The 72089-nt window shown below is 33.1% G+C and overlaps 4 protein-coding genes across 5 annotated transcripts; 1 reads left to right on the top strand and 3 right to left on the bottom strand.

Moving 5' to 3' along the window:
• Positions 1–19232: 19232 nt before the first annotated feature.
• On the bottom strand, positions 19233–24446 carry LOC139093784 (pickpocket protein 28-like). Its single transcript, XM_070644611.1, has 3 exons — positions 23272–24446; positions 22386–22689; positions 19233–19466 (listed from the first exon to the last, which is right to left on the bottom strand). The coding sequence occupies exons 1-3, from the start codon at positions 24444–24446 to the stop codon at positions 19233–19235; spliced, it is 1713 nt and encodes a 570-aa protein (XP_070500712.1).
• Positions 24447–37916: 13470 nt separating this feature from the next.
• On the bottom strand, positions 37917–64977 carry LOC139093538 (uncharacterized). Its single transcript, XM_070644282.1, has 9 exons — positions 64666–64977; positions 53264–53395; positions 45841–47615; positions 44911–45355; positions 43234–43519; positions 42915–43055; positions 41541–41769; positions 39387–40028; positions 37917–38742 (listed from the first exon to the last, which is right to left on the bottom strand). The coding sequence occupies exons 3-9, from the start codon at positions 47483–47485 to the stop codon at positions 38273–38275; spliced, it is 3858 nt and encodes a 1285-aa protein (XP_070500383.1). The 5' UTR covers positions 47486–47615; positions 53264–53395; positions 64666–64977; the 3' UTR covers positions 37917–38272.
• On the bottom strand, positions 49796–51633 carry LOC139093539 (uncharacterized). 2 transcript variants are annotated; one of them, XM_070644283.1, is made up of 3 exons: positions 50761–51633; positions 50531–50699; positions 49796–50468 (listed from the first exon to the last, which is right to left on the bottom strand). In XM_070644283.1, exons 1-3 carry the CDS (start codon positions 51158–51160, stop codon positions 50357–50359), a joined length of 681 nt encoding a protein of 226 aa, XP_070500384.1. In that variant the 5' UTR covers positions 51161–51633; the 3' UTR covers positions 49796–50356. The 2 variants fall into 2 exon arrangements, with proteins under 2 accessions (XP_070500384.1, XP_070500385.1); XM_070644284.1 differs by having other exon boundaries at positions 50764–51633.
• Positions 64978–65854: 877 nt separating the features above from the next.
• LOC139093682 (uncharacterized) lies at positions 65855–70758 on the top strand. Its single transcript, XM_070644479.1, has 3 exons — positions 65855–65997; positions 68984–69153; positions 69376–70758. The coding sequence occupies exons 1-3, from the start codon at positions 65932–65934 to the stop codon at positions 70562–70564; spliced, it is 1425 nt and encodes a 474-aa protein (XP_070500580.1). The 5' UTR covers positions 65855–65931; the 3' UTR covers positions 70565–70758.
• Positions 70759–72089: the final 1331 nt, after the last annotated feature.

Here is a 72089-nt window from a genome sequence, read left to right as displayed (position 1 = left end):
GACTTTTGGAGCCCGGCTAACTTTGCTGTCATTACTGCATACTTCAAAAACACTCTATTTAAAGCAAACATAAGGAATTGATCAAAAGATGAATAGATCCTTAATTTATAGTAGGGTTCGGACTTGAACCGCAGACCTGCAATTTCTACATTTTAATTGCGCAGACCTGAAGCTTTAGACTACACCTTATAGTTCGCCAACGGCTTCAACCTTGTCTTTTTTCCTTCCAGGCCTGCATTATTTAACAAACCTTAAGTTACAGCCTTATTAATTACTTACTTACTTCGATGGTGATACAGATCAGCTGTTATCCTTGGCCTCTCTCAATTCGCGTCTAAAACTAGCCTATAAAGCCTCAATACCTGCAAATACCTCCTTTTAACTGCGCTTCATCCATTTCTTCCATGGCAATCATCTCCAAACTCACAATAATTTTTACACAATGCACACGCGAGGCACAAAATGCATTTCAATGGATGGCAGAAACGACAAGACAAAAAAAAGCTCTTTTTTTGTAAAATTTGCGCCATGTCGTGATGCAATATATATTGGATTTATTCATCATAATGAATATTCAAAATTGTATGCACAATGTTTCAATCCATTCATTCATTTTATGCATCAATTCATGCAATTCGCAATGTTTCTTCTCGCACGGTTCTTTCTCTTGTTTGATTCCCATTTACCTTTAATTTCGTGTGATCGATTGATTGAAAATGACGCGACTTTATTTTTTAATTCAATGTTCCTGCTTTTGTGTTGTTTAGCATGAATAATGTTGGATAATCTTGGAATTGTGGGCAATGTTGTGGCTGGTTTGGGTGCATTTTGGAGTTGTGGAAGAGAATTAAGGTGTATTGGTGCTTGCAAGGACAGCTGAGTACAGTATAAGGCTCAAAATCTCCCAAAATATGCATTTTTGGCATTTGTGGCTCAACAGGCTGTTTAGCATGAATATTGTTGGATAGTCTGCAATTGTGGGCAATGTTGTGGCTGCTTTAAGTGTGTTTAAAAGTTGTGGACGAGAATTGGACTGTCTAGGTGCTTGGCAGTGTTGATACCTGGGACCTGCCTTTAAAAAGAAACATCTAGGTGAAGGCAATTTTAAGTCAAAGGCAAAGTCATGTTGCCTTCGCACAGGCAAATTTTTTTGCCTTTGCCTTTTTTGTGCCTTTGCAAAGGCATTGCCTTTGATGGTGCCTTTAAATCTGTGCCTTTGTAAATAAATTTTTTCACAAAAATCCAATTAATATTAAATCACAATTTTTTTTGCACTTTGCAGCAGTAGGAATAGTCTCAAATAATTTTTTGGAAATTTTAATACACAATGCATCATGAAAATCTCAGTTTTTTCACTTGAATGAATAAAAATGAGTAAAAACACCAGTTTAATTTATTTCTTATATTGCAAAGTGCATCAAAAGTCAAAATTATAATTTTTTAAAAGAGTTTTGCCTGAGTTTTGCATGATGAACCATATTATACAAAATAATTTGGAAAATTTATTGAATGTAGTAATTAAAGCTAAAATTTTTAAATTTTGTATAAAGGCAAAGGCAAACTCAAAGACACAGGCATTGCCTTTGCAAAGGCAAAACAAAGGCAAAGGCAGAAAAACTTGCCTGTGCAAAGGCAAAACTTTGTTAGATCATAGGCAAGATTTTTTTAAAGGCACCTTTGTATCAACACTGGTGCTTGGAAGGGCAGATAAAGACAAAAGTAAGGCTCAAAACATAGAAAAACCTGATTTTTTGGCATTTAAGACTCAACAATCCCAAAATCTCAATGTCAACCTTCAATTCAGCCCCAAAATCCACCAAAACCCTTTAAAAAACCCATAAAATGCTTACCATACCCAACAAATCTCCCCAACTTACTTCCATCCATAAAATGTACTTACAAATTCTTTCCTTTTTACCTTTCATTTCGTCTTTAACCTGATTTTGTCTAAAATAGTATTAACAGCACCAATGTAATTGTCGAACGACTTGACATGAACTTGAGAATAATTGAAAAAAATAAATAATAGTAAATAACTTCCTTATTGGCAAATAAATTTCCATAAATTGAGACATACATTGTTGCAGTTTTGAGGTAAAGTTGAAAGTTCAATTACAAGTAAACGTCAATAGCATGACAGTGATTTGGTATGCGTGAGGCTTTAAGGCATGTTTGTTATTTTTTGAAGGAATTGTGTCAGACGGTGTGCTGACTTTAAAGGTATGTAGCTATGTTGGCAAGATTTGTAAGGAACCGATTATCTGTAGACGTAGCTCTGATGGCGCCAGAAATGTGGAGTTAAAGCAGCATTGAGTGCACTTAGTATGGCATGTCCGCTGTCAGCGACAATATTTACATCGCCTAAACTGCTCGGCACTAAAAACCAACAAATAAATTAATCCAGAATCTTATCAAACTTGCTGATAATTTTGAATATTTTATTTCCTTTACCTATGCGTAATGCTTGACACATAAAGGTAAATTATTGTGGATGTGACGTCATCGACTAGGAAGCGTGGCCAGAAGCTATAAAGATAATTTGAAATTTATGTAATCGATAAGTTTTACTCACAATACAGCTTATGATATCGATTGTCGGTGAATTTATGCAAAATAGGATGGGATATTGTGGATATTTTTTGTGTAGACACACCGTTTATAGCATGTAGATTGGTAGGTTCTGAATTTTTGGATATTTTGAATATTTTTGATCATTTTGATCAAATTTGTCTGATTCGTGCAGTACATCTTCTGGTTAACGTTTACTTTTCTGCCCGTGCAGTTCAATTGTTATTCTTGACTTCCTTTAGATGACAACTGTAAGCCTCCATGAGCTTAAAAATTCAAAAAATCATAGAAATCATTGATTTTTCTGATCTTAGTAGCCGGCAACTCAAATTTTCTCAATTATCAAAAATTATTTTAAGTCCTTGAATCATTTAAGTCAAGTTCAGGAAATAATTTGCAATGTGCTTTGGTGATTCATTATCTTTTAGTAATATGGAACTAATTTCTACTAATTGTAAGTGAAATACTTAAAAAATCTTAATAAAATTGTATAAATTTTCATATTTCTAGCTGACAATCCAGCTGATGTTCAGCACCATCCATCTGAAGAATTCCTCATTTCTTCAAGAAGTACAATCGATATTGCAGTCAATGAGATTCGTATTCCAGACATAACTGTCAACTATATTGATGAGCCTCAAGACATCAACGATATTGACATTTATGCTGTAGGAAGAACAAGACGTGGTAGAACTGCAAGACAGCCAAGCGATGATGACGATTTCAGACCTTCTGCAAATTCCACAATGATATCTCGACCAGCAAGTCGAAGTCGTGGTCCAGCAACTCGAACACGTAGCAAAACTCAGCAACGACAGCGATCTGCAAGCACTAAACGAGCCAAAAGTCGTCGTCGTTCAGCAAGCAGGAAATCAACTGGACGTCGTCAGAGAACTGCAAGTAAAAAGCCAGCCAAGAGTCGTTCTAGATCACGAAGTGCATCAGCTAGACGTAAGCCAGCAGGTAGAGGACGTCGTGGTAGGAAGTAAGGCAATATTTGTGGATTAAAATTTAGAATAAAGCATTAAAATTGGCAGTGATGTAAAATATTGGAATTTAGCTTTTAGAGGGTTAAAATTTCCACGGTCAGACTCCCATCCACATCCTTAACATACCCTCAGCACAAAAAGCTTCTAATCCTTATTTTTTTCCACAATATTGAACCAACAATCAAGCATTAAGAGTGTGAGAAACGACAACAGAATGTCCAACAACAAAAAATGGTATCGTCGTCGCGACTTAATTCCAGACATGGCATATATATGCACGGGAAATAACGAGAAAAGCAATAACAATGGAAATAAAAAAAGTCATTATAGCTGAAATGAAAATAATCGAAATAGTTTTTGTGATATTTTGTTGGATATTACGTAGCTGATTGTTTGGATGTGCTTGATCAGGAGTTTTCATATATTTAGGTTGATGAGGGATATTTTGGATTTAACTGCAATATTGTCTTGCAGTTTAAGGCTAATTCCAGTTTGTTCTCCTCAAAAACACCTTCCATACTGCAGCATGGATCACAACTTTGTTGCTAAAAGTCAAAAGGTCAGCCATAGAGTCCAATAAACAAAATTCATCAAAAGAATCCAACAATCCAATCAAAATCAACAAAGTAACAGCAATCTAAGAATAGTTCCATTCTTACCTGATTCTTGCAGATTTAATTCCTACGTGTCAAGGTCACAAAATAGCAGCAACAACAATAGGAACTTAAAATTCAGCACAAAAGTGTGTACAACACGCATTGAAACGAAAAAAAAAGTTTAAAAAGATCGAGTCAGCAAATTAAGATTTCGACAATCATGCTGATGATGATGTATTGATGAAGTTGTGGATATCTAGATTTTTTGTTGCTGTATGCTTCATGCAACAACAAAGTTAGTGTACATATCCCGAGTGGACACGTAACTAGTTAAATACTAGTAATTTACTTGCCTATCAATTACCGGTTACTGACCAATGCACTGGCCAAACGAACTTGACATAGGGACGACTAATGACATAAATGGAACGTTCCATATAACTAGACATAAGTACTGTCCCAATGTCTAGTTAGTGTCTAGTCGAATGATCTGAAGCGTGCGGTTAGTGAATGTATAGAGCTTTATTACAAAATTAATTTTAAATTCTCAAAAACCATTAATATCATAATTTTTCCTGTGAATAGAATTAAATAATGAAAAGTCGTTATTTATACATAGTTAACATTATATTTTATTTTATTTATTTTAATTGTTTGTCACTGTCACTTTTTTGTTTTTATATTGTTAATGCTGAATTCTTCACCATGTTTAAGATCCAGACCCGTTTATTGAGATGAGCTAGAATGAAAAAGGTTAAGTTAGCAATAATGTACAACAAAAAATATGGTTAAAATTACAAAAATCTAAATTTCTGCGTAAATTTTAATATAAATTGACATTTAAACTAAAAGTTTTGCATATAGAATGATTTTGATCATATTTTTATGCTACATAGTAAATTAATATACCGTAGATGAAGAAAAATCGAAAAAAAAAATTTTCACTCCATTTTACACAGAATTTTCCATTTATCACTGTTTTCATACCTTTAATTACTCAATTTGTTGATCAACGACGTTGTTCTTCAGGATCTTATGTCTAAAAATAAAAAATGTGTAAATATTTTTGGATTTTTATATTTTGTCCGTAAATTTCATGTTTATAACTTCAATATCAGCAATATTTACCTTGATCCATTTTTTGTCCAATCTTTAATGTATCTTTTGTTGTTCTGTCCTTTAATAATCGTTAGATTATTTTTAATAGTTAATTTATGTAAAATAATTAATCAGCACATTTTTTTTTGTCGAACTTTTTTTTAGCTTGCTGCTTTTCCCCTAAAGGGGAAATCAACATAAAATTTAAAATATATTTTGACCGTTAAAAATACTTTCCATATGTCTAGATAAAGTCTAGTTAATGTCAAGTTACTTTGTCTAGTAGTGTTTGAACAGTCAATTGGCAAGTAGATGTTCAGTTACTATTCGACATTAACTAGCTGTGTCCACTCGGGTATGATTCATTTAATGGAATAAATGTTGAATTGTTTGGGTTATTTGGTCGTAATACCTTCCACGATGCATTCAAATTAGCGCAAATTGGTTAATCGATCCAATATCCAGCACTAGTCCGAAATGACTCCGACTTGGTGCCAAATTCGATTTAACTTCAGGTAGACGTGACTCTGGCTTGCTGCCGGATTCAAATTGAATTGAAATTGAATTCAAATTGAATCCAGCACCAAATCAGGGTCACGCCGGCCTAGGACTGGATTTTGGATCGATTGAGCTAATTGTGCCATTTAGGGTAGCAATTTACTCTAACTTGCATCTTCAAAATTCTTAAAAATTCATTAAATTCTCATTTAACTCACACTTGTGCTCTCAATTCATCATCCAAAATAGACTAAAATTATTCATAATTCAAAACTTTAAAATGTGCTCAAAATCAAAACATTTCAAATTGTTTTACATCTGCAGCATCGAATTTTTTTAAAAACATTTTCCGACAAATTTCCTTGTAAAGCACTCACATTTCATATAAATTAGGAGATTATCATAATTCGATAGTTGACACATCTTCATAAAAATTATTACATTTTCTCTCATTTTTCAGCATCAAAGTGAAATTTTTTCTGTTTAAATACAAATTTATTGCTGTATGTCAGTGGTGGACAACCTTTGTGATGCGGTACCAATAAAAAATGTTTAGAAATTCCATGAATTGCTGTGTTTGGCTTTTGTCGAGCCTTGCCACCAATATGGGCCGAGAAAAATAAAAGGTTGTCCACCCCTGCTCTACATTGTGCATCTTTGTTGACATGAAATATGAGTAAAGAGTGAATATTGTCAGTAAACTGTTGTAATTGATGAAATCAAAACAAAACGAGTGATTTTGGTGCATTTTTCATAATTTAAAGGAACTTGCATGTTCCTATGTCTTGTGTTGCTGTCTTCCTGTACACAGCATCACAATTGACAGTCCAAAATGTAACAATCTTGTATCAGTCAGATAAAATTTTAATTATTTCACTCAAAATCACACGATCTAACACATACACGTGTCTAGATTATGTCTGGAATTTTCATATCAATGTAGGATGTCGAGCATCTTTCAAAACATTTTCTTCCGTCTTGTTTACAAATGTTTATATTTTTAGTAAGGTGTTATGCTGCTCACAATGTTTGTCGGATTCTTAAGTCTATTTTTCATTCAATTTCGGAACTATTGAGTCACTTTTAATTACTCAAAATACTAAATTTCATTAATTACACATGTCGCGGCATCAAGTAGATCTCCCCCTAATGCCTTAAAATAGATCAACATGTTACATGAGAATTTTTCTAAAAACATAAAAAAGTCATTTGAAACGCATAAAAATGCACAACAGACGCACATAAATTTATAAAATGAATCGCTTTTCAAGTGACAAACATTTTTCATAAATGCAGCGTGTGATGATGTTAACGGGGAAGATGTTGTGCATCTGTGATGATTAGGGGGCGAGGACAGGCAATAGAAAGTGAGAAGTTTTGTTAAATGTTTCTTTAATAAATTTTTAAGTTTTAATTTATGATGTCATTTTTCATGTTTTTTGATGTTTTTTGAGAATTCTGTTGGAATTTTCAGTCAATTTCGACTTAATCCTTTATGTTCTGCTAATTTGTCGAGTTTAGCTTCAAAACTCCTTAAATTTTGACTGAATTTTTAACACAAATCCAAAATTTCATCAAATTTTGACTGAATTTTCAACACAAATCCAAAATTTCATCAAATTTCTTTAATTTTCTTCAAAATTCTTCAAAGTTCTCTCAAAATTCATCCAAAAATTCAATTTTTCACCTTAATTTGACAACAAATTTCAATTTTAATTCAAAATTCTAGTCAAAAATGCAAATCCTTCGAACAAACTTCCTCCAATAAATCCACAATCTCACAAAACCCATAAAAAACTTCTGTTACAACAATTATTCAACCAGTAATTAGATCCAATTTTATAAATTTCATTCCAAAAACTCACAATTCACGTCTATCAATTAACAACAATTGCAAGACCATTTTCTGAGATTTATGTGACTTTTGTTGTTCCTTATTTCTCTCCTTTAATGTTGGTTCCATTCAAACATGTGCAATATTACTTAACAATCTGTAGTGCTGCATAGAATCAGAAATTCGAATACTAGACAGCATAAAGTACAGCATAAAATATGTAATATGACAACATGAAACATTAAAAAACATAATTTATTTATTTATTTCCTTTATTTCATCACCCTAAATTTTCTAAAAAGACATTTTGATTGTGAATTTATTGTCAGCTTATCGCATACACCTTCTTGTAATTTTAATGAGATCCAGAAAGCATTAAAGTTTGTTCCTTATTTTCTTACTCGCATCTTAAATGGTTTTTCCATTATAAATGAAATTTTATCAAGATTTATTTTTTGTGTCTTGGCAGGAACAATATCATATTTTATATATTTTTTTGGGGATATACGTTGAAGAGTCTGGAGTGGGATTGGATGATAAGTAATTGGATGTTGTTTTTGGCTTAATTTTGGTTATTAAATTCACGTGACTCGAGAAGACTCTTCAAATTATGATGAAATTTTGGAAGCATTAAGCCTTACTTGCTTCGCTAGCTATTCAGATCAGTTGTTGCTGTCAATAGAGTTCTTTATACAGTGTCTAAAGCTGGATATTACGTTGGTTAACAATTACATTAATATTGGATTTTTGAAACATTTTCCCGATCGGCACATATTGAAATGTTGCCACCACGGCGACGAGGTGGCAGTATACTTAAAGCCAAGTGGCTGCCACTTGGCGAAAACAACCCTGGTCCCAGACAGACATTTGGACTATAGTTTGCGCCATGTGCTTACCGTGATCCCTAATCTATCATTCAGATCAACAGTTTTTGAATTGATGGATGTAAGTATGACAGCAGAAGCTGATGTTTGTAGAATCAGAAATATGCGTTTCTACTTGCAGTTTTGTGACTTTTTTGACATGAATAAAATTACTGCTGTTTATTGTGTCTTAAACTAGTTGGAGCGCAATGCTGCTATCACAGTTGCTTAAGTTCTGTATGTCTAGCATTTAAGTTAAGTGACAGTAGCTTAGGCTAATACAAGTTCATATTCTATTCATAATAAAAAATAAGATGCAATCTCTTAGTGAACAACTAGAATGATTTGCCTAATTATTGTCTGAATAATACAGACAATAATTCAAATTTAGATGGATCCGGATGTGATTAGTAATCCTTGATAACTAGATAGTTAGCACTACAAACCAACTAGCTACTAATTTAGCATAAATTAACATAATTTAATTCAAATATATCAAAAAATTCAGAACTTTAACCTCCTAAATCAATTTAGACATCCAAAACAAGAAGACAAAGAACATATTTGAACGTCCCATTACCAGTCATTCCGCGTGAATGAAAAATAGCAAACAAATGAAATGAAAAACAGTTTTCTAATGAAATGAAAAGGAAAATAAATTGAATAACAAGGTAATAAATGTTTGGTTTTGTGCGAGGATCAAGAAAACATCGTAGACTGTAAATTATACTTTTTTTTTATAGTTGTATACTTTACTTTTCTTATGATTTACGAGAAAGTGAAATTAATGTAAATAGCCTTAGAAATTAGAAGTTAAGAAGGAAGATGAAGAAGGAAAAATTTTTCAATTATTTTTTTTTCCTTCTCATAAAGCAAATTTTTTTCTTGTTTTCCTTCTGGATGGTTAACAAAAAAAAATTGGGGTCGACATGAAAGAGGAGGTAAAGTTGGGAAATTCTGCGTGATATTAGTTATGGAGGTGCAGTATTTAGACATGTTTTTAATTAAGTTAGGTTAAGATTTAGATGAAGGTTGGATGATTTTAGTCAAAATTTGTTGATTTGTGGCTGTTGGTTGAGTCTTACTACACGAGGATTTATGGTTGAGACTAGAGTTTTCTATCCCGAACGATTTTGGACGATTGTACGTTCCCGAAATCCTAGGATTGGGTTGTGGCCCGGAATTGAAATCCATAGTAGAGAATTCGATCAATTTTACAAAATAGTCGGTCCCTAAAGCTGTTCACTTGTTACGCATTGCCAAAAATCGACTTTTAATACCCTCGAGCCGTATATTGTTTAAGGCATGACAAAACCTCAACTGCACACCTCCCATAACAGTCAAATAGGTACAATAGTGATCTCTTTGTACCATGAATGTGTACTATTTGCCTGTAGGAGCTCCCAACCCATCTCCTCTCTCTGCGAAAGAAATTTTTAATGTCTTCTCGTAGCTTCACTACGAAATGACTTCGAATCCATCCAAAACCAGCACCAAAATGACGTATGACGAAATAAAACCAATCTGACACCAAGACAGAGTCACGTTGATCTGGGGTGTTTAGGTTTTGATTTAGATTCGGACACCCTGAACACCCTGGACACTCTGGACATCCAGGACCACTGGATAGTAACCCCCTTTCCATAGATGCACTGTTCTTCCAAAATGTCTACTATTATTGCTATTCAATTGCATGTAAATGCATTTCATCCCACATCTCCTAGTCCCCAAAATGCACACAACACTCAACACAGTCCCCAAAACATCCAGCTAATAAGGCATCAACTAAATCTTCCTTTTCTGTTTTTCATGTACAAATTCATGAAAGCTCATTTTGTTTTCTCTCATTTTCTTCTTACTTACTTCTTTTTACCGAGTTTTTCATTCATAATAAAAATGTGCTGCCATAATTTATGACTTTTTTAATTACTCGATCCTAGGCTCACTATGAAGAAAACTTTTCATTCTTTTTTTCATTTTTATCATCATCCATAAAGCATAGAAAATGAGAAAAAGGAAACCCTGGCATATTCATAGTGTTTTATGCCTACACAAAAGGAAATAAGGGAAGAAAGTTGTTATGGCAACTAAAATAAGAAAAAGTTGAAAGTGATTTTAAGCTTCTTATGGCTGGCCTTAATGTTAATGTTGGACGCTTATTACAGAAATTTTACTAAAAAGGAACAAAACTCGGCAATTTAATTTTTTTTTCTTGCTTTCCTTCCTTTTGCTTTATTTCTTTCAATATGATTTATATCTCTCGCAGTTTTGGATGTCTTTTTACAGATATACAGAGGATGGAGCTAAATGAAAAAGTGGTGGGCAACCTGTGTGTCGAGAAAGTGCCGAGGCATGCTAGTGGGCCGTCAAAAAGGTTCTGTCCTTCTGTCCTTCTGTCCTTCTGTCCTTCTGTCCTTCTGTCCTTCTGTCCTTCTGTCCTTCTGTCCTTCTGTCCTTTTGTCCTTCTGTCCTTCTGTCCTTCTGTCCTTCTGTCATTCCCTTTTGTCTGTCATTCCCATGTCCACAAATTTTGGAATCACAAACCACAGTTTTTACTATTTTAAGACACTGCATTACCCCCTTTTTTTGAAAATGCGCGGTCATTCAGAAACTCTACAAATAATAGACGATAACCAAAAACTAGCACAGCATACAACATATCATACGTCATAGCTACATCAATTATAAGCATGCATGTATTGTTCTTATCGAAATATTTTTGTAATGGACCATTTAGTTTTGTTTATTTTTTGTTTTACATGAATTTAATAGAAATGACATTCTGGCATTTTAGGACAGTTTTAAATGTAAATGGAAAAATTTGTTTGAAATTAATACAAGATGATGTATGACAGCCCTTCCTGAAGCTTGAATGTAATAAGTGAAGGACTCTCATTGAAACTTAATCTCTTTATAGTAATTAATACATAGATTTGTTTTTCCCAAGATCTGAATTTAAATGCGCTTTTAAACTATAAACTAGTTTCTTCCTGTATTACTGTTCAATCGGTCATGTGCTCTATTCATGTCTAAAATGCTATTTAATGTTAATTTACGCGTCGAGAGGAACAGTTCGTTAAAAATAATCTAAAATATAAAGCATAAAAGTGAATTTTGACCAATCAATATGGTTATTTACAGTTCTGTTAATTATTCGCGGGATATAAATGAACTTTTAGCTAATATTAAAGCTGCACATCAAGACAATTTTGATATTTTATGCATTAAAAATACACCAACATTTTCAAATGGAGTTGAACTTCTTTCAAAATTAAGTTTAGTGAATAAATCAAATTTTTTTGGTATAATTTTCAAAGTCAATGATGAAGTCAGTGAATCACAAGCAGAACAACGTCAAATTTATGATTATAAGTTTAAAGACGAACTTTTAATTTCTTTTCAATCGACGATTAATAAGCATGAAAGCAAAATTTACTGGAAAACTTCCGGATGTAAAGAGATTAATACACTGTTCATTGATGACGACGAAAATGAGGTCTTAGCTCCAATTGTTCATGAATTCTTGGTTGAAGAGATTAAAGCTGGAAGAATTGGTAAGCAACTCTTTGTTTAGTTTCTAGTCATGCTCATGTTAATGCTGTATGATGATAGAATTCACATATTGAGTCTGTATATTCGCAGAGATATTTAATTCCAGAGTTGGCAGGACATTAGAGTCCTGCAGGACAATGGAGTTCTGCCAACTCTGTTTGCTTCAATGTAGATATGACTAATTTCATCCAGAATCTCTCATTTCATTGCAGGAATTCTTGAAAATTATCAATCCAAAAACAAATTTCGTCTACAAGAAATTGGAGATAATGAAGGAAGAAATCTGTTGGTTCAAGCTACATCCAGAATTAATCTAAAAGCTGTTAAAGAACTCCTCAAGCATGATTTTGATCCCGATGATGCAATTGATAATGCCTGGAATATGTATATGCGAAATAGGAACAGAAGCAATAGAAATGAAATTAATGAAATTATTCTAACTCTAATAAATGCCAATTCAAGATATCCCGAATATTTCGAGTACAACAAGGCTTCAGTGGCAATAAAACAGTTTGTTGATAAATGCGAAAGCCTGCACAATGATGTCCATGACAATAATTTTGATGCTCTACAAATTAAGCTCAAAAATGACCCTAAATTGATTTATTTTTATAACAGACACAATGAATCTCTTCTTGCTAAAGCCCTTAAAACTAAAAAATTCAAAATCCTAGAACTCCTTGACAGACCAATCGCAATTGGACCTAATGAAGACCTGGATGAAATTTACAATAATTTGGGAAGCTTCAAAAAAAGTCTCCGAGAAGTCCATCAGGAAAATGCAAAAGAATTCCCGGAAATGTACATGCTAAACCTCAAATCAAAGTGCAAAATATGCAACAATGACAAGCAGGCACACAAAAAATGGAAATATATCGATGAAGCATTCGATAATCTCAACAGCAACGAATTATGCAGGAAAATAATGAGAGTTGCTGCAAAGTTTAGTCAACTTAAAATTTATTTCGATTTCAAGCATGAATCGACTTACTACATGGATCCATCATCATCATATGACAGCAGAGCAATCATTTATAATAGTGGATTAATTATAATTGGTGCAAAGAACCTCGAAGATGATCAACTCAAGTTTGAAGTATTTGGTGCTTTGGCTCACGAGCTCTGTCATCTGGCTGTCTATATTGCATTCATGAATAATTTTGATCCATATCCAGTTGGTGACAGTGATTTGAAGACTAGATATGTTAATGAAGTCATGACTCAATGTAAGGAACTAAAAACATCCGAATTTTTAATTGATAATGTCTTCGATAGTTACCCAGAGGAAGTACAGGACTCAGAGATGATCGTGACTGTTCCACAACTGATGATGTGCTACATCAAAGATGAAGCAAGACTTAAAGAAATTGGAGATAAATTTGAACAGCTGTTCAGATACAGTAGAGAAATTGTCGAACCAGAGCTGGATCGAGCTTTGGTTGTCCTTGAGATAGTTGAGGAAGTGAACAAAATTGTGAAATATGAAAATTTAACGGAACCGATGAAAGCAAAAATTTTGCATGCACAGATTGAGTTTCAAGGAGAAAAAACCTCATTTATTGAGCTTATTGGACGTGATAATGACATACTTAATCAACTACATCCTAATGACATTAGAGAAGTCATTTTAAGAAGTGGAAAAATTGAAATTTGCAAGATAAAGGAATCAGTCACTGAATTAACAACAATTGATAGACATTTCTTGTGTCCAAAGTCCAATTATAGGAACAGACGTGAGATTGAAAGATGTAAATTAGACTTTCAAAGAATCCATGCTGCAAATATTTCAAAAGTAATAATGATTGAGGATTATGCAGGCATGGGTAAGACAAAATGTTTTGAGAACTTAGCAGTTAAGTTTAAGCAGCTGTACCCTAACTTTTGGGTGTCCTTCATTGCTCTGAAAAATTGTGAAAAAATATTTCGCAACAAAAAAATTGAAAATTTTGATGATGCTGCAAATGTCATTTTGGAACTAGTTGAAATGGACTCAAAAATTGAAATTAAAATATTCAAAAAATTATTTTCCAAAGGCAAATTAATTCTACTTTTGGATGGAGTAGATGAGATAAGCTACAATGCAGCACATGTGTTGAGTCAAATCCTGGAATTATTCATAATAAATGGAACTAAAAGCCGATTTTGGATATCATCAAGGCAGAACAGCACATATAAAATATTCAAAGAGTGTCATTGGTTGGCAACTTATGGACTCGCCCCACTTAATGAGTATGAGAAGCAATTCTACCTTAAGGACATCCTTAATATCAACAATATCACTGACGATTTTTCACAAAATAAAATAATCAAAGAAATATTGAATTATCTTGAAGATTTAAATAGTAAATCCAACAGCATTAATGAAATCAACAACATGTTAATGATGCAGATGGTCACTGAGCTTTACATCCATAACTCAGTTAAATTTGATCCTGGTAATAGCTACGAAATGTATCAAAAAATGATTGAAATGCAGAAAGACAAGCTTGGCGATAAAGTTCCAATATCCGAACGTGACAGAGATGTGAAGATTACAGTTTGGGATGTCCATCGAGTTCTGGCATTAAAAGTTATTTTTATTTACAATTTACAAAATCTTTCAATTGTCAAAAAGTGGGAAAAATGCAAACAAAATTGGACATCCGAAATGATTCAGCGTTATGGATTTGTAACTGTGGATTTAGATGATGAAGAAAACAGCATCAACTTCATCCATAGAACATATGCTGAGTTCTTCGTTGCACAATTCTTCATTGAGATGATTTTTATGGGTGGAATCGATGAAAGTACAGATCAAGAAGAAGTCAAGAAGGTAGTAAGTCTATTTACCGTATTTATAGGTGGAGTTAAAGATATTTTTAATAAATTTATAAGTAAAATTTATATCGATAAATATACAGTCATTAAAGACTTTATGTATAGTTTTATAAGAAGCAACAAAAGCGATGCAGCAGCTAGCATTAAGAACTTTTTAACGATTGTTAAGCATAAAGTACCAGAACAATATGCTGGTGATCGAATGAAATGGATTGTTTACTTTGCAACACTAATAAGACATGATGCTGATATATTAAATGAATTATGGAAGGAAGACGAAAGTAATTTTTTTGATCAAGTTCTGCTGGATAAAAGACAAAATCATACACAGAACTTGACTAAGCTTTATAACTGTTTCGGACCAAATTGGAATGAAATTTTCAATAAAAGAGGTCAACAACTTGTCACTGACGATGAACTTGAGTGTTTTAGAGATAAAAATTCAGACAATGAGAAATGGATTGCGGACAGGAATCTACTAAAGCTTTGTGACTTAATTGATAAAAATTATGAACAATTTGAAAAGAAAAAAATTTATGAAAATTTTACTTTTGTTGGATTTGGCAACAAAGTTCAAATGGAAGTGATTCAGAGAATTCGTAGCGCACAGCCTGACCGAGATGTATTTCAAGAAATCTTCTTGACAAATTTAGATTATCAGGATATAAATGTTGATACACAAAAGTTAATTTATAGCTGCATTGAAGAAGATTACAATTATGACCGTGAATTAATTCGAGAACTGCTATTTGATGGAAGTCGTACACATTTTGATGAAGTTGTTTGGAATAATCCTAAATGTGAAATATTCAAGCAATTAACAGATTTTTATTTAAAATACAAAAGAGATTATGAAGATCTTCAAAATTATTTGTTGAGAGGAACAATTCATTACTCAATTTTTCAACCATTTTATGCTCCATTTTATCAGGAGTGTAAGTTGTTTCTTGCTGAAGTTTTTGATTCAAATAAAGCCATACTTGAAGAGAAAATTGAGGATTTTGTGAAGCAACAACCGAAAACTGTTTTTCATGTTAAGGAAAAATATGACAATTTTAAAGATTTTATTAAGTTTGTGTACTCAAATGACGAAACTAAAGTTTCAAAAATGTTAGAAAGACCTATTTACTTATTAAATTGAGATATTAATCATTGAAGTTTAAATACTGCCAAAATTGCAGATTCATGAAATAGTCTGAGAGTACTATGAGTGTAGTAACTCTTGCGAAAGATATGAAGAACTCGGAGCATTTAAGGCTCTATTAAGCCTCTTTTATTAACACCAAATGCAATCCGTCTACTTCTAGCAGCCTATATGGACGAAAAACTAAGGCCTTTTCCATTTGATGTTAATTAAAGAGGTTAGTTGAGCCTTAAAAGCTCCGTTATATAGACTTATTCATTTGTGTCGATCGTGTAATGTTCATCCTCAAAGTAAATGACCAAGAATTAATTGTAGAAGATCAAATTTGAATGATATGGCACATAAAATTCTAATTTCACTTTAAATACTGTTTCATTTTATAATTTTAAGGTTTCAGGTTATAAGGTTAGTATTTTGACTTTCAATACTAGTATTTTGGAAGGTTTCCAGGCTTTATAAACTTGACATTCAAGTTTGATTCAACTTGATGTTTATATTTGAATTATCTTGATTTTCAGGCCTAGACCATCTTGAGTTTGCTTGAATTTCAAATGTAGATCTGCTAAGTTCTAAAAATTGGAATTTTTAAATTCTCAATTTAAGTTTAATTTGAGTTTAATCTCAATTTTAATCAACTTGACGTAAATCTGTCAATATTGACTCCACTTTTGAATAATCAACAAATCGACAGCTTAACTCTTCCATCCACAAAAACTCTCGTTAATCATTAACGCATCAGAATCCTACTCAACCTTATCTCAATCCGATAATTACATTCGCACAGCTGAAGGAATGATATCATAAGTATCAGGAACAACAAATAGCTGAGTTGAGAGCCATTCAAACTTTTCCTATTATCAGATATTTATAAAAGAAGATGGGAAGTAAAGGAATAGTGAAAGACAGTAAGGCATCACATCATTATTATCATGAACATTGAAATATATTCAGGAATGAGACTATGTCTATGTCTGTATGTGTGTGTTCCATGAAAATGAATCCAGATTTTCACGCGTTTCTTTTCCTTTTTGCAGCATAAAATCTTCATCATCAAATACAGAAGTGGCAAAGAGAGTGAGATGGAGATATGAAAGTGCAAATGAAATTGTTTAACAAACGACACAAGCAGACATTCCTTAGCATACATAATGTAAGAGTGCCTGCTTTATTTGTTCAAGGAAAAAAAGTGAAAATTGTGAAAATATTTTTCCCTATCGACATTTTTCCCTGCTTTTGTCCGTTCATAAAAAGTGGTTGTAGATCCTCATACCAATACATTATATCTTTTTACACTGTTATCAACATACAGAGCATCTCTGTTCATAATGATACTTTAGTTATATTTGAATAACATCATCGATTTTCTTTTTGGTGATGTGCAGTTTGGTATGGGAGTTGCGGTGGTGTCTGCAGTTTGGGTTGGGTGATGATGACTTCAGAAATAAGGGAATCTAGGTCATTTACATGGTTCGACTAGTCTCAAGACAATCTAGGTCACTAAAGGATACGACTAGTCTCAAGACAATCTAGGTCACGAAAGGATACGACTAGTTTCAAGACAATCTAGGTCACGAAAGGATACGACTAGTCTCAAGACAATCTAGGTCACAAAAGGATTCGACTAGTCTCAAGACAATCTAGGCCACTAAAGGATTCGACTAGTCTCAAGTCAATCTAGGTCACTAAAGGATACGACTAATCTCAAGTCAATCTAGGTCACTAAAGGATACGACTAGTCTCTAGACAATCTAGGTCACTAAATGACGCGACTAGTCTCAAGACAATCTAAGTCACTAAAGGATACGACTAGTCTCAAGACAATCTAGGTCACTAAATGACGCGACTAGTCTCAAGACAATCTAGGTCACTAAAGGATGCGACTAGTCTCAAGACAATCTTGGTCACTAAAGGATACGACTAGTCTCTAGACAATCTAGGTCACTAAATGACGCGACTAGTCTCAAGACAATCTAAGTCACTAAAGGATGCGACTAGTCTCAAGACAATCTAGGTCACTAAAGGATACGACTAGTCTCTAGACAATCTAGGTCACTAAATGACGCGACTAGTCTCAAGACAATCTAAGTCACTAAAGGATACGACTAGTCTCAAGACAATCTAAGTCACTAAAGGATACGACTAGTCTCAAGACAATCTAGGTCACTAAATGACGCGACTAGTCTCAAGACAATCTAGGTCACTAAAGGATGCGACTAGTCTCAAGACAATCTAGGTCACTAAAGGATTCGACTAGTTTCAAGACAATCTAGGTCACCAAAGGATACGACTAGTCACAAGACAATCTAGGTCACTAAAGGATACGACTAGTCTCAAGACAATTTAGGTCACTTAAGGATACGACTAGTCTCAAGACAATCTAGGTCACTAAAGGATATGACTAGTCTCAAGACAATCTAGGGCAGCAAAGGATGTGACTAGACTCATATGCGTCTTAATCCACAGTCGTCTCCAAATTTTGCTCCAATATAACTGCTCCTACTTCATACTTTAGCTTCTGTTTCCCACTTTTTTTTTCCTTACATTTTTCCGACTGTTTGTACATTACTTATGTATGTATGCTGCTTCAATCTTTTCTCATAACTTCTATCTTATTTATTCTTCTTTGCCTTACTCTTCATACAATAATGATATTTTTTTCTCCATCCATTCTGTGCGAACTACTTCATGTCATCGCTGAATATTTTTTTCCTTACTCCTGTGTCTACATTTATAAGATTGCAAGATGCCAAATGCGAGCAAAAGAGAGAGATGGAATGATATGGAGAATTATGGATATTTACATTGCATAAATATAAGCACTTGTTGGGTGCTGTGTGCTATATGTATGTGACTGTTATCATAACATAGTGACTGGGCGACATAAAGAATATGAAAGAAATATGGAGGATGAAGGAAATATGCCGTGAGATAAATTTCATCATGATGTTGTGTATTGCAGTGAATTGTGACTGTTTAAGGAGGAATTGGGTGGGATGGAGAGGTAGTTTGACACATTTTCATGTTGTCTTTAGGCTGTTTTGAATTAATTTGTAGGATGATCTGTTGTATCCTGGATATTTGAATTTTTATGAGGACTTGCTTGATATTTGTGGACTTCCTCGATTTTTGAGTACTTTATGGACATTAATGTTAATTATTTCAGATTTTTGGTCCGAATTTTGGTCATTCCTTGATTATCCTTACATGTTTAAAGTCCATACTTGGTCTACACCTCCCTAATCATCTCTCATTACTCCCCAATTCCATCTCATCTCACATATCTCTCCCATAAGCATCATTGTCATCATCATCAACATCTTCTGTCAAGTTCTTTGTCGTCATTGTTGTGTATATGGATATATAATTCCATACATACATTGTGTCACTCTCCCATCGCAGTCTTTTGGCCTCATTCTTTTTGCCTTTCATCTGTCTATTTGCTTTCCAACAATTCAGGAATGGAATGAGTAAAAATTGACGACGGAAATGAGAACCAAATGTGAATCCCTGGTTTATGTGGAAAATGAATGGAGAGAAAAAAAATGGCAAATTTATACCAGAAGGAAGGAAGAACGAAGATGTAGCAATAGACAGAGAAAAAGTAAGATGAAAATTGGTCTCTGTGTGATGTGAAGCAGAGAATAGGCAATGGCAAAAAAGAAAGCATTGAATGGTAGGCTCTATTTCTTCTTCCTTTATCACTCTATAAGCATAAATGACCTTTTTTAGCTTGAAATTGTTGAAGGAATGGTTTGGAGTTGTGGTGGCAGTTTGGGGGCTTTGGGAGTGTTTGGGTGATGATGTGGCTTGGCAGTTGGATGTGATTATGCTGTATATAATCTTCCTCTCCTCAAAACCTTACTGGCTTTGACCTGACTGTCAAATTTCTTAGTTTTTTGGCTATTCTTGTCTTTTGCTGTGTTGGGTTGATTTATTTAGGTTTTATACTGTTGTGAATCACATAGCCTAGTCATTAGGACACCGTCTAGCTACCGTATTGATAATAAATCAGTCAAGTCATAGCTTGAACTCCCAAGCATGCCTATATGCCTTCCATGGACATTTTACAATTTCCTAACTAATTCTTAAAGCAAATCAATTGCCAAAATCACTAAAACAATTCAATAATCCCCCAAACCCCATCTACAATCCATTCAACTCCCCAAATAATCAACCCCATTGACCTCACATTCCAAATCAACAAATCCTTAAACTCAAAGTAAATCATAATTATGTAACACATCATTAATTTCATTTCCGCTCCATTTTCTATATTGTTGAAATTTCAATAAATTTTATAATCAAATGATTACACAACAATGTGAATGTCATGAAAATGAATCATTACTGTGTGTGGCTGACAACATAAAGGAAGACTGTCAATTTATGACAAAAATTTGTGTACAAAATCAATTGAACTGGAACTATGAAGGCCGTAAATCATTGTCGATGTGGTTTTAATTACAAATTTTTTTTTTTTTTGATGAATTAAAGGATGGGATGACAATTTTAATTGAAATGAATTATGGATGGATGAGAATTTAGGAGGTATGGTGGGTATGGTGGTGGATATTAATGGGAATCGGTCAAGGATGTTGTGGATTAATGGATAATACAGAGATGTTCAAATTGAGCGTCATGGAACCCACAAAAATGCCATAAACCGTTAGCCGTGTCCTTTTTCAGTAGTTGCTGACCACCTAGGTGTGCCATGGCATATCCATGACCCTCCCCCCTCCTAGTACCCCCCAAAAAATACCCAAAACCTTCATTTCATCCTCTCAGACATTAAAGTTTATTTGACAGTAAAATTATCATTTTTATTCCATTCCATCATGAAAATACATCATAATGCCAGCATCCATGTCGTTCCTTCATTCCATCTCCGTGATTATATCAAACTGAGATCTTTCATGTTGCGATGACGATAAAAATGTCACCAAAAACACTCCTTAGTATGAAAAAAAAGCACGACAAAGCATTTCTCTATTCAGCCCCAATTTTTTATCTGCATTTGTATATGTGAAAATGATGTGGATGTAGTGTGGGATGTAATAGGCTTACAGCTTACATTCCTCATTTCTGTTTTCTATCTTTAACAATCTTTGTATTTATACTTCTTTCTTTTGTGTCGTTGAATTTCTTATGTTCAAATGAAAATTGCGTATGCTTATATCATTTTTTGAGGATCTTTAAGAATCAGCAACTTTTTATTATTCTTATTTCTGTGTGACTTATAACAATGGATTTTATTTTCTTATTATTTGCTTAAGACCAGACATAAAGTATTTGCTAGTTCGGAGCAACGTCGCAGTATTAACGGTAAGACGCAAAGATGCCCTATCGGAAGTTCCGATTTGGAACCATCACAACTAATTATTAACCACTTTAAGGTTTGCCTCATTGAGCCGCTCGTGCAATTCAGGATCTGTGCACCATCCAAAGAATGATCTTCTGATCGACACAGACATCCTGTCCTAAATACAAAACTTAAAAAGTCTCAGGTACGACTCCATTAATGATTTATCATTTCATTTGGCCTATTTGCTTACGAATGTTCATTTGAGTTACCAGAACAGCACAAGTCGGTTAAATGATGGAAAATTCAGACACGTATTGCCGTGACTCGAGCTTGGCGTCGAATTAAAATCGTGAAAAGTTCTATTTGAATGGGATACTCATATTAATGGCTTATTCAGAGGGTCAAGTCTGTACGCCATAAAACTCCCATAACACTCTACTGCCGACAAGCACCTGCTTCATAAATTGCAATTAATTATTTCAAATGCGCTTAAGTAACAAAACTCCATTCACTTTCATACTTGCTATAATTTTTATAAACATTTCTTTTATGAATTACAATTCCTTACTTATTTTAAATGAAAATCTCACACATTTAATATAAGAATGCCATAGAGCATAAATACTTGAGATTAAAAAATCCTTTCATTTTCTTAAATATTGCGTGCTGTCAAGGATTTTAAATCCTTTTTCTTCCCGTTTTATTATTTGTGTCATCATCCTTAAATTCAGGGGAATTTTTCACTTCCTTATTTTTGTTCCTCTTGATTAAATTGAAGAGATTTTATTTAATTTAATTAAATTCTTAGAAATTGAATAAAGCTGCATTATTATTTGCATAATATTCAATTATTCTAGTGATATGTTAAGGGGGGTTGTAGGCTTATTACGTTCAAAGGGGGCTCCAAGTGGAAGTCAAACTGCTGTAATCAATGGATATTCCTAGAAAAATCAATTTTTAGAATAAAACTCAGGCATACAGCCAGCCATACAGCCAGCCATACAGCCAGCCATTCAGCCAGCCATACACCCAGCCATACAGCCAGCCATATAACAACCCAATTAACTAACCAATCATCGATGTCCACAAGATGCACCAAACAACTTCCTATTCATATCATTAACCTTCCTTGCATTTGTTGATGATAGCTGTAGTGACCTCAAATATGATCTAAATGCAAGTGCATGTTTTGGCTCAACCTTTACTTCAACTTTAGCCTCATCTTGCTTAAACCATTTTTGTTTCACCATATTGATGATTCTTGTAATTATTTCAAATATTGATATCAATGAGAATCCCAAAAATAAGCCAAGCAGTCCGCCAATGTCTGAGATTAAGTTTTGGATCTCGTAGGCTGTAAAATGTGTCGTGTGTAAGATTTGAAAGTCTTTGAAGCTGATCTCGAGGTATGACAGAGTCTCGTTTTTGCTAAAATTAGAAGAAAATGTTAGAATTTTTAGGAATTCCGAGGGAGGACATTGGATATGATGTCTAATTGAACATAGGAGCTAATGAGCATATTCAGGGTTGGAATGAGGAGGAGGGTTTGGGAGTTAGCTACGCCCCTACCAAGATATATGGTCGACTAATGACATTTAGTTCGGAATGTTTTGTAAAAACTGTCATTAGTCGACATTAGGTCTTGTCAAGGATGTAGCCAGGCGGGCCAACCTCCAAACTGCTCCTCCAAACGCCCTTGAGACTTGATATTAATTAGAAATTATGATGAATGCAGAGTTGACAGGACTCTAATGTGGAGCCCGGACTTCCAAAGTTAGGACTCCAAAAAAGTGAAGTCAGACTCCACAAAGTCTGGACTTTTGGGATTTTTGGAATCCGGACTACAATGTCCTGCCAACTCTGATCAACTGATCCATTCAGGAATGCAATTCTCCCTGACAGACATAGAGTATGCATTAATGGTACAGAAAGACCACTGTAGTACCTAAATGCGATCTCTTTGCCTGTTAGGTTCCAACTGATCCCACATTCAAGTACCCCTAGTCTTACTCTTCATTATTCGACATCATTGCCTCTAAATACATCAAATATCCAGAATTCTGCTGATTCATTTCAAAAGATCGTTCAGTTATAACTTTATAATTAATCAGTGTACAGGATTGAATGCAATTGCATGGAAATTTGTAAGCATTTTCTGCATCTGACACAGTTGGATTGGTTCGAATTATGTCAGGCCAATGAGTAATAAGTACAGTATAACATTTAATGTCCTTGTCTCTACAAATTTCGGTCATTTTGTCTCTTGGCATGGAGAACTTTACACATCCACAGGTTCTTAATGTATAATTGGTCATGCATTCATATTCACAGTTCCGCTGCGTGTATGATTTAAAGAATTTCAACTGCCGTTCATCTTCAAAGTAACAGCCACGCTGATCAGGTGTCAATCTCCTTAAACTTTCATCTTTTTCAATAACCTCTGCTGATATTGACATTGTCTTTAAATTTTTCAACTGGAAATAAGTCTCAGAATGAAAAATTGTTGGAATTTCATTTGGTAAGTGCAGAATGACTTTATAGCCTTGCCGTCGTGCTTCACACAAGTTTGGAATGTCTACATCTTTTATGACTGTTAATAAACTCAATTTAGCTCTGTTGGCTCTTAATGGTTGTGTTAAACTTTCATTTGTCAAATATCCATCCTGTAATGTCCACAAAGGAGGTTCTGGGCTGTTCTCATCGTCATGAAATTGCTTAGCTTCATAATTCCATGCTTTTGGGATGTCCTTACGTTTATAAGAGTCAAAATATTTACTTATGTTTGGATTGAAGACTGAATGATATCCAAGCATATTAAATGTGAAGCAATATCCATCATCAGTCATTGAACGAATGAAAAGCTGTTCGCAGCGATCAGCACCTTCAATACTACACATAAGAAACATTTCTTTAATTGTTGGGGATGTTGCATCTAATATTTCTGGTGTCCGTTGATCAAAATCATCATGATTCATATCTGGCTCCAAAAAGGCACTTCCAGTATTATCAGAACAGGCATGAAGTGAAGCTGTCATATATCCTCGATCTGTTGGACTTATTTTTAAATCCTTTTGTTTTGGAAAATATTTTGAAACATTCATAAACTCATTTTTAATCAGCAATGGTGAGCATATAGTCACTGCTGGATATGGAATGACATCACTTCTAATGTAGTCGGTGCTCATTGTTATATCTGGTGCTATGTTGTACTTTCTATAGTCTTGCAGAACGTAAAATGCAAAACAAATAACCAAAACACACAAAATGAACATCCAGAACAGCTTAACGGGAAATGAAGCTTCTTTTTTCACAATTACTGAATATCCGTAGTCATCAGACATGATGGAAATATTGAAAAATTAATTTTTTTGCTGTTTGAGTTCAAGTTCACTGTCAAGTTAGTACTGTGAAAATTCATAAAAAGCTGTCGACTTTTATTTTCAACGTTAAAGTTCAAGTGAATGTAAAAAGTGCAGCATGAAATTTTATTTATCAAATATGAAGCAAGGCTGTGCAACGTTGCATTAATAATGCTGAGAATTTGAGGAAAATTCATTCCAAATTTATATCCATAAATAGACCTGAATAAGTAGAAATTGGTATATTTGATCAATTCAACAGTCGGCACCAGGACCATCGTGATTCTAGCCAGAGGAAGCTGCTGGATTTTGGATCGAATTAAGCACAAAGACAGCACAACACCAGACTTGCGTGACTTTGTCTTGATGTCGGTTTATATTTAAATCCAATAATTTGGCAATTTCATGTCGATCTGGTCCCGGATTTTGAATCGATTAGTCGACTTGTGTTATTCGGGAAAGCTCGATGACTTTGAACTGTGGCATTCAGCCAATTTAAGCAAATCAAGCCAATTTCAAGTGTAGTAAGTGTCAATTTCAATGATAGATCCAGTTTCAGCCGACAAAGAGGGTCATGGATCACAATTGATCTGTACGGCCAGTGAAATAAGTACATGTCAACATTTTGAAACCATCAATTCACAAATTACTTTTACACAAATTCCATCTACACTTATTTACTTATTTCGCTGACCGTACAGATCAGGTGTGATCCATGGCCTTCCTCAGTTGGTTCCTGTAGCTTTCAAGACCTTATCTTTGGGTTGCACCACCTTTAAGGAACCTAATTCCATCCACAACAATCCCAAACATTACAGTGTCTATAGCCTGTATTAGATTTTTAATTACAAAGAATTTTATTTAAATTGTAAATAAATGTGATAATGTAATGCAAGAATGTATTTATATGTGCATTGCGTTGACTTTTTCATGTAGTATTCATGATTAGCAGTCACGTATCAATTATACAGTTTTAATTACAGATTGCGATCATAATTATTATCAGTTACATAACATTATAAAGAGTAAATAATATAAAGAGCAGTTGTGGACAATCTGTTTTGTGATATGGAACGTTTTGACTCTCAGGCATGCTGTAATAGCTCGACTGGATAGAACATACACTTCAGAATCTCAATCAGACGTACTGAACCTCCAAAAGGAACATTACGTGCGACACAAAATGAAAAAGGCTCTGATAAAACTCCTAGGCTCCATCACGAAACTATTGGCTCCTAAATGGAGTCGTCGGCAGTTTGAGGTCAGTAATTGTGTTCCTAACGAAGCCTCAACAGAGTCATTGACTGTTTTGAAACACTTAATGTTTTAACAGGTTGGACACAACTGATGAAAGTGTATAATTACGTACTTGATATTATACAACTGGTTTTAAAGGACATATCCAGGTGAAGTCCTTAATATAGCTTGGTTTCAATCGAGAAAACGACTTCTAAATTTTGAATTTTTCGGGAAATTCTTGATTAACCTGAAAATTCTCAAAATTCACTTCCATATTTTTCTGACTTTTTGGAAAAACTTATTGAATTCTCAAGGATTTTCATTCAATACTTTATTATAACTTCCATTTTACTCTATTTTATCCGCAAGTCATTCTTATGATCTTCACAAAATTTAAAATAATAAACAAAAAATTCAACTTAAAATTGTTAAGAATTTTCGACAATTTTAAATTGAAAGATTAAATCCTTTTCATTTTAATAACACAAAAAATCCAACTTTTTTTCCATCATTTTTAAGTCTCAATCCTTTCATCCAAAAAAACAGCAAAATTCCTCTCATTCTTTTCGTCATTCAAAAGTTCAGATGATAATAACTTTCTCATTTCATTCGTCGAGGAAGGAAAATTATCATAATCTGATTTAAAATTCTCTATCTTTTCATTCTTAAGTGTTCCTCTTCATGGTCTCGCTCATTCTTGTCATTCAGATTGTGATTATCATAATTCTTGGAAATGCGAACATGAAGGGAATTGCTGGTGTTTTAAAGATTGAGAATTTTGGTTAGTTTTGGATGCTTTTTGGTTGGAATGTCTCATTGTGCTTGCTTTGCTGGTCTTGAAAGTCAATTTCGATACTTGACTGTGTCTAAATTTGTCTCTTCTGCTGGCTTTTTCTTCCGAAACCCATATATTCAATGCTGTATTTACATTTACTTCCATTAGTCCAGGTACTTAATTACTTCCTTACTTCGATGGCCATACAGATCAACTGTGACCAATGGCCTCCCTCAGATGACGCCTAAAGCTGGTTCTATCGCTGGCTACCTTCTGCCAATTGCCAATACCATAAGTCCTTGTATAATTTATATATGTCACTTTGTCATAAGGTCGAGTAACCCGCGATAGCTCAGTTGTACGCTACCAGAAATCCTAGAGCTAGTATGTTGCCGGAAATCCTAGAACGTGGGTTCGAGTCCTACTCAGGATCCATCATTCGGAATTATACAACACACGAACCGAGCTTCATAACTAGAACGGTAAAATGGAAAAAGAGCTTCGAAAATTAGTCATGAACTGGAATTGAACACAGAACCTTTGGCATTAAAGCAAACGCTCTACCATTTAGCTCACTGATGCCATTTCACCGCTACTCTGGCCCTCAAGATTCTCAGGTACTCAAGACACTCAGGCACTCAAGATACTCAGTCACTCAAAAACCATCCAATTTCCTATATCTTATCCCAATTTTCATTGAAAATCCTTTACCAAAGCCAAAAACAACCCTTCAAAACTATTGCGCTAAAAATGACCTTCGACCACTTCCACGCGACACCATGACTATGCATATATAAAATCAAGAAGCAAAAACATGCAGTTATCCGAGGTTTTATTTTCACTTCCATATTTGTATATGTCTAAGCATAATTTTCTATAAAACTCATACATCGACAGGGATATACAATACAATGCTGACATCAAGACGTAGACGGCGTAAACTCGTCGACTAAAGAAGAAATTGTGAAGGAAGGGTGAGGTGATTCCAACAAATGGGTTGAGTTAGACGAGAAATACACTAGCAAATAAGAAGAGTTTGGGTATGGAGAAGAGTAAGTACAGTAAAATATTTACTGTACTTATATGAAAGTACAGTAAGTACAGTACAATACTTACAATACCTACTGTACTTGTATGAAAGTCAAATATTGTACTGTTACTGTCCTTACTGTACTTGTATGAAAAGTACAGTAAGTACAGTAAGTACAGTACTGTACCACTGGAGTGTCTGACCCTTGGATTTTTTACTCAAAATTATTTTATTTTTTACATCCAAAAATATATTTTCAGTCTTAAGACTTTCCTCACAACAGGACATAATTCCTAAATATTCACAATAAAAACTTTTTTCTTGTTCCTCCTTTGTGCGTAAAATCAATATTGTATGGCTCGTCTTGTAGACGCCGTAAGCGTTTTCTACTTGATATAATTGGCCTCAAACCCCCTTTGGCGTTCTTATTATTGCCTCTGTTCTTCTATAACAACATTAACTTTTTATGCATGATTGTTGTTTGGCTTAAGTTTATAGCTGAATTGATAGAGTATGTAGAGCAGCAAATGTGTATCCAAATGAGTTGGGTTCGATTCCAGGGAAAGACGAGTCGGATATTTAGAAATTCTATGCTGATAAGCCACCAGAACTCGAATTCGACTCTGATTTTGTATCGAAAAGTCGACTTGACCCGACATCGACTCCATACAAAATTCAAGTTGACTTCGAGGTCTGTGAGTCGATTTTTTGATCTAAATTATTGAATTTAATCTTAGATAATGATTATTTGGATGTGAATGCAATTCTTACTGTCCTAACATTTAATGTGACTTGGTTTATGAGATTCAAAACTCACAATTGGCGTCTATCAACATTTCCGAATAGCATTAATCGGTCAATCGATTCATTATCCGACCTAGATTAGTGTGAATCCAACTTCAAATTTGAAGTTTAAACCCGGCACCATACCCGAGTCACGCCGGCCTGATGCCGAAATCACGTCAGTCTGATTGTAAAGTCACGCTGACCTAGTGCCGAAGTCACGCTTGTCTAGTGTCAAAGCAATGTTCGTCTGATGTCCAAGTCACGACGGCTTGGTGTCTAAGTCACGACAAGCAATACCTTGTCATGCAACACAACAGCGCTCACTTGCCAGATTTTGGAACGATTAACCAGCTTGTGCTATTCAAAACATTGAATTCGTTTTCGGACAAGAGCAGCAAACCTGCTTTTTCTACAATTTAGATGCACAGACCTGCAATTTTTGGTTGCACTTTATAGTTCGTGCTAGATTGCAGTTTTTTGGTCATTAGGTCAGCAGTCTTGAGTGAACCCTCCATTAAGTTGACTTAAAATAGGGGCGACATAGAGTTAACTTAGAGTTAAGAATCAATCTTATTGCCACAAAATTCAAATCAAAACTTCCAACTGGATTATCAGAATTGTATGAAGAATGCATGCACCCTTGAACTTTATCCATCATCTCCTCAAATACATACATACATCTCAACTTTTTTCCATTTAAAGTTCATAACATAATGAATATAAAAAGCTCAAACTTTCACACAGCAAAAAATATTATTACGTGTCATGTAAAGTCTTACGAGGATAATAAAATTACAAAAAAAGCAAGCAGCAGCAAGTAGCTGTAAGAAAAAATGAAAAAAAATTTCAAAATGCACACAAGAGACAAGAAGGTAAGAAACATCCTATTTATAAATTTTCATCATGATGAAACTTTTTAAGCCTAAAGGTCTTCTTCTTGTACTGTATAATGTGAATATGCTTGGGTGGGTCTTTAACGATAAGATTCTGAGTGGATTGTGATGAGCTTTTGAAATTTTAAACATAATGTGTGAAGCTTTTTTTGTTGGATGAAATTGGGTTGTGGAGGAATTTTGTCGGCTAAAGCATTGAAGGTGGCTGCTGGAAAGCACAGGGGTTGTTAATGAACGATAATCTGGGCTAAGGTCAGCATGACTCAGGCATCGGGCCAGTTTCGATGAAATTTGGTCTCAAGCCGACATGACTCAACATCAGGTCGCAGTTAAGGCGGTCTGAAGCTGGATTTTTGGTCAATACTACGCAGTGTACCTTTAAGGACCATAATGTCCTAGATTTGGTGCCATTTGCTCAACTCAGCTGACCCGAGTAAGACAAATCGGTGAATCGATCAAAAATATAGTGCTGGGATTGCTGGGCGCTGACTTTCGGATCAATTACTCGACTTGAGCTGTCTGGATGATATTCCATGGTACTCCTAATAAAGCCTGGTATACAACTAAGGCAGTGCATCTCAAAATGTGTGAATATCCACTGAAATCGTCATAAGAGCGCTAAGTTGAGTCAAATTTCGTTTTGAGTCGAGTTTCTCCATCCAAAGTCCAAATCAACTGGGTTCTCTGAGATAAGCTCAAATAAACATGTGCGTCGTAGTCAACCCTCAACGACTTATTGTCATTCTTACATCCATTCTCGAAAATTCATCCTTTAATCTTCAACATTTTTCTTCTTTTTCTTCTTAAATTTCCCCAAAAGAAGAATACATAATGAAAGTAATAAGAAGTAGAAGGAAAAAAGCAATTTAGTCTTGTCAAAAAGAAAAACGGAAGTAATGTGAAGAAGCAGAAAAAAGTAAATTTTTTTGCATAACCTTGCAGACTTAGTCATAATAAGACACATCCCATGTCTTAACCATTAGACACAAAACTGCCTGAAAGGGAAGCTTTTCATAGTCGAGTACAAGAATGAGTTGTGTCGTCACGACTTTCTTAATGGGCTCAGGCACTCATCATTAGATTTAATGGATTTTTGTCTCATCTTGTGACTTGATTTTACATTTTTTATTATTGTGAATGTGATGTTGTTGGATAGGATGATTATTTTAGGAATTGTTAACCCTGTGTACATGTTGTGCTTATGATCCTGAACAGCACATTTTAGTAAGTTTGTAATTTGATGTTTCTAATGTTTCCAATGTCATTGAACCGGCAATCTTGTAAATTGTCTTCCTTTGACCATTGAAAAGGCTTTAACAAAGCCTTAAATGCTTCAAATCGGAGACTTCTTCTTTCGTGTTACCCGAAATGCATCAAACTTCAAATTTTTACAGAACTCCTTCAAATTCTTCCTAATTCCTACACGTGCTGACCCCATTTATCCACAAATATTCCATGTACATAAGTCATTCCATCTTTCAAACTTTAACTTCATCCATCATTCATTTTGTGTCAACACATAAAGGGCTCGTGTAAAGGAAGAGCTTTTATGATGTTTAATGCTTTAATCAAATAAATGAACTTCTTTTTATTTGGAAATTCCACGTGTAATTCCGTGTGAATGATGATTATAATTCATAATTGATGATGTTTGTGTGTCTCTTGGGTAATATGTAACGGTAATAATTAGTTGTGGACAGTCGTTTAAAGGTTAGTGTTAAAGTGTTTTAGTTTGAAGGTTTAGAAAATGAATTTAGGTTGCTTAGTGAATCAGATGTATACGTAATTTGGTCCATAAATTGTGGTTTGGGTATACGAATTGAAAAGTACCAATGACATTGAGTGCCCTAAGTCAATTGAATTTGTATTAATCTGCCCAAGTGGAAAGCTAGAAGGTTTATCAGGTTCCGAATGGACAAAAATTCGTTAAAACTAGTTCGTGACATGTTAATATCCAGCTGACGGCTAGTTCTAACGTAGTTTTGTCTATTTGGGGTTGATGTCTAGCTTTAAGGACGACTGTATGCATCCAGATGTCGTTAGTTGTCTTTATGGCCTGAAAAGCTGTTGGGAAAGTTGTTTTGGAGGAAGGAGGAATGGGAGTCGATTGATTGACTCAAAACTACCCATTTTGGACATAATTCTTCAATTTTTTAGGCTTTTTCCCGACAAAAGTACGATAAACGACCCAAAAAGTAATCCGTCCCTCAAAACATGTCCAGCTACGTCCCTATTCCAGGTTACACCAAGCTAACTATTCCTTTATTAAAAATCAACTGCCATTCTCATCACAAGAGTTCAAAAACACATTTTACTCCCTTAACAGCGAGCACTGTCACTTGATTTATATTTGATTTCATCGTCTTTCATACAAAAATGCACGAAGAAAAATGGAAATGTAATTTAAGTAGAATAATTCCATTACTTACAGCTTACAATTTCCATTAAAATCTACTTTATATTATGCATGTGAAATTCTCTTTTTTAATATTATAAAGTGCATGATTTATGGCACAAAAATGTCATTTCAACAAATCAAAAAAACGAGAGAAAAAAGTTTTAAATTTAAATAAAATAAGAATAAGATTTCTTGTTATGAACAATGGCAATTGGGCGCGTAGGAATTTGATATTCAATTCATTATTTAAGCTTTCCGCTGTCCATTCTGGTTGTTCATTGGTCTCATGTGTGTCATGCAACGATATATATTTATTTGCTTAATTTATACAGGCAAGACACAAGTCTGCAAGTTGTGTGACAAATGAAATTAGGTTTAATGAATGGAAGTGCATGTGGATATGTTAAATGTGGTGTGGTGAGTTTGTTAGGTCTGGAATTATAATTGAGTGAAGTTGATGTGAACTGTTGAGTCAGTTGTTGGCAACCTGTGTGTCGGGGCACACAAGTGACCAAGATAGGCCACGAAAATTGAAAGATTGGCAATCACTGTATTAAATAGTCATTGAAATACTGAAAGCCTGTTAAAGATTAGCTTAAAAAATCCATTAAATTATGAATTTTCAAATGACAATATTTAACGACTTTTTTGATATTTGAATTTTAAAACAAGCAATTTCTAACGACTTTTCTGAATTTGAATCTTAAAATTAGCAATTTTTTATGAATTTTCAAAATTTGAATCTCAAAACTGACAATTTTTAACAACTTTTCTAAATTTGAACCTCAAAACTGACAATTTTTAACAATTTTTCTGGATTTAAATTTAAAATCTCAAATTTTGAGACCCAAACCACCGCATCCACCCACTCCTAATCTCTTCAAATCCAGCTAACACCACAAAAATTGATGAATGAACGTAAAAGGTTCATCGATGCAAAAGAACAGCAATAAAAACTTGCAAATTGAATGAAGTGTGAGATGATTGAGAAAGCAGCTTAAAGTGTAAATTACATATATGCGTGGTAAATGATTAAGATTAAATTTCACCACAATAGGAAAAGGATTTAAAATTTTAATTTATTAGCTAAGAAATTTAATATTATTGAATTTTAAATGACGATTATAAAGATGGTGAGAAAGATGAATAAAAAGAGTCTTTATTGCATCTAATTCATTATTTGTCGGTAATTTGACATAAATTGTTGACTGTAAAATGTGATACTAATGAGTGTTGCTACTCATGTAATAAAAAGTCATGGGATAATAAATGAGTTGATGTGTAAATGGCTTGTAAATCAATCTTAGTCTGGGTGATTTCAGATTTTGCATCCAAAAATGAGAATTTTTATTGAATTTTGTAACTTAAACCTTTAAAATAAGGAGGATTTATCCAAAACTGCAGGCATACTTACTTATTTACTTCGCTGGTCGTACAGATCAGTTGTGATCCATGACCTCCCACAGGAGTCGTCTGAAGCTGTCTCTATCGCTGGCTTCCACTTGCCAATTTCCGATATCAAGTGCAATACTAACTGCAGGCATAAATGCAGGAGTGCGACTAAGGTTTCCCAGAGTCTCGGTCTCGACAAAATTGTCTCGAAAAATTCCCGAGACCAAGGCTGAGACTGACCGGTAGTCGAGGAGCCTGAGACTACAAACTCAGTCTCGGTCTCGGTCTCAGCATCGCGAACCCTTACTTGTGACCTTGGACAAACTATATGATACAGCCAAAAACTGCAGGCCTCCTTATCCAAAACGCAACAAATACATACCTTCAATTCTTGCCCAAACCCCACAAAACCAAGTCAACAACCTCATCCACTTCTTCATCATCATCATCAACTTTTAAAGGGAAATTAAATTCGAAGAAAAACTTTACCCTTGAGTACTCAAGTTGAGAAATGCCTAAAAATTCATTGCCTTTTTCTTTCTTATTTTCTGAATGTTTTTCTCTCCTCGTGTAAGATGAATGAACTTTGATGCCGATGCGTATGTTGTAAAAATGTGAAGAAAGTAGTTTAAGAAGAAGTCAATTGAAGGAAATGTAGGAGGTTTTAAGGGCTTGAAGATCTTTAATTTGGAAAGGTTTGAGAAATTTCTGTAGTTTGACTGTGGATGGCTGTAGCATCGTTTCAGAAGACATCCTGAAAAGCCAAATTTTGAAGTCGACTCGGATTTTAGTATGGGAATGCTATTAAGCCAGTTTAAGTCGGCAGCTGAGGGAAGGCATGGTTCACAGATGATCTGCACGGACAACGAAGTGAGTAAGCATGTTTATTGTCCATTACTTGAGTTTAAGTTAGAAAAAGTTTGTCCATTAAATGGCATTTAGTCAATAATTCTACCAATAATTCTATCAAAATTCGTTCCAGGTTGCTGCTAATAAGTTCAACATCATCCTGAATCTTATTCATTACTGCCACAGACTCTGCCAGTATATTGTGCTTCTTCACCACTTACATAGCAGTGCCAATCTTACATCACCCATGTATATCAAGTCTATAGAATGAAAACAGACTCAAAACCAATTATCAGATCACTTACCCTTAAATTTCCCATACCTAAAATAAAATTCCATTACCAATAAGCCTCCATTCAGAATTTTATACTCCTTTCAATTTTTAATACACAAATGTAAGATAAAAAGATTCTAATATGTTGATGCATACTCAAAAAAATATGAATTAAATATTTGAGAGAACGGTTAAAGGACATGCAAAGGTCGATGAACGATGAAAGGAGAAAAGTATTTCCACTCAATAGGCTGAACACGGAGAACAGAGAAGAGAAAAAAGTCGGCTTTAATGTGTAGCACTTTAATATATCCTTGTAACATCCGAAAGTTCATTCAACTGACAAGGACTGAAAATGAAAATTTACTGCTTTTTGGTGGTTAGAATGAGTCTTGCTGGTATAAATCTTTCTTTTTTTGGTTTGTTTAATGTTAGGCTGAAAAAATAATAAATTTATATGATGGTGGCTAAGTTAATTATCTTGAGATTGGTTAGGTCGTTTGATGTGGATGGCAATGAACTTTATCTTGAGCAGAACGACTTCCTTGTTCGTTGCCTTGACGGCCAAATGTCATGTTGACGGAAAAGTATCAAAATGACGACAAGGCATCTTAAAGACGACGTGACGGCTGCTCAGAGTCAATTTTGAAGGTGCCATTCGAGTTTGTATCTATAGAGCTTGAGTATGAGTTTTAGGACATGACCGTGAATCAGAAGATAGTCCAAATAGCACATGTTGATCTTAATCAAGTATTAGGCCGATTCTCCTGTGTCATGATGCCGTATTTAAGCCAAATATGGCATCAAGTCAGATTAACGACGTCCTGAAGCTAGATGAGCCTATTTGTGCTGTTCGGGTTAGCTTCTATGTCTGTTTTTATGCTCAAATTCTCTTTTATACCAAAAATTTCTTGAATATTCTACCAAAATTCAAATAAATCCTTCAAATTCGACATCACCTTCACCTCATCAACTTCCCTTCCCTATCAAAGCCACCAACCCCCGTCAACAGGTGCAACAAATTATTCAAAACATCCAAAAAAATTACTTTTTTTTCGTACACAACAATGTAATCCAATTTACAGCTTTTTACTCAAATAAAATATCTCAAATAGAAACTGAGGGCACACGCAAAGGTCATCAAACTTTTTAGTTGCTTTGCTTGCTGAAAAGGAGAGAAAATGAGACATTGACGTAGGAGGAATGGCTTTGAGACAGAAATGAATTTTCAGCACGACACAAAATAAGTCAAGAAGAAATTTTTGTTTTCTTTTTGATTGAATGAAAAGGGAAATTAAGCTGTTGTGCTGAGTGGGAATGTGCATGTGTCATGATGGGTGATGGCTGGAAAGGGATGGATTGTAGATTGCAGGAGATTGTAGATTAAAAATGCTGAATTGATCAATTTGAAGCTTTAGATCAATGTTGATGCCATAAGTCTTCAATTAGCAGTGGGGTCCGTATTCCTTGGAAGCACTGGACATTGGCATTAGCATATCCTTGTGATGGCATCAAGTAACAAGCCATATTTAAACCAAAGACCTCAAAACTGCAACTAAACACACGAATTGAGCTTTGAAACTAAAATTCTGAATTAGAAAAGCAGCTTCAAGAGTTGGACTTGACCTGGGATCGAACCCAGGACCTTTGGAACGTAAGGCCAATGCTCTACCATTCAGACCACTGATGCCAATTCACCGCCGATCTAAATTTAACAAAAATTCAATTTAAATCGATTTTTTAAGATTTTTGCCAAGAATTTTTTTTATTTCCTTTTTTTTTATTTGAAATATAATTTTTCTCATGTTTTAAAATACAGAAAAAATCTTGATGACTTTTCCCACTTTTCTAGTTTTTCCATTTTTTTCAATTAATTAAATATTCTCAATTCAACATTTATTCATAATATTCATGCTAGAATGATAATAATGATGAGCAAAACTTGTGTATTTAAAAACTAAAATTAAATCAGATAAAAAAGGAATATGAATCAGGTGTGGTGCCATGTATATTAGGGCAGGTCTTTCAGTTTACGTTAAAAAGGATCACCATTGAGATACCGACATGAAATTGCTATTTATTATTATTTTATTTATGACCAATAAATGTGAAAAATACAGAAATAAAAAAATGTTAAACTTAAATTATTTTTTAAAAAATTAAATTCTATTTTTCATGACATATAAAATAGTGAAATTTTATAATTTTTAAATATTTAAGAATTTTGGACTTGATTTTTCAACTTTTTAAACTACAAAAAAATTCTAAAACTATTAAAAAATTCAAAACTTTTAAAGGAATTTTCCATAATTTTTCTCCCGATTTTTTCAGACATTTGACTTTTGAAAACTTAAAATTACAATTTTTTATGCTGAATTGAACTTTTCTATCACTAAAATTTCTTTCTCATTTAAATCACACAAGAAAAATTTTGTTTAACGACATTAAAATATTGCTAAATATAGTGAAGATTAATCAATGGAGTTTCCAGCCTTAGGACTGTTTCTATGAAGCAAACTACAGTTGTATTTAAAATATTTTTTCAGGTTTTTTTTTTTTTTGGATATTTTATTTTAAAATTTTTATTACATTTATTAAAATTGTTAAGTTTTCTCCATAAAAGTGTGTCCTAAGTTAGACTTACTAGTGACAAAATCCTCTTCAGGGTTGGGAAAATGTTGAGATTGGAATTGAAAATTTTTTGAATTGAATTTTCAAATTAAAATTGTTTTTTAAAAAAAAATTTAAAATTTATAATCTTTTATTAAATTTTTAAAAAATTAACTGTTTTCAATTTAATAAAAATTCAATTTTCATATTTTAATAAAAATTGTTAAATTAAAATTTTAATAAATTAAATTGAAAATTTAAAAAATATTAAATTAAAATTGAAAATATTTAAAAAAATTATTAGGTAAATTTGAAATTTTAAAAATAAAAAAATTTAAAATACTAAATTGAAAATTTAAAAACTTTAAATTGAAAATTTAAAATAAATTTAAAATTGAAAATTAAATATTTTAATTTTAAATTTTAAATTTTAAAATTGAAAATTTAAATTGTCAAAATTAATTTTAACTCAAATAAATTTAGAAATTTTAAAATCAAATTTTTCAATTTTTCAAATTTTCAAATTCAAAACTTCAAATCTCAAAATTCAATTCTTTCAATTCCATCCTTAACAAATCCCCCAATCCCCGCAATATTACATCATATTTACAAATCGATCGTATTTAAAACTCTATAATTCGAATTTCAAAACGAAAAAAATGGTCAATTTTTTGAAATATAATTTGAAATTTAATTTAGAGATAGAAATAAATGAAAAATCTATCTTTATCCATATTTAGTTCCAATAAGATTGAATTCATAAAGAATTTCAAAAATATTTTTAAAATTTTTATTTTTCTTTTAAATTTTTCTGATAAAATTCTATTTGAATTTATCATAAATAGAGTAATTTTATTCATTTTAAAATAAAATAGTTTTTTTTTGCAATAAAATATTTATATTTTATGTGTAATCAGGATAAAATTGTTGAATTTAATGATGTAAAGGATTTAGTCAGATTTATTTTAAATTCCAACATTCAGGCAGAGCTTAAAGTCGACTAGACTCCATACAAAAGCCTCAAAAACGACCGTTATTTTTTTTTTAAAAAAAAAGAATTTTTGGCGTTAAAATTCAAATTTTTTTTGACCGTTACTCTAACTTTTCTTCGTAACGTAAACTTTTATTTTAAAACAAGTTGAGTCCGAAATGTTCGAATTTTTCGACAATCTAATGTCGAAAAACTCGAATTTGAGACGGCCACACTCTGACAAAAGCCTAGTCGACGTCCAGCCCTACCTTGAGGTTCCCCACATCCCAACATTACTCAAGAACGACCGTTGAAACTATATATTTTGTATTATAATTCATGCTGTACACCATAGATATATTCAAAATTTCAATACATCCACAACCCATAAAATCTCCACTCATTAATATCCATCTACTTCACACTTATTCACTAATTATAATGTACTGATATCTGTGGCAATTAAATCACCATTAAAATCAAGATTTACAGACGATGCAGATGATGACGATGTCGGATCAATATTGAGTTTTATTTTCGTTTTTGTCATTTGATTATCAGTATCAGCACTACCATCAATTTGATTAATATTCTCTTTTTCTAATGCCAAAACAACAAGTTTACCATGTCCAATGCTTGACATTTGACTTTGATTATTAATATTTGATGATAATGTTGTTGTTGATGATGCATTTGTTGCATGCTGATCTGTACCGGGTAGGTCTGGTAGACTACTACTTGCTTGTAATTTTAATAATTTTGGTGAGATAAATTTATCGCTGCCATTTATATTAGATGCTAAATCACAATCATCACTGGTCGGTGTTGAGACAACCTTTCCTGTTTTTTCGTCAAGATTCACTTGAGAATTGACCTTTTTTATTGTGTGGGTGTCGACTGCAATGTCTAAAATTGAATAAAATTGTCTTAATTGTCGATATAAATTTAACATAATTTAAAAAAAAATCCGCCGAAATTCTGGCTCAGATAAAATTTGTTCAAAAGTCTGCCAAAATTCTAATTCAAACTAAAGTCGACTAAAGTGCAGGTTCTAACATAAGTCTGCATTAATTCTGGCTCTAATAAAAGTCCGTTAAAATACTAGCTCTAACAAAAATCCGCCAAAATTCTGGCCCAGATGAAATTCGGCCAAAAGTCAGCCAAAATTCTAAATCAATCTGAAGTCAGCTAAAGTGCTGGCTCTAACAAAAGTTTGTTGACATTCTGATTCTAACAAAAGTCCGCTGAAATTCTGATTCTAATAAAAATCTGCATAAATTCTGGCTTTAATAAAATTCTGGTATAATACTAGCTCTTACAAAAGTCCGTCAAAATTCTGATTCAGATAAAAATTAGCTAAAAGTCTGTATAATCAAAAAATCTGCCAGAATTCTAGTTCAAATAAAATTCGGCTGAAATTCAGGCTTTAGCAAAAATAATAAATTAATTATGGTTTAAAAAAAAGTCCGACAGAATTCCGACTTCAACAAAAGTCCGCCAAAATTCTGCCTTAGTCCACTAAACCATCAAAATTACCCCAATAAACTCACCTTTTGAGTCTTTTCTATACTTTTGTGGATCACATATTTTTGGTCTAGCTCCCTTCGAGAAGTCAGTCATATCCTGCATCAGGAAAGCCTCATTCTCAACGGAAACCATTGAGAAGCTTTTTTCTTTGTCATACTTTTTCTTTCTTCGTCTAGAACTGTGTCGTCCAATTGAATTAGAAGCAAGTGATGGAATCGATCCATGTTCAACTGATTCCTCAATTACGTCCTGGAATTTGGGTTCATCAGTATAAACTGGATCAGGAACAATGAAATTACCCATCGGTTCATCGTCCTCATCTATAAAATCAACAGGAAGTTGGAAACTATGTCTTTGTCCTGGATTGTGATGCGATCTTGATGAACTTCGAAGTGCAACTGCACGCCATGGAGCACGATCATCAAATCCACCAGCTGCCTCATTCAACATGTGATCATGATTCATATAATTAACATGTATCGGTGACATCTGTGGTGGCAGCGGTGACAAATGTCCATCATTTGGAGTAAAATAGACAGATGCCTTACTTTCGTCAATTGATTTAGCACTAAAGTGCTCATGATAGTCAGGAGATTTGCAATCGAGATTTTGTGTGTCGAGCTTTGCAAGCTTTTCTATTTTTGATTTAAGGTAGACTTCAAAGGCTTGAAAAAAGATTAAGAAAAAGTTATGAGTTAATAATATATTTTGGGTATGTCTGCACTTAAGTGACTCAAAATATTATTAGACTTAATGAGGATTAATTCATGTAAATTTTGCAAACATTAAGTATGAATATGTAAATTATGATTAATTGCTCTTTTTGGGAGTTTTTGGCATGTTTGCCTTAAATGAAATGTTTTGTGAACTTTGTCATCATTTAGTGAGTTTGATTTATGATTGGGATCGTTTGGATGTTACGTAACGCTGTGTTGTTCAAACTTTGTGCCACCTAAATGATTTGAATATGCCATGAGCTGCATGGTCTGTATGGTTCGGTTGTGGCTTACCACAAAGATGTGGTGGAGCATAAAAAAATTTGTACAACATTGACAAAACGCTTAATGAGGAGAGGATGGTGAGTCGAAGTGGCGAGGATGAGTGTAAGCACAGGGGGAAGCTGATCTATAAATCAGAGCTCGAAGTCGAGTCGAGTCGACTCGGAGTATCCTTCGATATTTTTTCTTAACACAAACTCATTTCTAATTACGCTCTTTTCAATGTTACGTAATATCCGAACGTTCCCTAAGTTCAATGTTCTAAAATGTTGTTATCATAACTTTGTATAGTGTATATTGAGGTGTCCATTGAGTATATTTGTTTCATGATTGATCAGCACAACCCTGAACAGCACAGTTTTCAGTCTTTATCGTAAAAATGGGCCAAAATTAGGAGTTAACCTGAGGTACACAATGCGACAAACCGTATTTTTTGCCACAAAATTTGGACAAAATCACCCGTTACGATGCCATAAGGGCAACTTCTTGTCTTACTGTAAATTCAACGAAACGGTGCTCTGGCGAACTATATAGTCGACTCTCTATTGCACTCTATTGAGTTGCCGTTAACTCAATGACGTAGGCCGCGTACCCACACGTACCCTCGCGAATGCAGTGTGCAGCATGGATTGTCGCATGTTTCATCCGGATGAAAGCGGATAGAGGAAATTAGCAATTTAAATGCCTTATTGTACTGTGCTGTTCGGGTCTAACATTTCAAATAATCCTTGAGTCACTTAATTACACAAATATTTGTTCATACATAAATCAAATCTATCAAAATCACAAATGATAAACAGCACCAAACAAAAAGTAATGGGAATGTTTGTTAGCAATTAAAGGTATAACTTAAATGAAGTGTTTGCCTATCAAAGTCATGTTTCGGTTAAGTATTCCGAAAATTCAATCTAAATTCACCACTGTGTAACATTATGAACTATGAAATGATCCCAAATGTCAATACAGTCCAGTTAGAAAAATTGTTTAAAAAAATTACTTTAAAATGCCAATTTATGGATGGTCCATAAGAAATATTGATATTAAGCTATGATACTAAATAAGAATTAAAAGTTATTGCACTTGGATGTCATCCACTTGACCTAATGTTAATAATAACAAAATTATGAAAAAATAAAGCCAAAAATAGAACTAAAAAATTTTTGTGCAGCACAAAAATACCTTCATCTGTAACATTTTCTTCGTCCTCGCCACGTCCACGACAATTTTCAAAGTAGAAACTTGGAAGATTTTCGAGGACTTTATTAAGTGTTTGCTGTTGATATTTGTAGCCTTCACGGAGTCTTAGGACTTGATGTGCACTAAATTTACGAATTTTATTGCGTTGGAAAACGTAATTTTCTCGTACCCAGTTCAGCTGACCTGTTGAATACTCACGGACACGTTTGACCTAAAATGACATAAACTAATTAGTGAGCAATTCAATGACAACCTTCAGATACTATCCAACTCATCCCCACAGTCACACAACCCTTGGAAACCCCATTCTTTCATATATCCTACACCATATGCCATTCTGGTCAGATCATTTGGTTAAATAAAGCTACAAATGATGCACACACAGAAGACCACTCGGAATCATCATTCAAGCATATTATGGCATCTCTCACATTTACCATGATTGTGGTTTTAAACACAATCCAAGATAAAATTACCACAATAATATCGCATGTGTGCTTGTGGTTTACCTTGTGGCTTCTGAGTGCACTTTTAATTGAAGAACTTTAGTCATATAATTCTATATTTAAGTATAGAATAATGACTACGTGTTGTAATGGTTGAAGATTTTATTTTTAAATTGTGGCTTACAGTCTCTGGATATAGAGTAACTGTTGTGAATGACGCAAGTTGATTGATCAATCAAGAATCAAGCCACAGTCCGGAGTGGGACTGACTTGGCGTCGGATTTGGTTTGAATCTGACTCTATGCATCAAATCAGCGTGATTCTGACTTTATATTGGATGGGGCTTCAATTTAGCATCATCCCAGAGTCACACGTGACACTGACTTGATGTCGAATTTGGTTTAAATTAGGTACCTAAGTCCAGTTTGACAATGATTTGATGTCGAATTGGGCTTCAGTCCGGCATCATCCCAGAGTCTCACCAGACACTGACTTGATGTCGAATTTGATTTATATCTAATACTATACCACAGTCCGTCGTGACTCTGATTTGGAGTCGGATTTGGTTTAAATCCGGCACTATGGCCCAGATGAATTGACCCTGACTTGATGACGGATTGGGTATTAGTTCAGCAACATCCAAGAGCCAAGCGTTTCACTGACTTTGTGTCGGATTTGGTTTAAAACCGGCAGTATGCCCCGGTTCGGTTTGATACTGAGATGGGCTTTAATCCGGCACCATTCCAGAGTCACGTCGCTCTGGTGCTGGATTTCTGATCTTTTGACTGACTTATGCCATTTAGGCATGCATTGTACATCCAACCATTCACTCAACCATACAGAATCACACACGTGTCTCCTTACATTCCTAAAATATCGTTGTAATCTTAATAAAATGTAAAAGTCATACCTGATCACTGTATTGTTCACGCATTGCTGATATATGATGACTTCCAATATCGCGTATATCACGTAAATTCTTTGTTTGTGACGAATAGCTATTCTGAATCCAATCACATTGCTGCGTACAATTTTCTTTAATACGAGCAACCTTAATTTTGATTTTTATGTGAAAAAATATGAGAAGAAAGAAGGTTTATAGTTATGATTATGAGTTGTATGTTGTATTGGAGTGTAGGGGAAGTGGGACATAAGGGGTAAACTTAGGGTAAAGAATTTTCTTTTTTAGCTTTTGGTTTTTCTTATCAAAATCAAAGAGTCAGTCTTACCTGTTGCGCATAATTCTCACGCAATCTTTCCAACTGTTGACTCTTGTAATGCTCAATTGAATCCAACATTGCATAAATTTGTCGTGCTTTCGTTTTTGTTTTATCATTTTTATAACAATACGAGCAACAATTCATGCAAATTAGATCAATAATTCTGAAGCGGATAAAGATTTTCCTTATCAGTTGGAATAATAACGTGAGTATTAGGAAACCAAATGCACAAATTAATCCTGTCACTAAACCGCCAATTTTAACACGATAAAAGATGATTGGGTCGATTAGGAGTCTATAATGATATAGAAAATTTTTCGTAAAAATGAGTGAGTAAGTTCTATGAATGTGGTTGATTGCTGTGTGTATTGATGAGAAATTAAGGAATAGTGCTTGATGATTGGATATTAATGTGTTATGTACACAACTGTGTACTCTAGTTTGACTAATGGATGTGTAAGAGTTTATTAGAATTTACTAATCTGTAAGGAAACAAAAGTTATTCATTTAATTTGAATCTATTAAGGTTCGTGTCACTTAAGCTAGGCTACGCGACAAACAACTGTATCGCAACACGATCTCAGTTGTATCGCGACACACTACTGTATTTTATCATGAATACAACGAACAAAGTTGTGTCGCGACACACTATTGTATCACAATATGATCTGTTTCGCAACATGAACTTATCTGTGTCGCTATACACTACTGCATCGCATCACAATCTTTGTTTTGACTCGACATACAAGAGTTTTGTAACATGATCTCAGCTGTATCGCGAAACACTACTGTATCACAATACGTTCTTAGTTGTGATGTGACACACTACTGTATCGCAACATAATCTTCGTTGTATTACAACATGATCACTGTTGTGTCACGACACACTACTGTATGACAACAAGTTCTAAGTTGTGACGTGACATGCTACTGTATCACAACACGCTTTTAGTTGTGACGTAACACACTAATGCATCGCAACTTGATCTCACTGTCGCGGCACGATCTAAATTCTATCAAGACACATTACTGTAACGCAACTAAATATGGCTGTGTCGAGACACAAAAACCATCTCAACAAATTCTCAGTTCTGTTGCAACACACTACTGTATCTCAAACCGATCTCAAATGTGTCGTAACACAATGTGGTATCGCAATAAGTTCTCAGTTGTGTCGCGACACACTGAAAACTCAAAATTGTATAAAATACCTAAAATTCTTCCAAAAAGTCAATCTACCATCAATACTAAATCCAGTTGACAACAAATAACATTAAACAAATGCGATTAAAGTCTTCAAAGTCATAAAGCTTGATTACCATCATCAACAACAATGACAAGTATTGTCAAGAATCATTGAACCGACGTCATTTAACAGACTTTTTCAGCTTTAATTGTAAAAATGTGACGCAATCTCACATACTAATTATAAAAACATGAGTGTTGAAACATTTTATATCATGGATGAGTTGGAACAAAACAAAATCATTCAGTTGTGTTCACAACTTTGTCATTGATTTTTTCTGCATTTCAATTGTCTCGACTGCATATCAAGCGCTGTTGGCATTTTTGCTATCAATGAATGCAATTTTTATAATGAATTTTGCTATTCCTTTACTTTCTACCAACAACTCAGCTATTTTTACACATTTATCGGATTACAAGGACGGCAGACGTGTAACTCACCTGACATCCTTCGTTGCATTTCCCATAATATTAACGGCAAAGCACGTATACAATCCTGAATCGGTTCTCGATAAGTTATGGACTTTAAGAAAGCCATTTTCAAGTAATGTAATGCCCGGTCCTTGCCAAATTCTCGTATTAATGCTTTCATGCTTAGTTTCAGAATCAAAATTTTGCTGATTTCTTGCATTCTCAATTGTCTCTTTAAGTACAGAGCGATGATGTTGATCCAGCTGGAATTTTGCTGATGGATCAGCTTCATAGTTGTCATCGTGTCTTAAAATGATTCCTTTTGGAGTTCTCCAGACAATCTCGGGTCCAGGTGTGCCAGCAAAACTGCACTCGAGTATGGCGTCGGTGAACACTTGGTATTCTTGATCTGGTGTTGCTGATATTAAGAATGGTGCTACACAATTTATGTGCTTTAAGATGCGGAGGATATCACCTGTGGATGGAGAGAATTGAATTTATTATTGATTAATTTTATAACGGTTTTTTGAAATTTAAATGATTAAGAAAAGTACTGATTGAAGTTGGCTGCAGTTTTTTGAGAAAATGTAAATAAAAATTGTGAAAAATAGGAAATAATTAAATTAACTAATTAAGAGAGCAATTAAATAATATTTGTGAAGTGGAAATAACAAATTATAGTTCCTTAATTAATGTGCGCATGAAGATTTTAAGAAAATATCAGCAATTAATCGTAAAATTTAATGAATTTTGAAGAGTGATATTTTTAACAAATTTCTCGTTGGTTACTGTGTTAATTAGAGATGTCTAGCTTCTTTAGGACTTGGATCTCAAAAGGTAAGTCCAATAATAATTTTAACTAAACTTAAAATCATGAAAATATCAAGAAAAATTCAAAATTTCCATAATTTACAACCAAAATCATCCACAAAACCTTAAAAACTAGTAAATATTACTCACCAGGATATCCATTACGACATTTAAGTTCCGACAATCGTAGCAAGTCATATGGAAGTGTTTTATTCTTAGCTTCAAGTTCATTAATCCACGAAAGCATCCACACCATATGACAATCACACAATAAGTCATTGTTTAGCAAGTTTAGAACTTTCAGGTTGACTAAATGTTGAATACCATTTGGTATAAATTCTAAACGATTATTTGACACATCAAGTTCAACAAGCTGATTCATTTCACCGATACCCTTGGGTAGGAATGTCACTTGACTGTTTGTGATGTAAAGTTTTTCGACACTTGGTAGATTATAGAAGAAGCATGACTCGACAATTTTGAGGTTTGTGCTGTTGCGCAAAGATAAATATTTTAGATTCTTAAGAACTTCCTTGCTGACCGTAACATTTGTATTTGTACGACTTATCCAATTACTGAGCTTTTGGATCTTTGTATTATCCATAAAAATCTCAATAAGCTGATGTTGATTAGCAAATATCCCTAATGGTAGATTATAGAGATGATTTAAGCTCAAGTCAATTGTCCTCAATTGCTTTAATTGTAGAAATACAATATGAGATAATTCCTCGATTCCATTATTAGATAAATTTAAAAATTTAAGACCATCAAGTGTATCAAATGCATTTCTATCGATGTGAATGATCTTATTATCAGATAAGTCGAGTGTATGAAGCTCCTTGAGGCCATACAATGAATTCTTATTGATACCGTGCAATCGATTATTTTGTAAGTGCAATACTTTAAGATTGAAATTGTGAATAAAGAAATTGTCCAGGAACGATACGAGTAGATTATTTGATAAATCAATTATCTCAACTGATTTCATACTCTCGAATGCTTGATAAGGCAATACAAATAATTTATTATTTGCCATATTTAATTGAATTAAATTTCCTAATGCATAAAACATATGTCTTGGTATATCATTAATTGTATTATTTGATAAATCCAAAACAGTCAATTGTGATAGATTATAGAATATATCAGATGATTTGCTTAAATCTGTTATTTTATTACTACTCAGATCTAAATGTCTCAAATCCTGTAAGCCCTGAAACGCATTTCCATTTAGATGACGGATGGAATTTCTTGCTAGATTTAATTCACGTAGACGATAAATTGTTGAAAAGTCAAATGACTCTATACGATTGCCACTGATATCAACATACTTTAGTCGACTGTAATTCTTCTTATGGAAGATTGACTTTAGCTGCCCATCCGTCAATTCACTATCGATATACGATAATGATTCAGTCTGTTGCTCATTAGTCACGTTGAGGTAATTTTCACTTGGTGTACGAATATTTTTCAAAATAATTTGCTTGTATGCTGTCTTGGATTTATCAGTGTCGGTAAAATAATTCTGATTGATGTCCGTTACGTCAACATTCGTGCAATTTATTATTTTATTATCATAATAATTGTTACTTCCAACGGAAAAATCATCATAACGATTTGAATGAATAAATGGAGTTACAATACATCCACTAAATGTCGATGTATCATCTTCAATGCTATTATGTACAAATGATAGTAACAGGAATAAATTTAACATCAAGATCCACAATGTTGAACGATTTTTACAACATTCATATGATCGGTCCATTTTGAATGCAGCTTTTTTGTTACACATTCCTTGGATTTCTTATTAAGTTTAATAGTTTTATCTTTTGTCTTATTTGACAGTTTATAACGTGATAATGTCACCAAAATTTTGTTGGTTTTCTCATTTAAGAAGCAATAATGCATGTTTATTTAAAACTCTAAAATTAAAAAAAGAAATGAAATGCAAAATTATTAATTAATTTTATTATTAAATTACACATTCAGAACTAGTCATTTACAGAATGGCAATTATTAAATCTACATTAAATGGAAGGGATGATAGAGAAAATTAGATAAGTTTTCATAATTGTCAATTAAGTCAGGTCGTTCCTTTGCGACACAATACACTTCAAATGACTTACCACTTGGCGTAAAAATTGCCAAAAATCCGATCACATACCATCATGACTATCTCTAACTCAAGACCAGATTCGATGAAATTCGACCTTAGAACAAAGTCCAGTCAAGTGAATTTTCGACCGTCCTTACTTGTTTCTTTACTTGTCTATGCAAAAATGCCAACCTGGTCAAATAATACTCGATTGAACCTTAAATACTGCAATAAAGTGCCTATTTCATGTCCTAATATTGCTTTTATTCATTCTAACTCTCTTGTTTTGTTAACAAGATCTCAATTATTTTGTGACAAGTCATGGATGTTAAGTGTTTTCAAAAATAAAATAATTAAAGATGATTCACTAATAATCAGCTGGGAATGTTTCCATTGCATGAACAAAATTCATAAAATGATATCAAAATCAACGATAGTGAGTTCTTATCTTAATTCAGATTGGAAAAATTGTTGTAAAAATCAGACATAATTAAATAAACCTGGGCTTGGAAATGAGGGGATGTTGGTATATTTTGTAACATTCGAACTTATTTGTGAGCGGGCAAAAATAAGTTATGGCCCCTAAAAGACATAGAACATGATATCAAGAGCAATGCAAGCTCATGAGTATGTTCAACTAGTGCATTTAAGTAGATCAAACTCTTGAAAGTATGTTTTTAGCTTATAAGGGAAATAATGTCTAGTTTGACCATATATTCGTACAGAAAACCATAGTTTTAAGTCAACACAAACATTGTATGAAGTAGAATCAATTCAAGCAAAACTTCGAGCTCTGCTTTGCATTAAAAATACCAAATCTCAGCACATTAGTGTACTATAACCAAGAATGATTGCAAAAGTGTTTATATAAACCGGAAGTTTTCAGCTTCGATGCTTATTTCTGCATTATTAATGCTTTACTTAAAAACTCAAACTTCAACAAATTATTTCAAGCAAAATCATCAAAATTTAATGCTTAAATTCTGATTCAGCGAATTTAATTTTCCAAAATATTCACTGAATTATTTTTCATCACACGATTTTGCTTATCGCATGTCTAATTTTAAGTACCTGTAAAATTTTCGATAACAAAATTAATTAAATGACTCAGTTTTTTATTATTTTTTAACTATTGAATCGAATTTCACTTCTTTTTGTTCTGAATAATTTTCAAAGTCAGCGACTAGCCTCATCTAATTGAATTTAAAATCGATTGAAATGATGTCGTGCGAAGTTAGGCTTCCAATTGGTTTGGGTCTTACTATAGACTGTGGGTCTATATGGTACAATAGATTATTAAACGCAGTTCCTCATAAGACTAAGCCCTTTAAGCATTATTATTGACTACATATTGCAGCAATTTACAAGCTTACGTAGCTTAAAGTCCATTTAGAATCCATATAGACTCCTCTTCCTACTTTGTGTCACTAAGAACAAATATCATCTAAATATTTACACAATTTCAATTTTAATTAATTTAATTCATTCATCCATTAAAGGGATCTTGGCAATAAATTGATATTTATGTCTTTGTGCACCCTGTTGAGACACGAAACTAGTAATATGAATTGGAAATGATACATTGGAAATAAATTGAATGCATTAAAATTGATTATTCGATTAATTAGCATTGAGAATGTCTTCTTAGAGAAGATTCATGATTTTTATTGAGCTCGTTTAAAGATTTATTGTCACATAAAAGGAGGATTTGTGTTAGTTGGGATGGAAAGTTTTATTGAGGTTGCTTTTAAAAATATTAAATTAGGTATGGGGGTGTTTAGAGAGGTTGGAGATGGATTGAGTGTCAAAACCTCCGTTTTAGGCAAGAATTTTACATTTTTGACTCCAAAAACTCTACTAAATTAAAGAATTTTCTCAAAAAATGAGGAAAGGAGATTAGCTCGCAAACCAACCCTTCCCTTTGAATGCACCCCATTACCTAGATAAAAAAATTGATAAAATATCCAGTAAACAAGTAAATTTTATTCATTTCATTATTTTCTACCTCTTTTATCAGTCATTTATTTCTATCAAATTGACTTTTATAGCTTTCTACATTATCATTCACTTTATTCAGTTTTACTGCTTTATTTGTTATTCTGCCAAATCTCAGCACATTATATTTACAAATTTGAGCAAAATTCCATTTATAAAATCTAATCTTGAGCTTTCTCTTGACCTTCAACTTGAACTACAGTCTATATTACCTAGAAAATGCATTATTCTATAAGAGAGCTCGGTGCCGACTCGGATTTTATGTTTTAAATTCGATTGAAGTACAATTTGAGCTCTGATCCTTAAATTCCACATTTTCTACACAGAAATCTAGCAAAAATTCACAAAATCTCATAAAAATATCAGCTAATTTCCTCACTAAAGTAAAATTATAGTTGCAAATATTAATTCACTTAACGATGTACGACGCAGAGAGCATTAGAGCTTAAAGGAAGAATCCAATTTCATCTTAATCAACATCAAGTTCAATTATGAGAGTCACAAGGTCGTTATTCTCCTACTTAATTCAAATTATCATCCATTTAATTCATTCACTAAACACGAGTACATAATTTAAATATTGCAGCTATAAATCATATCGCATGGAGCACTTTGCATTCCTTCATATACAGCTTGTTGAATATTCTGTAGATATTCATTGTAGCGTGGATTGCTTGTCACAGAACTGAAAATTAAGAAATTCTTTGTTTTAGAATTTTTTAAGGGTTAAAAAAAGTTTTGATTTACGGATCAAAGACTCCAAATCCGGATAGAAGTGCTCGACCAGCTTTCAAATATTCAGCACCATGTTCAGGCTCGATGCAAACGGCACGATAAAGACATCCAGAACCTCCTGAGCCTTCAGCTGCTAGGAATCCCAAGAATATTTGCATTTCCGCATTGTCGACAATTTGACCTTTGGGAAATATTTTTTTGAGTATTTTGTGAGACTTAAACCTTGTTGTACCATGACTTACTACCTTCCATCATTCTCGCACGTCCATATTGACCCCAATTGCCAGCACCAAGTAATCCAGTTGCAAATATTAATGCCTTTAACAGCACTAAAATGAATAAACTCGTCATATTCAAACTTAATACTTCATTTCCACCAGCTGATCGTGCGACCATTTCTTTAGCCATTGACATTGTAAATTGTCCAAGTGGACTAGCAACAAAGCTTTTTGCTGTTTGCATAAATCCGCTATTCCAGCTATTATTATGATGATTATTATGACTGAGTTCCGGAGGCATTGGACGACGCGCAGGCGGCATTACTGGAATTCTTTCGTAAATTTCCTGATTTTGACAGTTAACGCCCACACTTAGGAATGTTAACAATATTATGATAAACAACGAAAGTCCTTTAATATCCATAATTCGCTATTTGGCAGAAGCAACAACTTTATTTTTTTTCACAATCTACAAATTTCGAAATCCAAAATGTGACTGACAAGACGCAGGTAAAATCAACATATATTTATAGAATTTAGATGGTATAACGAGGAAGAGAGAGGAACTACCTGATTACAAAGACTCCATTGTGTTCATTCTGGCAAATCCATTTTGAGTGGAATTGTACTTAAATAATAGCAATTTTATGTCATGAACATAAATATGTATGTAAATGCATACGTTATGGCTTGTTAAGTCTGAGACAAAACATTTAGTGCGACCCATCCGAAATGCACAAGTTTCCAATTTCTTTCAGTAGAAAAATGAATTTTGTTTTCGTTGCCTTTTTAACCAGATAATTGCTGCACAGACATTTGTCTCCAAATGTTTTTCGAGATACGGCAGGTCAGGCATGACTAGGATTTTTTTAAATTTTACCTCTTAAAGCTAGTTTTGGCTTCATTTTACGATTGATAAATTGAGATAAATTAAAGGAAGTGAAAATGTGCCAAACTCACTGATGCCTTCCAGAACGACTAAAAATATAGCACATGATGAATATTTTTTGTATCTCGAACGTTCCAGCGACAAAAATATCTTATTTGCTGTGAGAATTTTTTTACACATTTGCAATTTTGTTTACACATTTTTCATTGAAGCTACGAGCTGCTTTCAAATTGGCATTGAATTTTCATCTCAATAACAAATTTGATTAGATTTTTATTTGAGCTTGCATATATTTGCTTTTTAAATTTGATGTTAACTTGGGTTTGAATGGTTTATTTGGAATTTGAAGAGTAATTCTTGAAAGTCAGTACTCTGGGGTACTTTTTGATGGATATTTTTGGAATTATTGTGATGTGTACTCTACATTAGGGAACTTGAGTAGCAAATTTATCGTTAAATTGATCAAAAATTCGGGCTTAGTCTGGCATAACTCTGATTTTGTGTCGGATTAGGCTTAATTTCAGTACCAAGACAGAGTCACACCGTCTTGGTTTAAATCGGTCACCATGTTGGAATTACGCTGATCTAGGTAAAACCTGGCAATATACCAGAGTCTCGACAATCTGCTTAAAACCCAGAATCATATCAGCTTCACAACGACCTGGTTAAAATTAGACACCATGTCAGAATCATGACGGTCTGGTTAAATCTTGAGAGTAACGCTGAACTGTTGACAGAGTCACGTCGGCCTGATGTTGAATTTTTAATCGATTGCCCAATTTGTACTGTTTGGGTTAGGTTTAAGACATATAAATTGACTGTGTTGATAAAGACACAACAGTTCTCAAATTCCCAAATTGGTAGAAGTTATTGAAGGATAGAGCTATCTACAGACGTTCTCTAAATGCGGCAATGGACCGCCTAATCAAAAAGTAAGATTAACAATAGCATATTTTGAGGACAGCAAGAGTTCTTCACGAGGAAGAAGAATAATCAAGTCAATTATATCCATTGAAAAGGTCGTTGGTATCACAGGATTATCCGGTTTGAGACTTTGTCTATGCATGATAAAAGGCACACATGAGAGTCAGCCAAGGAAATAAATAAGAAATATTGAAAAAAAAAAATACTAAATTCCATTCAAAAAATTGTAAAAATTGAGAATTTTTTGTAGCTGTAGCTACTTTGATTCCTAGTCTAGCTAGTAGTCTCAACCATTTGTATACATTGTATACCAACTGTTTACATAGCTCCTGTCTAATGTCTGACAATTATTCCGAAAAAATCAATATCTTCTTCCACATTCTCAATGTCTCAAGTACCCCTAAAACTCATATCAATTCAAAACATTTCAATTCAATTATCTTAACAGAAGCAATTTCCTCTGTTATCATTTGATGGAATACACATCGATATTGAAAAAGTAAAAGCACATTCGTGTAGCAGTTAGTTCAATAGAATTTGTAGAACGGAGAAAAAAGAGAGAAAATGTCAGTCATTTGAATGAACATTCAATAGCATGCAGAAAAAATTCATTTTGATACAAATTATTTATGAATGAACTAAAATGCTTAAAATAGATTGCATAATTTGCCTTTTTATTTCTGTAAAGAAAGTTCAAAAAAAAAAGTCACTTACCGATGAATTACGACGACGATGAATTCCAACTTGATTCCATTGTTTCATTGCACAATTTTAGATGATATCAAATATTTTTTTGATTGTTTAGCTATTAATAGCTTCTGTGATGTTATTTTATGGACGAAAAATCTGTGGACGAGATGAAAATAATGAGAAATTGTGACTATAAAATTTGATTTGTTTGGGTTGACTGGATATAATGAAATGAAAATTTATTTTTTGAGACTGTCGATGAATTTATGAATTTAATTTGTAAAGAGCTCGATGTTCACTTGAACTTTATATTCAATCCATTCGACTATTCCATACAAAATCCAATTCAACTTGCAGCTATTCCACAAACATCCACAAAAAGAATGTTATGGATTTAATTTACACAATTCCTTGAAAATACTATTGATTTTTTCCATCTAGAAAGATTCACAGCTAGTGCAAGTAAAACTTTTAACAACAAAACTTATGCTTCTCACATACGAAATATTCGACAAGTGCTGCATCGTGCTTTCTTGCGTTACATCAGAATTCACTTATGTTTTAGCACGATCTCGAATCGTGTTTTTCATTTTTCTTTACATTAATCTTCTGATTTATTTGCAATTCTTTATTTGAACTTGCAGTTTTTTTTAATAAAGTTTTCATTCAATGCACATAGTTGTAATTTGTAGATAGATAGATATCTTTTACTTGGGGAATGTTTGGGGATTGCGTTACTCTTAGAAAGGAGGATATATTCATAATTTTGTTACGGAGGAAATATTTTGGCTTTTGATTTAGTTATATAATGTTACGATAGGGGCTGTCCAAGAACTCATGGAAAGATACTGTCGATAGAGACGGTAATGCACTTGACATTTGCAATTGACAACCGGTTGCCCACGTTATAGCCAGATTCTGATGCAAACTAAGAGCGGTCATGGATCACAATTGATCTGCTCGGCCTGCGAAGTAAGTAAGAAAGCTACGATGGAGAAATGGGGAGATGGGGGCTCTTAAACCTCTAACTGAACCTGAATCCTTTCAGAATTTAGGATAGTAAATTATTAAGTTAGTGTCAAAAAAGAGGCGTAGATTCAGATTAAGATAGGAATGTGTCCATTGTCATTGTAACAGAATAACACACACAGTAGAAAATGAGAAAAATTGTATTCCCAAAAAGCCATGACTGGCATAGGGTCCGACTTCATGTAAACCACATAACCTTGAAGCAACTATCATTTCTGCTTTGAGTGCCTTTCTGACTAAATGTTAGCATTTAATTAGATCAAGTCGCACTAACAACGTTAGCAAACGAATATAGAGCACTTTACATCCTCTACCACTGATACTAAACCAAACTATAGAACTATCCAAACTAACCAAACCATAGAATTTCATTCTATCGTACATAACCTCACTTCCAATTACATATCTTCCAACTTTTTATTAAAATGCTCTACAATTTTACAGCGGTCAGTAAAAATTGAACTACAAATTGCAACTCACAACCTGTGACCAATTGATAATTTAATTATCAGTCTGTAAACAACAATGCACTATTTGACCTTAAACAAAGTATATAACCGACTAGATATTGATACATTTTCATGATATTTTTCTAAACCAAAATGAATAAAAGTTCATATCATCTCAATTACAGTGAATGAAATCAATACTATTCTAATCAATGAACATGCTCTAATTGGCCTTATTCATTGTACTAATTGCTTTATCATTCATTATATAATGTAGTTCATATTAGACCAGATGTGTAGACACAACTAGCAATTTTTCTTAGAATTTTAATCCACGTGAGAACATAATCTGATCATTTAAAATGATAATTGCACTACAATCTTGTAAATTTCGCAGTAGAAATAAAAATCTCACAAATTTAATACGGAATTGTGTCTAATCGACTTGATTCCGAAACACAATAGCTTCATAAAAATGCAAATCATTTGCATTTCCTTTAAACAACTTAAAGGAATTTCCACAAAAATTAAATTTTTTTTTATTCATAAGAAAACTTTTTTAAACACGAACATTTTGCGGTACATCCAATAAAATGTTTAATGGTTTGTAATAAAAAGGGGGTTTGTTGGGGAATGATGGGTATTAGGGGGTGGAGGTTGAGGTTCTAAGGATGAGCTTAATTAAGGGTTTTTGAGACTGGATTGAAAAATCACCGAACTGTGTCGATCCATGGAATTGGTTAAAATCAAACTTTAGAAGCCTTAAGGCCTAATCTCTAAGGGGATTTCTCGGTCTCTTTTTCTAAAGCAGTGGTGGGATAACTGTGTGTCGTTAAAAGTTTTTGGAAATGGCATAAACCGTATGTCGTGTGCGATTTCTGTCGAGGTTAATCCAAGTGGACAAAAATACGTCATAATCTATTGATGACAAGCTAATGTTCAGTTGATATCTAATTCTAACGTATGCTTGGCTAATCTCTAAGGGCGTTTCCCGGTCTCTTTTTCTAAAGCAGTGGTGGACAACCTGTGTGCCGTTAAGGTGTACCACGAAATATAAAAGGTTATCCAACAATGTTCTAAAGAAATTTCAATTTTTAATTAATAAATCCCAATTTATCCTTGCTTAATTCAATTTTAAGCCAGATTCGACCACCAATTGATCCCCTCCTGTCTACGTCCATTCAACAATGAAGTAAAATGTACCTCAAATCCAAAAAAAACATGAACATCTTCTCTACACGACCCTCAAGCTTCCCACAAACTAAAATAACCATTTAAATGCATATGTTATGCAACAATGCAGTCAATTTTTTTACATTAAAGTCAGAACATTTGGAAGCTCATGGAAGAAAAGAAAAACTTTAAGCTGAGTGAAGGTCACACAGCAGTAATGATAATAATTTTCAGTATTTTTGTATGTGCTGCTTCTATTTTCGATATTATGAATATTATATGAGGCTTAATGTGCAGTTATAAAAAGACTGTCTATAGATTTTCCAATAGTATTTCAAAAATTGAGAATTAAATATTTATAAATAAGTCACAAATATTTACACAGCAACAAACAAACAATCTAATTAGGTAGGAGAGGTATGAAGGCATATAGCACTTGATGAAAAAACTTACAGCTTATTGAATAAGCTGTTGCTAATTAATGATAAAAAAAAATTTTGTAACAACCACAATTACATCACAAAAAACTTCTATGTCGAACTTCACACTTCATCCACAAGTGATCCAGAAATAATGAAATTTCTTCTTTACTGTTTACAACTACATTTTTTTTTTTGCTCATCCAGAACATGCGCAGTATTTTAGAGGTCACGGTCTTCATTAGGCTGAATGAAATGTTTTAATGTTCGTGACATACGAATTTAGCTAATTGGCCACTTATCATCGATGAAATAAAAAGAATATGATTTTCATTTCTTATCAATTAATCTCTAAAGGGCTCCGACTGCAATGTCAGACTGATTGAATGACTTTTTGAATTTTCTTTTTTTTTTACTGTGTTTGTTTCAGACAGACTATTTTGTGACATTTAATATGATAAGTTCATGTGATAATATGTGTAGGATGGTTGGGTGGGATAGAGTAGTTTAGGATGGCATTAATGAAGGTCTGTGTGTTTAATCTGATGTGAAGTGTGGGTGTATAAACGGACGGAAAGGATTTAAGCAGATTTAAATGGTCCAAAACATCATAGAGTTTACTTTTGGGACTGAATTTATGAACAATGTTCTAGTGTTGCACTTGGTATGTAATGCTCCCATTTTCTAGCATCACAAATAGAGAAGGTTCCCCAAGGAGCATTTAAAGCTCTGCGATGGAGCCTTTAAAGACTCTGGGGAAAATGACTCAGTGGGACAACCATATGGCACCTGTTACGCTCAGCATTACATCGCTGAGTCATTACAATAGCAAAGCTTCTTAAGTTGTTGATTTATACAGACACACTGTTCCAATAAGGCCGTAAATGTGGCCTAGAGACAGCTTCTTGTCTTTGTGTCAAGTCAATATCGATTACAGTTTTAAACCAGGCCGATATCGACTTAATGCTCGATTTGTTAACCTTTCGAGCTTTTTGGTTGCATTATCAATTGTTAAGCTGTAGCCAGCAATATATCTAGGATACAGTCAAGAACTGTAGGTCCTGAACTTCATGAGTTTTAGTTCTGCTGTCCTGCAAGCTTTCGCTGTACTCTACAGTTCGCTCAAAATTGCAGAACTGCAAGTTTTAGCCAAATACTTGCAGTTTAGAATGAATCCTCAAAAACACTAGCCTTCAACTGTCATATAAGGAAGGTCATGGATTGAAATTGATTTGTCAAATCAATAAAGTAAGCAAGACAGCACGTGACTATTATTTCTAAATATATTTCCATTTTCTAACAAATCAAATACACTATTCATGACAAATAACTGGACATTCAAGCCATAAATCAATATAATAAGTTTATTTTATTGATCAATTACTTAACTGGCTTTTTTTTCTATCAACAAAACTAATCGATTTATCAACAAAACCTCATATATTCAGTCAGTCGTCTAATAACATATCAACATGAAAATTGCTGACACAATCAACTTTTTACCTCATAAAATATTGCTCCAAAATCAACAAATCAATAAGGTACAAAGGAAAATATGATGAATTATTTATAGTTCTTTGCACAAATAGGTTTGTTTACTATTCTAAAGAGACTTGTGATTCTTTCAACGAATTAAATTAGACAATAAATCAAGCCAAAAAATTTCAAATTTCTCATTTTCATTCACCAAGAAATGAAAAATGACATTTTCATACATGCTGAAACCGCTGAGCCTACAGTTGTGTACATTTAAAATTAAATTGCACCCCCAAATAAATTTAATTTAATTAAATTATATTCAAAAATTACGTAAACAATTGCTGAAGCTAATTGCAGTTGTCGGTCGACTTTTTGACGTGAAGCGCAATTTCTGTTATCTGTGCTGATTATAGAGCACAAATGATTGTGTTGGATTACAAAAGGATTTTTATATATTTCTGAATGAACAGACAGCTGTGCTTTTATTAGTGATAAAAAAGATTGTGAAAACAAAAACTGGTTTTGGTCTATTTTTGATGAATTGTTCTCGAAATGAAGGTCGACTTAGAACATTTTTATCAATTGTTTTTGTTTAAGTTATCAATTTAGAAGAGGAAAAAAACACTCATTTAAAGGCCATAAATTAAAAGATTATGAAGTATTTTGAAAATTGGGTTGATTTGTGGCTTTTGGAATACATTGAATTTGATTTGATTTTTTGCTCTCATTGTAGCTCTGATTATGAGCATACTCACATAGTAATAACTAGTTCTACCGTATTTTGGTCCACTTGTGGAAATCTGACCGATCAGCAGCCTTTAACTCATTCAATAAATCCAAAATTCTTCAAAATTTTGAAAAACAATCTAAATATCAGTCTTACAGACGAATTCCTTGATTTTTTCAGTAAAAATCACCAACTACATCAACAACAGACCACTTGACATTTTCATTATTGATTAAAAATAATCAAAATCTACCTCAAATCAATCAGACTATATCTTTAAATCTTCTACACTTTATTAAGCTCAAAATAAATTGGAAATCATCCCAAAAAAAAGTCTCACAGAAATGAGAGTGGCATCTCAATTACTCAATTTTATTTTATATTTAGCTTTCAATTTGCGAATTTCTTTTCAATTAAAGTCTCAAAAAACTGAAATGAAGTTGATGAAGCTTTCAAAAACACACACAATAACCGCAATATCAACAACAAAAAAGCGTCACAGAACAACAACAAAATCTAAAAAAAAAGTTCTCGAAGAAAAATTTTTGTCGAGCCATAAATAAAGCACATAATAATTTGATACATTTGTTCATCGTCTTTTGACATTTACAACATTTTTCTATTAAAAAAGCATCTAATTACTTTTGTACACAATTTCATTCTTGCGTGCTACCCGTTTTTATTTAGTACTGAGCTCAAAGGGTCATTAGGATGTTGTGTGATGCTAGAAATTGGTAATTATAGCTCTATGGTTTTTAATTGTGGCAAAATTTGGATGTGGAGTTTGGTAATTATATGTAAAGGGTTGGTTGTGGTCCTGTTGTGTGGTTTAGATTAAATTTTGGTATAAGGAGCCGTTCACATATTCTGATAAGCAATACAATCAATTTTCAGGACTTCCCTAGCTTTTTATACGCTGTTACTAAGCCGTAGACCCACTTTATCCTTTAAAAACGAACGTAATATGTGAACGAGCACATGAACAGACGACGCAGAGCTCGAATTTGATTCATATTTAGGATTGTAAGTCGGATCGACTCAATTGGGATTTCAAGTCGACTTTGAGCTTCGGTAGTCAATATCTTTGGCAAATTGTCAAAATTAATCATGTAAAAGAAGTGATTTAGTGTAGCATAACATCCAAGATCTTGATTAATATCGATTACAATTCCCTCTATTAACACGGACCGTTCATTTATTAGAGACAGCATTGCATTTGGTATTGGCAATTGGCAGGCGGAAGCTGGAAATAGAACCAGCTTTAGGCGACATCTGAGGGAGGCCATGGATCACAGTGGATCTGTACGGCCAGTGAAGTAAGCTCATTTATTACCTAAGGCTAAAAATCAAATTCCTCCCCATTCCCCTCGGCAACAAAATAATTTAAAGTTTATCATAATCTCGACCCCGACTAAGAATGATACGTAATAAGTGAAAACGACCATCATACAGTCATACAGCCAACGATTAAAATTAATTAACAAAGTTCATCTTTATTCATTAGCTTTGAGCGAAAAAAAAAAAAAGAAAAGTAAAAATAATATGAACATTTGAACTCACGAATGAGCAAAGAGACAAGATAAGATAGACTAATAGGAAATAATTTTTTATACTCTATATTTTGCTGCTGTCTGCGGCAAGCGAAATGCCTCAAAATATATATATAAATACATATAAAAGTTATGTTAACACCACACATTTGCACAAATGATTATTATGAGATGTGATGATTATATAGACACATTAAAAGAGCGTAAGCAGCATGTTATAATTTCTGGAATTACGAAGTCGCTGTGGATTTTTTTTTGGATATGCTTTTCGATTTTTTTCTTTTCTTTTTATTGCTAGATTTCACAGCTGTTTTATAGATAATTTGTATGCGGTTATTGCGTAGGAAATTCTTTGAAAATTTAATTGGATTTGGACGAATGTTTGGATATGTTTGTGTTAATTGAGATAAGACATGAAGTGGAGCTTGGGGTGATCGATATTAGTATTTATAAACTGGATGAAGAGATGATAAATTATAGGAAATTGTTAGATTTATTGAGTTTAATATTAGAAGTTTAGGTGGCTATTTATAAGCCATTATTAAGTTAGATTCTTGGATTTTGGAATTTTCTCTCAATTTAGCATCTGAAAGGCTTCAAATTTTACAATTTTGGATCCTCTTTCTTCAATAATTCACGACTAAAAAGAATAAATCATTAAATTTTTGATGTAAATTTATATTCACCATGAAACCTTTCTGTCTACATCAAAGAATGACTTTACAAGAAAATATCGAACTTCAATGTAACTAGAACATAGAGTTCCATTGACCTGATTTAAAATTTATCATGACCTAGTTAACAATCTGCTTCCAAGTATTGTGTAATCATTTTAGATTACAGTTCTTGATTTAAAATTTAATAATCAAGTAAAATGCTCCATTTACAAGCATTTTATGGAAACTGTAATGTTGAGAGCATTGGGTGTATCCTTGGCATACCGACAACACTGGATATCAGTGGTGGTCTGCCTTTCACTTTTCGCTGCACAACTTGATAGTAAGCTTTGATAGAAACCGCAAAATACATACGATTCATGGCATTTGTAACATTTTTGAGGCACCCTAATGTGCTGCGGCACAAAGGGTGGCCATCACTCTATATAATGGTTGAGAGATCGGGGTTTTTTGTGAGAATTAACCCCATGAACTCACAAATGAGTGAAACAGATTTCCGGCTTATTGCCTAACCACTCAACCACAGAAGCCTAGCTCTAGCATTACCAGATTCCCCTACATATGACTCAATACCACAAATTCAACTCTGCTCAGACACGATAATATTTAATTTAAACAAAAGAATGAATATTTCCACGACATAATCATATATAGTACATTTTTATCATAATAATCTAATCATAAGATACAACTACTTTATGCTTCATTCTAATGATAAAGTCAACGAAGACAAAAGTGGTTTGATGGCTGCATATAATGCTATAAGACGATATGTAAATGTGGTAATGCTGGTTTTGTGGAATGATGTTTTGAAGAAAATTGGTTGAGGATGATTCATGAATGAGGTTTATTTAAGTTGTTATCATTTTGTGAGACGGGCCCTAGCAGAGAAATCACTATTAGGTACCATGATTGTATTTAAGTACCATGAGAGCATGCTCTTTGGCTGTTAAGAGTACTAGTATGAAAATCTTAAGTTTTTGAATGTGTTCTTTAAATGACTATGTCATTTCAGGTTTTCATATGTCAAAAGTCAGACATTATTGAATAAAAGGCCATTTTTTGACTATTTAGATCCCCCAGATCAGTGTGACTTCAGTTCGAAATTCAAACATGGCATCAACTCTGCTTTTAGGTACCGTAGTGGTATTTCTGTAGCTCTAGATTTGGCGAAATACGGCTCTAATCTAGTCAAAATAGTTTTAATTAAGCTCTAACTTAGTCAAACTAATCTGGAAACACAATTTTCTGACTTTTTATTGCCGTGTGTCTTTCGAACAACCCCTTATGACCTTTACAATGCATAAATTAGAATAAAACTTGTCAAAGCAACAAGATAAAGCTCATCAAACAAGATAAAAATCAATTTAAATTGTTATTCATTAAAATAATTTGAAATTGATACATTTCTCCGTCCTAAAAGCTAAGTGAATCATAATTCATGCTTCACATATTGAAATGAAAGCTTTATTTTTCCATTCCATCAATGCACAAATTCGCGTATAGTTAATTTGATACAGCCAGCAAGCATCATAAATCATAATCAAATTCGTCATAATTTTTTCAATTTATGCTCAAGAAGCAAGCACTGCAACATTTATTTTTGTATCAAAAACCTTGAAAAGACTTTCTAGAAGAATTTTTTGAGAGCATTGCAATAACAATGAACCTTTAAATAGCAATTTAAGCTCTAATTTACGGATAAAAGCACATCATTTAGACTCCTACAACCAGTTGACATTTACTTATCGACAAGACGTCATCAAAATCTTCGCCACAAATACCACAAGTGTAGCTGAATAACTGCAAAAAAAAATAAAAACTCTTTCGCGTCTTCTTCTTGCTTTTTTGTCGAATATCTTAACCCACGTAATGCATTACGGTAAGTCATAACTAGCACACACACTAAATTAATTTTTTTGACTATATTTTATAATATCCAGCAATATTTTGTGTATTTTATTCATTTTCACGGAGAAAGAGAGCGATGTGGATGATGATAAATTGCCAACACAAAAGGAAACAGTGAAAGAAGAAATATATATACATATGGGATCGATATTACATGAATATTTTTTGACTGATTTTTATGATCGATGCTTCTTAATGCACGTAATTTGGCTGTTTGTCATGTGAAATAGATATTTTGTGAAATATTTGAAAGGCACATGGTGTAAAAAAGGTGAAAAATTGTGGGTTAGGTCAGTATAAATATTGTATAGAACTGAATTTCCCATGATTCGATTGTAAAGCCTCACTATATTCACCCTATCTACTCTATATATGAACAAATTATCATAAAATCGATTAAAAATTTGAATTTTAAAACTGGTGTCGTGGCTTTTGGTATCACAAAAATAACAAAATATTGTTTCTGGCGATTCGTACTGAGAAGCTCAAACCACTTGCCAGATGGCACAGTGATCCCGATCGACGATATAATCTATTAAACCATCTGGAGTCCTTCTTAAAACCCGAAATCTTCAAAACTTGGTGATAAATTACTACTTACTGCTACTTTTTACTACTTTTTGAGCATATTTCCAAGATTATGTATTTTTCTGCATCACTTCTTCAATGTTTTATAACAAAAATAGCTGTCGATGAATTTTAATGAATGTATTAATACTTGAATATTAGGAGACAAAGAAGACAGTATCAAAATGCAGCAGACTTATACAAGAAATAAGAAACAAGAAAAAAAGCTTATGATCAATATTATCAATTCATAATATGTATGAATACTCAAAATACGATACCGGGTCGACGTGACTCGGGTTCAGTTCATTGACTTGGTTTAAACTGAATCTGTCATCAAGTTAGAGGAATGGCGACTTGGGGTCGGATTTTTGATGGACTTAAAGATTTGTTCTATTTAAACATATGTAACTAGCTTATAATACAATGTTTTGATCAAAATTCAGACATTTTCGAGAAAAATAGTGAATTTTACAATTTTTTAAATAAAAAAATTGTAAAAATCTCGATTTTATTCAATTTTAAGCAAATTGATTTGGATTTTGTATGGAAAAATTGATTCAATTTTAATAAAATTCAAACTTAAAGTTTTAAAAACTAATAAAATCGTAAAAATCAAAATTTTACTATTTTATAATCGACAAAAATTGCACAAATCGTAAAAATTTTGATTTTTAACCCCGGATTTAAATCCATCATCACGAATCAAACTTAATATGTACTACACAACAAATTTTCTATCTCATAATCACATTTCCGGATGTAACTAAATAGCAAAAAAACACCAGACGCATATCCGATTTCTCCATCACAATAGAAATAAGGAAATGAATTGTCCTTGAAAATGCTTGAACTATATTTAAGTCTGAACAATAATTATTGTGTTTTTCACATTTCTATGGACAACAAAAAACTGCACACGATTAATTTTTCATCGAAAATAATCCAAAAATATTCCACAAATATGCGCTAATACACACATATAAATTAAAATTATTTTGCTATCACTTTCGCTTGTTTCGAAGCTTCAGATGAGTTATTTTTTTCTCTTTCTGTTGTTCCTGTTTATTGTCATCATATGTCTGTATTTACACACTCGGTTGCTACATGAACTTTGAAAAAACTTGCGAGCAAAATAAACAAAATAATATTAAGAACAGGAATGGAAAGAACTTGTATCAATAACGAATACAACGACATAGATTTTTTTGCAACGTTCTGCATCCAAACTTGCTGCATTGACATGAAAGAAAAAAAAATCAATAATCTTATCTTTTGTTGTTGCTTTGGAAACTATAAATGCAGACAATATGCACAAAAATTGCATAACATAGGAAAAATTTGGTCTTAAAATAATTTAATTTATGCTTTTATGTCTCAAAAAAAGTGAAAAAATTTTCATTTCCTATTAAAAGAAAAAAAAATGCGTAATTTTCAGCACTCACCAAATTTAAATGTGGAAGAAACTTTATGCACTCAAATGAATGCAAAATTGCAATTTTTTCACTTTAATTCACCTTCAATTTATAAATATTTCACAATTTTAAAACTCTTTTTTTATTGTAAATTTCTTTTTTTTCTTCGAGAAGAATTTTTCCTTTTCACTTTTTTAGTTGGAATTTATTTGGTTGAGAATTTTGATGACTTTTTGACAATTTTCATTCACTTGATGGATTTTTTGCATTTTTCTTCACTTTTTAAACATTTAATCTTTGATTTTACGTATCTTTTAATTATTTTTTGTGATTTGTAAGACTTGAGAATAATTTTTTTTTTGTATATTACTGAAGAGTGGTGTGCTGGTTGTGGGCAGATTGTCTGGCTTTGTGTTGTTGTTGTGGATGCAGTCATTGGTTATTGGTAAATTGGTTTACAACTCTACTTTTTGAATATTTTGGACATTTTTTTACAAATTTAGAAACTTAAAAGATTGAATTTTTCAATAAATTTTCAAATTTTAATAAAAAGTCGATTATTTCCTTAAAAAATGCGCTTAAACTTAGTAAAACTCATCACTAAGTGAGTTTCTTACTTATATTTCCCCTAGGGCGCCGTTTGATTCAGAAGTTCAAATGATATTTCTGTTTAGACTTACAAAATTCCGTAACATTTTGTCATTCATTTAGATTGGTAAATTTCCTTCTGGAAGGATTTTAATGTGATTTATGGATTTTTGATGTGGTTTTGAATTTTATCAACATTTTCAAATTCAATCCTGTCAGAAAATTTCAAATGAAACTTTATCCAATTTTTAAATTGAATTTTTTTAATTTTTTAATTCAATCATTTTAAAAAATTTTCAAATTCAATCCTCTCAAAAAATTTCAAACTGAATTTTCAGAGATTTTTTAAGTTCAATCCTTTCAGAAACCTTTAAATTCAATCCTTTCAGAAAATTTTAAATTCAATCCTTTCAGAACATTTCAAATTCAATCTTTTCAGAAAATTTTAAACTTGATTCAATCCTCTCAGTAAACATTCCTAAATATCCACAAGAAACCCTAAAAATTTCCCCTCCACAACTCATTTATCACAACATTGCCCTTGCAGCAATTCACTCCAAAACTTTCTCACTCTACTCTGAGGGGTATGTCCACATAAATTTTCCTACTTCAAATCCAAAGAAAGGTGAAATTTTAAATTTTTATAAACTTTTATTTTAATATTTACCTATCTAAACAGTTTCCAACTAATTCTTTAACTCATTAAAAATGTCACAATACACAGAAGAATATTTGAAGAACAAATTAATTGAAAAGCTTAACTGCACACATGTCGTAAGTTGAAAATTATTACAAAAAGTAGTGTTTTTGTGCCAAAAAAGAAGAAATTTTTACTGTTGAGGAATTCCGCTTTCGTAGAAGGAATGTGATAAGTTTTATCTTGGGCCTGTTGACTTGCTTAATTGCTTAACAGTTTGGTAATGCTTTTGATTGAATTTTTGATGATTTTGAGCTAGATTGACTTAGAATTTTGATTGTTCCGGTTGAGATTTTTGAGGTGAAAATTTGTAAACATTGTGATTCATAGTGAAATTTGAGCATCTGACACACTAAAATACAAGCTTTTTAAAGAGTTATTGACTCAATTTACAGTTTATTTTGAGATATTATCATATTTTTCATTCAAAATCTGTTGAGTAAGTTGACTACTTTGAGCATCTGGATTGTGTGGATGAGTTTTAAGCTTTTCCTAGTGGATTTGTTTATATTTCACTAGTTGTTTGTCTAGTTCTAAGGATGATAAGTCGTAACAGGATCAAACCTTTTTTGGACAATCAACCAGAACTCGAAGTCGACTCAAATTGACTTTTCTATTGATTATTCGAGTAAAATTAGAACTCTGGATTCAATTGATTGATTTAAAGCCTGTCCATGCAAGTTTCCGACTGAAAATGTGAGATGCATTAACTAAATGACATATAAAATTCTTTTTTGATACAAAACAGTCATAAATTCATCAATTTCAACATTATATCTCCTTTAAATCAAAAGATTCTTTCCAATTTTCTCTGTTAAACAGTTTCAAAACACATCTGAATCTCATCACATAAATCTTTGGCTATTCTGTCCAAAAAATTTTTGAAGGGCTTACGTCATTAATGATTAGATCACACAACATCTAAAAGTTTACATTTGAACAAGTTTGTTTTGGTAACAAAAGAAGTTTTAAGCTACAGAAAAAAAATCTATACTTACTTACTGCACTGGCCGTACAGATCAAGTGTGATCCATGGCCTCCCACAGTCGGCACTTGAAACTGGCTCTATCGCTGGCTACGCTTGCCAATTACCAATACCAAGTGTGGCTCAAAGACCAAAAAGTCTATAAAATTGTTTAAAATTGTTAACAGATTTAAACCGAATCCGTCACCAAGTTTGATTCACGCCGGACTGTAGCCGAATTTTTGATTAATTAACCGAGATGTGCCATTTGATCTCAAAATGGACTACGAGCTCTGTTAAAATCAGTGATGAACGTCGGAAATTAAGAAACTAAAGGTCAAAAACTTGAATTTCAAAATCTCAAAAACTGCGAAATATTTTCAAATTTGTCAAAATTTCATTATTTAAAAAGTTCCGATACCGAAGCTAAATGGTCAGGGAATTCCTTTGCAATCTTGATTCCGTTCTTGTTCTCATTATGAGAATTAGTCAAAAAATTAATGAAAACGTATTGAATCCAGTCATAATAATCAAGATGAATCTCACAAGTAGCTGCTTAAATTATTAATTAAATTAATCGACAATATCCACCAAAATCTGTCATACTAATAAATCCTAAAATTAGTCGCAATAGTCAAGCTTAAGATCAACGTTCTTTTAATAAAATTTATGACAGTAATTAAAAATCATTCATTAACTTAACAGTTTGAATGATTCATCACCAGCCATCTATATCGCATAAAAATAGGCTATCAAATTAAGTCGTGATTTTTGTTGTTCAGGAATAAATTTAAGTCAGTAAGTAATCGATGATGATCGTGAAATATTTTTTATGGAAATATTTCTGGGAACAAAAAGATGTTTTTTAAGACTTTCTGACGTAAATTGTACTGGATAAAAACAAATATTTAAATTTTTAAGGTTACGATCTTTAAGATATAAACGTAAATATTTGTTAGACTTTTTTTGTCTGATTACTGACGAGTTTTGTGATATTTTTTTGGGTTTTCCGGGAATGTGGTTGGTTTTGAACTGGATTGTGTGAGATGAAATGTCTCAGAATGTTTGGTATTTTGGTATTTCAATCTTAGAATGTGAATAGAATGGTCTTGAATTTAAAGCTGTCAATATACTGCCTTAAGAGTCTATTGCGATTCATCCAATACGTAGATAAGACGCAAGGCATTGTTCCCAGACAAGTAGACTCTTGATTAGGACTGAATTTTACCGAATTTAACCGAATCATACTACATACCAAATTCACACCGGCTTTCTGACTCAGCTGCAGTTTTTTTTCATGCCGTTTACCTTTTAGGATCTAGGAGTCATTCATTAATTCCTGAAAAGAACAATTCTGGCACAATACCAGAGTTACACCGGTCTGGTGCCGGATTTTTGATCAATTACCCGACTTTTGCTAATCGGGATTCATAATCTAAGCTCAAAGTCGGATCTATTATATTCTTTTCGAAATTACCTTGTTAGAATTCAATTAAAACCACTTGATTTGACTCTAATAAAGTCATCTCAACCAGACTCAGCTCAAATGAAGTTGACGCGACTCGACGTGACTCTGATACCTAAATGAAGAAAGCTAAATTTCTTGACTAACACCAAATAGAAGCTGCCTAATTTTGGCAGCCATATGGATCCAGAACTGAGGATTTAAAGCTCAGTGACGGTGCCTTCTTCATTTGTGTCGTTCGGGAAACTCCATGCCTTCCACATTTAATCACAATAAATATTTTCTATTCCCATAAATTCCTGTGTGATAACAAATCACTTTGTTGCACTTACTATTAATCAATGAATCAATAAATTTCAGCTTTTTATCTGTTTGTTCTATTTTCTCCTGCTGCACACTTTTTATCATATTGTTTTGTTGACGATATGACAAACAAATAGTTTTTATTTAAATATTTATGACTTTTTTATGGCACAAGAATGGAAAAGTTTCTATCAGCTTGATTGTTGTGATGCAATTTAGGTTTAGAATTGCTGAATTATCTTTAAATTTAACCACACTAACAGATCTGGTGCTGGATATTCCTAAATAAAATACAAATTTTCAATTCTATTTCTAATTTATATAATTTTAGGAAGTAATAGATCAAAGTGACGGCTGCGGTGGAAAGTTCGCTGCTGTGATAGTGTCTGAACAATTTGCTGGCAAGGCATTACTTCAACGACATCGTTTAGTGAACTCAGCACTTCAAGAAGAACTCAAGACAATCCACGCATTTTCTCAAAAGACTTACACACCTGAACAGTGGGCAGCAGAGCAATAAAGCTGATATTTTTAACTACAATAAGCATCTGGAAAGGATCTTTTTTGTTTGGTCAATGAAATAATGTGGATTGTGCATTGAGGAAGTTGAAGGAAGTGATAAAGTAACTCAGAATCAAAATCTTGTCAATAGAATCATCACTGAAGCTGAAATCGAATCAAATAAGTCAAATTTACATCAAATCCAGTCAATAAATACTACAGCATGTCCAAAAAGTTCCAAGTCTCAGCACCAGGGAAGATCATCCTCCACGGCGAACACTCTGTCGTCTACAACAAACCAGCTATTGCAGGACCAATTGGATTAAGAACATACTTTAACTTTGAAGAGACTTCCGAAGAATTTATTGAATTTAATTACATAAGATTAGACCTAAACTGCCGCATGAGCCTTAAAAATGCAAATTCACTGCTGTCTGACATTGATTGTTGCGATTCCGTTCAGCCAATGGATTTCCTACAAAAATTTAGAGAATCTAAAGATTTTATCCTCAAATTTGTTGATTTTGGAGATAGAAATTTAGACAATAAGGAAGAAATGGCAATTGGATCAACTTTATACATCCTCAATCGAATCCTTCGTCATGAAAAAGTCAAAACATTCAAAAATTCCTTCAATATTAAAATCAATTCAGACATGAGCATTGGCGCGGGTGTTGGCAGTTCCGCAAGTTACGGTGTCTGCCTGTCTGCTGGCTTCTTCATCCTTTCACAAATACTCAACGGTAAATTTGATGACAAAAAATTCTCAGAATTTAGTTTCGATGGAAATCACACAATACTCGAGCAAATCTCACAGTGGGCATTCGATTCCGAAGTCATAATGCATGAAAAGCCATCGGGAATCGATAATACAATTTGTACGTACGGTCAACTTATCAAATTCATTCGCGGTCAAACACCACAACCGATTAAAATGAACGGTAAAATTGACATTCTCCTTGTTGACACGAAAGTATCGCGCAGTACAAGTCACATTGTTGGTAAGGTCGCAAATTTCAGGAATAAATATTCAAGTGTTGCAAATGCAATTTTTGATGCTATGGGACATTTAGTCAATGATGTTGTTACACTATTTGAAAGTACGAAGGAAAGTGATGAAAAATATCAGGAACTAAGCCTACTCGTGTCCGTAAACAACAATTTATTACGTTCTATTGGCGTATCACATCCACGACTTGAAAAAGTATTTCATATTGCTGACTCATACAATTTTAAAGCTAAATTAACAGGAGCTGGAGGTGGCGGGTGCTGTTTTGTTCTACTTCCACATAATTATGAGTCATTGGAGAATTATAGGAAATTATGTGAGGAACTGACAGCTAATAATTATCAGATCATGACAACGGACATTGTTGATGGCAGTGGGGTTGAATTTATGAATTTAAATTGAAAATTCTATGCTTTATGCTGCGGGCATTAGTTGATTTATATGAGTATAATTAGGAAAATTATAGCTTCAATTCGGTGATGGTTGTGAATTATTTTTTAGTTATTTATGAAATGAATTTATTGTTGATGCACAAAAAATTATTATTGGAAATGGGCAAATAAAAAAGATTATTTTCTGGAACAATTAAGATAAAATTGAGGTTTTACTTCTTGAAGATACTTCCTTACTGGAACCATGCTCCGATTTAGAGCCTAAATTTTTACAAAATTCTGTCAATCTGACTTTATTGCTGGATTTATGACAAATTTGGTACAAATTATCCGTTTTTACATCTCAGTGTCATTCTATTAGAACCGTTCATGGCGTAGGACTTTGCTTGAAGATGGAGCTATTTAAAGATCTCAGATCTGTGAGTTAAATAAGTCTGTTAATGTCCAAATCCTAACTATCCACTGTTGATTAATAAAATGGAAAGTTGAGTAACTTTTGTACTGATAAACTCCACGAAAAGGTCCACACGAGGACAATTTCCACAACATTGCTATGATTACTACACATGATGTTCACCTTTTGGTCTAGAGTGTATTGAAAGTATCACAGAGACTGCTAACTAAATGTCACAAATCGAAAAACAGTCAGGGAAGGATGCTGATGACTAAGGCAACATTACACCTGATACTGGGAATTGACAAGTTGCAGCTAACTTAAAACACTATTCAAAGCAAGTCATTGATCACAATTGATTAGTACAACAAGGAAAATGTAAGTTAATCCACTCAAAATACCTTGCAAACAGTTCTGGATTGCCAATTTCAATCATCAACACTTTTAATGACTATTTTACCAATTCAACATTGAGGAAGGTCAGTTTTCAAATATTTTGGTACCAAAATTGTAATTTAGACACAACTAGACTTCCATAATTGTTCAAAAAGTCTACAATAGCTTCAATTTTAATGTTCTACTCAAAACAAAGTATTATGTCTAATTCAAATGTAATAACATCAAGCAATTTACTCCTATCCCTATGTAATTTTGCATTATCAACCTCAACTATTGTGAAATGTAATGCAGAAACAGTCTGACTTCCTAGAAATTTTTATCATAATTTATTTTACTCACCTTGAGTCACTCCTCAATACTGCAATTAAAAATGTGTACATTGAGTCATAAAATATAGCAACTAAAGAAACCTGTGTGAAAAAGAAGCAGCTATACCTGAAAGGAATGTAAAGACAGAAATAAAGGCAATAAATTTTTTGAGTTTACTTTTTTTTATTTATTTCGATTATTAACATATAATCATTCAGAATTCGTACAAAAAATTTGAAAAATGTCACGTGTATTGATTTATAAAATAAGTTTCGCAATGGCTAAATTTGAATTTTGTTCAAATATTTTGACTGGGAATTTTTGAGAGTAAAATGCTGAAGATCCTGTTTAGGATTAAAGCAAGTTTTAGGGTTGAGTAAAAAATGTTGAAAATTGATGTTAATTCAAAATTTAAGTTAATTTTATTCAAAAA

This window comes from Chironomus tepperi, unplaced genomic scaffold (genome assembly GCF_022539635.2).
Source record: "Chironomus tepperi strain 1889 unplaced genomic scaffold, CSIRO-AGI_Ctep_v1 contig_337, whole genome shotgun sequence".
NCBI classification, from domain to species: Eukaryota; Metazoa; Arthropoda; class Insecta; order Diptera; family Chironomidae; genus Chironomus; species Chironomus tepperi.
The sequence above is the reverse complement of the archived record's forward strand: the minus strand, read 5'-3'. Positions and strand labels throughout refer to the sequence as shown.

What these genes read in the sequence shown, in the direction of transcription:
- LOC139093784 (XM_070644611.1), bottom strand. Translation starts at nt 24,446, where the DNA reads ATGAGCACCGACTACATTAGAAGTGATGTCATTCCATATCCAGCAGTG. An exon ending in ATGATGTCGAATAATGAAGA is followed by an intron (nt 22,690 to 23,271) that starts GTAAGACTAGGG and finishes TTCTAATTTTAG; the next exon opens with CAAAAACGAGACTCTGTCAT. An exon ending in CATCAACAAATGCAAGGAAG is followed by an intron (nt 19,467 to 22,385) that starts GTTAATGATATG and finishes CACATAAACCAG; the next exon opens with GGATTCACATTTGGTTCTCA.
- LOC139093538 (XM_070644282.1), bottom strand. Translation starts at nt 47,485, where the DNA reads ATGTGTAACAAAAAAGCTGCATTCAAAATGGACCGATCATATGAATGT. An exon ending in ATGTCGTAATGGATATCCTG is followed by an intron (nt 45,356 to 45,840) that starts GTGAGTAATATT and finishes CTCCATCCACAG; the next exon opens with GTGATATCCTCCGCATCTTA. An exon ending in GTATAGAAAAGACTCAAAAG is followed by an intron (nt 38,743 to 39,386) that starts GTGAGTTTATTG and finishes ATTCAATTTTAG; the next exon opens with ACATTGCAGTCGACACCCAC.
- LOC139093539 (XM_070644283.1), bottom strand. Translation starts at nt 51,160, where the DNA reads ATGGATATTAAAGGACTTTCGTTGTTTATCATAATATTGTTAACATTC. An exon ending in TGCGAGAATGATGGAAGGTA is followed by an intron (nt 50,700 to 50,760) that starts GTAAGTCATGGT and finishes TATTTCCCAAAG; the next exon opens with GTCAAATTGTCGACAATGCG. An exon ending in GGATTTGGAGTCTTTGATCC is followed by an intron (nt 50,469 to 50,530) that starts GTAAATCAAAAC and finishes CTTAATTTTCAG; the next exon opens with TTCTGTGACAAGCAATCCAC.
- LOC139093682 (XM_070644479.1), top strand. Translation starts at nt 65,932, where the DNA reads ATGTCACAATACACAGAAGAATATTTGAAGAACAAATTAATTGAAAAG. An exon ending in AGCTTAACTGCACACATGTC is followed by an intron (nt 65,998 to 68,983) that starts GTAAGTTGAAAA and finishes ATATAATTTTAG; the next exon opens with GAAGTAATAGATCAAAGTGA. An exon ending in AAGACTTACACACCTGAACA is followed by an intron (nt 69,154 to 69,375) that starts GTGGGCAGCAGA and finishes TAAATACTACAG; the next exon opens with CATGTCCAAAAAGTTCCAAG.